The 51,281-nt window shown below is 35.9% G+C and overlaps 1 protein-coding gene across 1 annotated transcript; it reads left to right on the forward strand.

The window, feature by feature from the left end:
* The first annotated feature begins 391 nt into the window (after window positions 1-391).
* Window positions 392-28,845, forward strand: MEFV (MEFV innate immunity regulator, pyrin). Its single transcript, XM_051968035.1, has 10 exons — window positions 392-724; window positions 4,630-5,262; window positions 14,461-14,900; window positions 20,035-20,130; window positions 22,607-22,837; window positions 24,135-24,157; window positions 25,722-25,837; window positions 26,035-26,067; window positions 26,664-26,696; window positions 27,148-28,845. Exons 1-10 carry the CDS (start codon window positions 445-447, stop codon window positions 27,684-27,686), a joined length of 2,424 nt encoding a protein of 807 aa, XP_051823995.1. The 5' UTR covers window positions 392-444; the 3' UTR covers window positions 27,687-28,845.
* Window positions 28,846-51,281: the final 22,436 nt, after the last annotated feature.

Here is a 51,281-nt window from a genome sequence, read left to right on the forward strand (position 1 = left end):
ATTGTGTGAAAAACATTTTGTAGACTGCAAAGTGTCATATAAATGTTAATTGTTCTTATCATCATTATTCCTTGAATCTTTCTACAACCATCTGGCTAAAATAGCAGGGTGGTGGTCTTCCTAGCATCTGAGTGTTTCTTTCACATTTAAGTGATAGAAGTTATCTTCCCTAAAATTCTTCATGATATTTTCATGCCTAGTGATTGATCAGCTGGTAGTTGGGAGGAGGAGGTAGCCAGACCTCTGTCATAACAAAAGAAATTACACATTAATAGGAATGGGAGGAGTCTGGTACTCCACTGGTCCTCCCTCCTCTTCCTGTTCTTCTTCCTTTATTTCAAAACTTTTTACTTCTCTAAATCTTATTCATAGCTCCAGGGCTGGAAATTTCTATTGCCTTATTGATGCCTAGCTTGTCGGCTCAAGCGGCATTGACCCAGTCTTATGGCAAAGACCCTGAGTGACCACCTGTTGCATACCTTAGAGAGCCTGGTGGCCTATGATCTGGAGAAGTTCAAGTTCAAACTACAAAATGCCAACTTGGATAAAGATAGAGATCGGATTCCCCAAGGCAGGCTTCAAGATGCTGATGGACCAGTGAAGCTTGCTGCACTTCTGGTCAATTCTTATGGGGAAAAATATGCCGTGAAGTTGACCCTGCAGATTTTGCAAGCTATCAACCAAAATCTCCTGATGGAGGAGCTCAGCAAAGCAATAAACTCAGGTAAGTCTGGTAGCTATAACAAGCAGCCTCTCTCTCTTTTTCCCTTCCAAAATGATACTAATACCTCTTTGCATCTGTATTGTGTTTCAAATTTTCAAAGCACTCTCACCCTCTGTTATCTAGAAGGTAAGAACTGAAAGAGGCCTTAATTTTAGAATTTAGAACATAGAGTGTCAGTGTTAGAATTCTGACTCACAAAAATTGTTAAGAGCTCTCGCCATAGAACACGTTATAGAAGTGGAAGGAAATTTGAAATATACAACATAGAATATTAGAAGAAGGAAGAATCTTAGGATATAGACTACAGAATATCAGAGCTACAAGGGATCTTATCATATAAACTACAAAATGCCAGAGTTAGAAGAGTCATTAAAACAGAGATCATCAAAAATGGCAAAGCTGGAAGGGACATTAGAGAACATTTTACAAAGGGGGAAACCAATAAAGGATCAGGTTTACAGAACTAATTAGTAGAACTAGATCTTTGACTCCCAATCCAATATTCTTTGCACAACAGAATGTACCTTACTCTGGCTCTTTGAGACAGGGCAAGTAACTAATAAACCCATTTGATAGACGGTGAAGCTTGCAGAACTGGTGACTTGTCCAAAAATTAATTGGTTAATAGCTAAACCCAAATGAAAACCTAGATTGCAAGCCCAGGTTCTTTCCATTAGGTCAGAGTGCTAATAGGTTTCTCTTCATAACTTTTAAGTTTTATCATAGCTGGTAGTCGTCTAAGTGTTCCTCCTTCTCAGAGGCAGAAGAATGAACTCTAATTGTGTGGAAAGTCTCAGGCCCAGATCATTGTAATTCAGGAAACTTCTCGTTTCACTTCCTCTTTGGTTTCTCGTTTTTTCCTCTTGTTCCTATGTACTCCACTCTGGCAGGTAAGTGACTCAGTGAATAGAATGCAGGACCTGAACTATTCCAGTATTTTTGCCAAGGAAATCCCCAGGGTCCATAAAGAATGAGATATGACTGAAGACCATCCTTTTGATCATCAATAGCTTCCTTCCCCTTTTTTTGAGAACAATCTCTTGCATCAGACAGATAAACACTGCAGAGCCCAGCTAGGGATATATGTTTGTTTACACGTCTAGAGTTCCAATTTCTAGAGATTGATCATCAAAGATAGCTGGAATTTTGTGTGACTTTTTCTAACTCTTCTCCTTGTTTCAAAAAGATCCTTGTTGGAAAATGCCAGCTATCTAGCTATCTATTCCATTATATACTGAATCCCATTTTTTTTTTTTTATCACTGCCTGTGCCTTGTCATGCTCCAACCCTTGATTACCTCTACTTCTCTTCTTCTTGCATACTACTGGATACTGTTAGAGAAAGTTATTCAATGATACTAACTGGATACACTATGAATTTGTTATCTACTATCAGCTAGCTGCTCATGGCTATATACCAGATGTTTTATTCTCCCATGACTATAAGTAGCAAGTTGTCAATGCATTTTTCTTGCCCCCTGTCTTTTTGTGTGCTAGATAGCTTTACCACCAAGGGAGAAGTTTGCTTCTTAATCCAAGCATAGGAAACTGGAAAGAAAATAGTAAAGGCTTTCCTTCCAAATACCATCTATATTTATCCCTTTCTACATCCCACCCATATTATTCACTTGTTGCTTAGAGAGATCCTGGTATGATTGTTCCCTCTGTCTTGAAAATTGAAGAAAAAAAAAAGAATCAATATTTCTTTTTCTTTTAGTTCCAAACCCTCAACTAGAGCATTGAAGTGTCAAAATATGTAATTTTCTCTCTTTTTCTTTCATTTGCTCCTTTATGGGTCCTCTTTTTTATATTTGAGAGAGGAGACACATAGATTAGCAATGAAATGATTAAAATACTTATAGTAGACAACTTGAGAGACAGAACAAGACATAAAGAAAACAAACTTTTAAGGAGGAAAGATAAACTTTAGGAACTAGGCATACGCCTCCAAAAGGAGATGGGAAGAAAAGAGAGAGGAAGGCAAGAAAGGAAAATACAGAGCCATTTATGTCTATTCTGCAATCACAGGTAAGTTTCAGACACAGCATTAGTCCTGACAACTCTCAGTCTGGAGTCTGCCGTTGAGGATATCTCAGCCAGCACTCTTTCCCTACGTAACTTCTGGTTTCCTAACTCTTCTGTTTTTAGGACACTGACTACCCCAGTCTCCTCTACTGTCAGTGCCAGTGTGTTACCCTAATCCCTTTAACTGAAAGGCTCGGAGTATATCACTAATCCCCAGGTTAGGACAAATTCCCAGGGATATTGAGGAAGAATAGAAAATGAAGGCAGACCTCTGTGCAAAACCAGTAGGCAACTATCTCCAGCATTCTGATCTTCATATCCTTGGCAATGCTAAAACAGTTCCTCAGCTTCCTGAATGTGAGAATTTCTGTAATGAAAACTTTTCTTTTCAAACCACCTATACCACTCTTTCTATCTCCTTTTTAACAGAGGAACTCACCTTTTATTTTACTGACTAATTGAGATCATCCATCATGAATACTTCTATCCGCAATTCCATACCTCGACTCTCCTTAACATCATTCACCATTCTTTTCAATTGTTCAGTCTTTGAGAAAACAGAGGCCTTTTCCTTTGCCTTCCTATATGTGCTCCTGGTTACATCTGTTTCTCCAGGAATTTGCCCCTTTGGTTAGTTTTCCAGTCCCTGACTCCATAAGTATCTCTTCAACCATGATGATTATCACTAATACAGGTCTTCAGTCTAGAAGAGGAGTTTTCAGTTTCCCTTCTATAAAAAATACAGATCTCTCCCTGTTCTTTGTTTTCTTTCTTTCCTGTGGAAAATTGGTTTTGTAACCATGGTAAAAAATTGAATGTTACAGAATGTCATAGGTGCAAAGGAAAGGACAATTGTTATGACAAATTTGAGAAGGAAGAGTCTCTTTCAGCTGGGTAAATCAAAGAAGGACTTTAGAAGATGGTATCCAAATCAGACCTTGAAGGTTGAGGGATAGAGGTGTAATTATGAAAATGGCTATCCCGCTTATCTTCACAAAGCACTTAGGAGAACCAAGTGAAACAAAGTACATAAAGAACTCTAGAGATAAAAGATGTTTCTATTCAAATGCAGTTGTAATTGTATGACAGTTCAGATACCTTGTATCTGAATCTAAGTATTCATAGGACCTGCTCTTCTGGATACTAGAAAGTAGGCATGACCTGGACAATCTGGAAATCTGGGTTTTAGAACCAGCTACTACTACTAACAAAAAACCCTGTGACTTTGTATAGCTCTTGTCTTCCCTAGCTGTCAGCTTCCTCCTCTCTCAATTCCTTTCCAACTCAAATGTTATGTGATTCTGACTTTGACAAAATTAAGAGGTGAGTGAGCCAGGAGTATTTGTCGTAGAATTCTTTAGAATTGTCTTAGAATCTGAAAATAAATGCAATTTACCATACTCATGGATCTCTGTAAAAGAATAAGATGGAAATTAAACTGTTATTATTCATGTTTTGTATATGAGAAAACTAAGATTTCAAGAAGTCAAATGGTTGAACTATGATTACACAGCTGATAAGTCAGAGCTGAATTCCAAGTTTTTGATTCTCCAGTTTTTTTAAAAGTTTAATTGAAGATGTAGACAAATTGTTTAAAGAAATTTGAAAGTAATTTTAACCAAAATTCCTTGCATATCAAAAATTAGGGACTGATTATAAATTACTTTGCTCATTAAAGGTAGAGATAAAAGAAATAAATTGAATGTATCTGTAGCCCTCTCTTAAAAGTAAAATTTAAACTTCATTTCTCAAAAATGTTTTACAATTTGAACCTTAGCTAATTTTGACAAGTGGTTCTTTTCCACCTCCTCCCTTTACTTACCAAATGTATTGTGAATTTATGAGTTTTTAATGATTTGGTATTTGGGTGTCTTCTTACAGAACATTTGACTCAAGAGTGTGTTAGAGAAATCTTGGGAATCTCTGCTTTCTCAAGGGAAACAGGATCTAAGAAATTGGAAGCTACTGTTCCTCTGAAAAGGGCAATAAAGAATCCAGATGCTGATTTGCAGGATCCACATGAAGCTGACACAGCTGGGCTGCAGGTTCCAGTTCTATCCCACCAGTTGTATGCTGGACAAGAATGTCAGAAAAAATTCCAGGGGGAACAGGAAGATCAGAGGACTATAAAAAGTTCACATGTGACTGAAATTCAGGAGAGACATAGGAACAATTCTGTGGATCCAGAAGGCAACAGATATGAATATTCAGAAGTTGCTGTCACCTTAGGGCAAAAAGCAAAGAGGAATCAAAAGCTTTGCTTTTTCTTGGGAGAGAAGAAAATAGAGAAGCATGGATTTGGTGCATCTTTAGGAGAGCAAAATTACTACTCAAATCAAAAATTGGTGAATAAGAGAACTGGGAATCCAGAAATTGCTATGTTCTTGGAGGAAAAGGCAGTACTCCTTGAATCCCAGGGGGAAAAAATACTTGTGAATGTGGATACTTCCCTATCTTCAGGAAAGAAAGAACCTAAGAGTCCTGGAAACCAGTATTTAAAAGAAAATTCTGAAGGTATTTTTCGCAGTATTTATTTTTGGCCCTAGAAGTATTATATGTTATTTTCTCTTACTATTTCTTTATCTCCTTAGTGGTAGGATTTATATAAAAATTACTTTATTGCAATAACTGTATGCTTTTAGATTATGCTACTTGAATGTTATTCTTTAAGAAGATTTTTGGCTATTAAATTTTAGGCTCAAAGTCAGAAACCTGAGTTCTTGTCTCAATTCTGCAATGGAGCATGCAACTTTTTCTTTCAACCTCAGTAATCTTACTGATAAAATGAAAATAATAATACTGGCCTTCTGGGGCTCCTAAGTGTAAAGTTGTTTGAGAAAATTATAAAAAATATTTCATAAATGTTTTCTTATTATTATAAGTAACCTTTCTTAGGAGAGGAATGGGGAGAAGATAACATTAAAGGTCTAAAAGATAATATCCTTCTATTTAGATTCTAAAAGACTAAGAAATCATGCAGAAAGCTTAGAAAACTGAAGAGTCAGAGGATATGAGAGATAAGGTCATAATTTTATCATAAGATCTGATTTAGAGCTGGAAATAACCTTAGAGGTCATCTTGTCAATCTATCTCTATCATTTTTACCAAAGATCTATTCAACCAAAGATGGTTGAATAGATAGTAAGTGACAAAACTGGCATTTCAACTTAGGCCTCAGACTCCAAATCTAGGCAAAAGTGAAATCACATGGATGGACAAGTTAGAGGTCTTGAGAAAGTGGTTGGACCTTCATGTCCAATACAGAGGTGGGGGTGGGGGTGGTCAAGGAATCATAAAATCAAAAAAGTCGTAGAACTAGAAGGTCCTGGAATCCATGAAACGAACTTCTCTGTCCCTATCAAATGATCATCCTCTACTTGAAGGCCTCCAATGTTGGAGAATTAATTGCAGCCCAGCTGGACAACTCAAATTATTAGGAAACTTGTCCTTATGTTACACTGAAATTTGCCTCTGCAATTTCAGTTAAAATCCAGAGCTGGGATAAATGAGTAGAAGCCAAAAAGGTCTAATCCTGATAATTCTTCAAATGTTTGAGGACAGTGGTATGTTCCCATTCCAGTTTCTCTTCTCTATGGAAAACATCCTCAGTTCTTTCAAAAAGCCCACTTTCAAAAGGTTTCCAGTTTCTTTATCCTGTTGATTGCCCTTCTCTAGGTCTACTCCAGTTTTTTTAATGTTTCTCTGTAATCATAGTATCCAGAACTGAACCCAAGACTTCAGATGTGTCTGAACAGTATAAACACCCTCATTTTATTCTCACTTCCTTCTGTATGCTTCTCTTTCTTCAGCTTTTGGTTCACATTTCATACTGTTGACTTATATTGGAGTCCACTTAAACACCCCAGGTCTTTTTTACATGAACTGTTGTCTAGACATATCCTTCCTGTTCTTTACTTGAGTATGTAAGGGGCTTTGCTCCAAACGTAGGTATTACAGTAATTACTATTAGATTTTATCACATTAATTGCTATTAGATTTCATCTTTTTAGATTTGTTTACCTTTCTAACCTGTTGATGTATTTTAAAATCCCAATTTTATCATGCAGTATGTTAATTATTCCTTCTTACTATGTCATACACAAATCATATTGTTCAAAATCAGTTACTGAATGGTTGCTTTCATTGCTTTTTCTATATTTTCAAGAATGAAATAAAATTAAGGCAGATCAGTAATTTACAAATTGTTTTGTTTTTAGTCGAAATTAAGTTCTAGAAGATTTTTAAATAGCTGAAATACACCCATACTACTATATCATATTGCCATGTTAGATTTTTGATGTTTCCAGAACTTACTGCCTGTTTTGTTCTTCTGACTGGTTGATGGCTGGTATGCTCTATACCAAGGGTCCTCAAACTACGGCCGCGGGCCAGATGCAGCAGCTGAGGGTGTTTATCCCCCTCACCCAGGGCTATGAAGTTTCTTTATTTAAAGGCCCACAAAACAAAGTTTTTGTTTTTACTATGGTCCGTCCCTCCAATAGTCTGAGGGACAGTGAACTGGCCCCCTATTTATTTATTTATTTATTTATTTGTTTTTTAATATTTTATTTTATTTAATAATAACTTTATATTGACAGAATCCATGCCAGGGTAATTTTTTTTTTACAACATTATCCCTTGCACTCGTTTCTGTTCCAATTTTCCCCTCCTTCCCTTCACCCCCTCCCCTAGATGGCAAGCAGTCCTATATATGTTAGATATGTTGCAGTATATCCTAGATACAATATATGTTTGCAGAACTGAACAGTTCTCTTGTTGCACAGGGAGAATTGGATTCAGAAGGTAAAAATAACCCGGGAAAAAAAAACAAAGATGCAGATAGTTCGCATTCGTTTCCCAGTGTTCTTTCTTTGGGTGTAGCTGATTCTGTCCATCATTTATCAATTGAAGCTCAGTTAGGTCTCTTTGTCAAAGAAATTCACTTCCATCAGAATACATCCTCATACAATATCGTTGTCGAAGTGTATAATGATCTCCTGGTTCTGCTCATTTCACTTAGCATCAGTTCATGTAAGTCTCGCCAGTCCTCTCTGTATTCATCCTGCTGGTCATTTCTTACAGAACAATAATATTCCATAACATTCATAAACCACAATTTACCCAGCCATTCTCCAATTGATGGGCATCCATTCAATTTCCAGTTTCTAGCCACTACAAACAGGACTGCCACAAACATTTTGGCACATACAGGTCCCTTTCCCTTCTTTAGTATTTCTTTGGGATATAAGCCCAATAGAAACACTGCTGGATCAAAGGGTATGCACAGTTTGATAACTTTTTGGGCATAATTTCAGATTGCTCTCCAGAATGGTTGGATTCGTTCACAACTCCACCAACAATGCATCAGTGTCCCAGTTTTCCTGCATCCCCTCCAACATTCATCATTATTTTTTCCTGTCATCTTAGTCAATCTGACAGGTGTGTAGTGGTATCTCAGAGTTGTCTTAATTTGCATTTCTCTGATCAATAATTATTTGGAAAACTCTTTCATATGAGTGGTAATAGTTTCTTTTCTTTTTTTTTTTGACTTTTTTTTTTTATTTTTATTTAATAATTACTTTATATTGACACTTGTTTCTGTTCCGATTTTTTTTCCCTCCCTCCCTCCACCCCCTCCCCTAGATGGCAAGCAGTCCTTTATATGTTGGATATGTTGCAGTATATCCTAGATACAATATATGTTTGCAGAACCGAACAGTTCTCTTGTTGCATAGGGAGAATTGGATTCAGAAGGTAGAAATAACCCGGGAAGAAAAACAAAAATGCAGATAGTTCACATTCGTTTCCCAGTGTTCTTTCTTTGGGTGTAGCTGCTTTTGTCCATCATTTATCAATTGAAACTCAGGTCTCTTTGTCAAAGAAATCCACTTCCATCAAAATATGTCCTCATACAATATCGTTGTCGAAGTGTATAATGATTTCCTGGTTCTGCTCATTTCACTTAGCATCAGTTCATGTAAGTCTCTCCAGTCCTCTCTGTATTCATCCTGCTGGTCATTTCTTACAGAACAATAATATTCCATAACATTCATATACCACAATTTACCCAGCCATTCTGCAATTGATGGGCATCCATTCATTTTCCAGTTTCTAGCCACTACAAATAGGGCTGCTACAAACATTTTGGCACATACAGATCCCTTTCCCTTCTTTAGTATTTCTTTGGGATATAAGCCCAATAGAAACACTGCTGGATCAAAGGGTATGCACAATTTGATAATTTTTTGGGCATAATTCCAGATTGCTCTCCAGAATGGTTGGATTCGTTCACAACTCCACCAACAATGCATTAGTGTCCCAGTTTTCCCGCATCCCCTCCAACATTCATCATTATTTTTTCCTGTCATCTTGGCCAATCTGACAGGTGTGTAGTGGTATCTCAGAGTTGTCTTAATTTGCATTTCTATGATCAATAATGATTTGGAACACTCTTTCATATGAGTGGTAATAGTTTCAATTTCATCCTCTGAAAATTGTCTGTTCATATCCTTCGACCATTTATCAATTGGAGAATGGCTTGATTTCGTATAAATTTGAGTCAGTTCTCTATATATTTTGGAAATGAGACCTTTATCAGAACCTTTAACTGTGAAGATATTTTCCCAGTTTGTTGTTTCCCTTCTAATTTTGTTTGCATTCGTTCTATTTGTACAAAGGCTTTTTAATTTGATATAATCAAAATTTTCTATTTTGTGATCAGTAATGGTCTCTAGTTCATCTTTGGTCACAAATTTCTTTCTCCTCCACAAGTCTGAGAGATAAACTATCCTATGTTCCTCTAATTTATTTATAATCTCATTCTTTATGCCTAGGTCATGGACCCATTTTGATCTTATCTTGGTATATGGTATTAAGTGTGGATCCATGCCTAATTTCTGACTGGCCCCCTATTTAAAAAGTTTGAGGACCCGTGCTGAGTCTATACCATCAGTATTATTACCATTATTACCTCTAAAGATGGGAGGAATCCTAATAATGATAATACTATCTGTATAGCTCATCATAGTTTGTAAATGTTTTACATGTTATTTCATTTGATCCTTACAACAACTTTGTGAAATAGGTGCTAGCATCATCTACTCCAACCCCCTCATTCTTTAATGATGTCACTTCAATTTCTTAAAAGCTTTTCATCATGTTTTCCCCACAAATTACCAGGCTTAAGTAATGGTCATCTTGTTAGATAATATTTGAAGACTCTAAATTATATCATGGATACATACCCTAGGAATGTAGCTTTGTCCTGATTATTCACTTATTACTTATGTGTTGATAAGTCACTTGATCCTGTTTGCCTCAGTTTCCTCATTTGTAAAATGAGCTGAAGAAAGAAATGTCAAGTTGACATATGACTATCCACATAGTCCTTAACTGGAAATAACTATGACAATTCACTCATCTCTTCTTTCTGTGACCAGTATTAGATGTCCTTTCCCCCGTAGGTCCCCAGGGTAACCTACAAATTGATGTTATCATTCCACAGAATATTTATTCCTCTTCAATAATAATCCCTGTTCAAGACAACTAGCTCTACTTCTACTTGCTTCAAACCTGCAAACTAACTCTGAGATTATGTGGTCTTTCCTTCTCTGTGTGGCCTCTTCTACCTTAAATCTTCCTTACATCAGTTTGAATTCCCTCTTGCTTCTTTAGATTTCTTCCCCTATCTTATTTTCCCTCTCAAAGCTCATATTCCATCCCCAAGCAACACTTGATCTAAAGATTATTCTTCTAGGCCTTTCATCTTCTCTTTCATTAGGGAAACTAAGCTGCATTTTGTGCACAGGAAGGTTTTTTTTTTCCTGATTCTGGCAAAAATGTCAATATCTTTGAAAGTCATTTGAATATTCCCCTCATCTTCCATACTTGTGGAAAGTGAAATCCTTAGTTCTTTGCCCCTCTTGCTTCTAATTCCCATTGTAGACTTCTGTAAATATCATATTTTGCCCTGGTAATCCACTATATTGGGAAGTTTTGTCTTGTCTACTGAGTTAAAGTTGTTGTTGTTGTTTTTCTAATAGCAAATTTCGCATTTTGCCAGGTGCATTAGACTTGCCAACACCTAGATCTAAACAGTAAAAACTTTAGCTGTTGCCTCTGAGAACATATTCTTTATGTAAAAATATATTAATAGGAAACCCTGCATTTAGGCACCAAGGAATAATTTGCAAGAAATATTTTCATTTATTTAATATTAATCTATAGTTACATTATTTCTGACTTGGAGATATGTCCAAATTGATATAGATCCCTCTATCTTCTGCCATGATTCTTTCTCCTAAGATTTCAGATAAAATCTATAGGAATATTCAACAAAGAAAAGTTATCTTAAAATGAATTTGGTTTAACATTCTAAAAATCAAGTTACTATCTCTTTCTACCTGGACCTCATTCCTAGAGTTGAACAAAAGGACTTCCTCTCTTTCACTGATATATTAATCTTTCCTCATTAGAAAAAGTCTACCAAAACACTTGCTACAATAAGCCACTTTATCCTGTTTGCCTCAGTTTCCTCATCTGTAAAATAAGTTGAAGAAGGAAATGGTAAACCATTCCAATATTTTTGCCAAGAAAACTCCAAGTGAGATCAAGAAAAATCCGACATGAATGGAATAACTCAATAACAACAAAAAAAGAAATTTCCCTTGGATGGGGTCAGATATCCAATTCAAGGCTGAACAAAATAATGATATAAATAAAAGAGTTTTTTGTTGAAAGGTTTAGTACCAATCTTAATCCATTTCCTTAAATACTCTCCTCGTTTTTTTAGTCTTAATTCACTCTCCAAGGGGTTTTTCTTAGGGAGTCTGGAAAGGAATTTAGAGAAAAATATTATTTTTTAACATTTCTAAAGAAATTCAAAATGAGATTTTTACTATGCTTTCATAATTCCCCATCTGTGCTTCTTTCACAATTTATTTGAAGCATAATTTTTATTTATTAATTCTAGAATCTCAATTGTATAGCCATTAATCAATAGCAAAATGTTATTCTAATTCCTCAAAAAATAGGGAGTTTTCTACATTTTGCTTTTTTTGAGTGTAGCAAAATTAATGTTAAAATATAGTATACCAAGTGACATAATACAGAGGTTTCATTGCTTCTAATTGAAATATAGAAAGCACTTTAGCAGGTGGAGACAAAACTCAATATTGGAAAAACACTTGTATTTCTAGCTAGCCCTTTAATTTCCTAAACAGTAGTCAGACAGCTCTGCAGATTAATAAGGTTCCCGGGAATCAAGATAATCCAATTTAAAGGCAAAACTTCATTTTGCTGCTCAGCTGGCCAGGAGATAGTCTCATCTTCTTAGTTGTAGCTATTACAGAAGAGAGATTCTGGATCTATATATATACTATATACTAATTCCTCTAGCATAGTTCTACCTCTCGTCTTGAGAGTGCACTTCTATTTGTCAAATTTATTGAATCTTACCCAGAATTGCAATTACATCCTCGTCTCAGAATTTTGTACGAATTGTAAACCCACTGTTTCTCTATACCACGTCAAACAGGCTTTGGCCTGGAATTATTCCAGACCAATTACTATGAAGGAACAAGAGTCCCCTGGGGGGTTTGCAAACATCTGAGAGTCCCTGAGTTATGCCTAAGATTCTCTTCGTTGGAGCATAATTATAGAAGGAATACAATTAATGACTGTACTTCCAAACTGAAATTCTCTAGTCCTAACCCCGTGGCCAGAGGTTGGAAGAGATTTTTGATATCTTGAACAACTTAGCCAGCCTTGATAAGTAAGGTCACAATATATGATCCATAGCTGGCCATTCAAGAAATTCTGGGCCTTAGAGTATTGCTCCATCCCAAAAGAATATGCCTGCCTATTAGACAATCTCAGTAACTAATAAGGAGAGGAGGGTTCTCATGTGCTTTTCCTACTGACTAAATTACAGTGGCTTATTATCTGCTCAGATCAAATATGAAAGCCTTTATTTGATATTCAAAGTCCTTCATAACCTATGACCTTTTCAGGGCCCTTTTCAGTTTTATTACAACTTGCTCACCTCTAAGTATGCAAGATATTTGGCCTTCTTGAAGTTCTTTGCACAAGACATTCCATCTCCCAATTCCAGGCATTTTCCCTCACTGTCCCCCATATTTCAAACTCTCTTTCATTTCTACCTCCTGCTTCCCATGCTTCTTTCAAATTTTATCTTTTACAAGAAGCCTTTCTTGATATCCATAATGCTGGTGCCTTCTCTTGGTTAATTATCTCTAATTTACGCTTTATATATTTTGTTTGTAAATTGGTTTTTTGCATATTGTCTCCCCCTGTGAGACTGTTAGCTTCTTGAGAGCTGTTCGTTGATTTTCTCTATAGCTTTACTGTTTGGTACAGTGCCTGGCACATAGCAGATATTTAATAGATGTTAATTAATTGACTGACTGACATATTCCCCAAATTGGCCTAGACTTTATTCTGTTAGGCTTTTGTTGTAACAACAGTAGCTTTTCTAATTGTCCTAAAAAGTCATTTCATTCTAGGCCTTTATATACAAACTGCTTTATTGTCCTGTGAGAAAGTGTGGGTATCTTCCTCAAAGGTTGAAGGTCCTTTCAAAATCCCAGTTTAATAACTTTGTGGTTTGTTAAATGTAAATTTGTCTATTCAATCTGTTGGTATGTTCAGCTTGTATCAGATATTTAGTATAATGACCTCCATAAATTTTATCCTAATTTGTAGAGGAGAAACTTCTTTTTTTTTTTTTTTTCAAGCTTTACCAGACTCTTCACATTCTCCTAGTCTATATTTGGCAAGCAAATCTATATTTACATTATTTATAGCTTCTGTGATTTTTTTGTTCAGATTTTGACTTTATTATTATAGAACTCCCAGTGAGAAAGCTCCTTCTACCAATGCAGATGAATAGCTATTCTGTAACTTATAATTTCAGGGAGTTGCCTAAATCATTGTGAGTTTAAATTATTTTCCAAGACCTTGCATTTAGGTCTTCATGACACAGATGCTAGCTTTCTACACATGATATCCTGCTGCCTCTCTCCATAGTATTTTTTATAAATGTTGGCTCATAGGAAGATTCACAGACCTTAAATGAAAGAAAGAGAATGTGATGATTTAGTTTAGGAATTCATAAAGATTTTAAGATATTTAACTTGGATAGAAAAAAATCTACCTTTACTTTTACTAACCTTTAACAAAATTAATACTTCCTTGAATGAATGTAGATAGCAGTGTTGAGAAAAGGTCATAGATTTTACCAAACTGCCAAAGGGAGCCATGAAATTAAAAAGGGTAGGAAATCCTGATTAAATCAAACCACTCATTTTTGCAGATTTAGTAAATTAAGGCCTAGAAAGAAGTGCCTTGTACTTGTAATATAATTACTTTGTAGGAGTAAATTAACTGCAGTCAGCACTCGCTGTTGTTATCATTCAATTATTTTATCTAAACTTTGTTGCTTCATTTCTTCTCTCAGCTTTCTTATTTCTAGATTCTATATCTTGTCTTTTTCATCTGGCTTCACCACCTCTCCCCCATAAAATCATAGACAATAGAAGTTAAGAATTAGAAGGAACCTTAAGAGCTTAAAATGTGAGACCTGGAAGGGACAATAGAGTGTTGCAAGTAGAAAGTTTGAGCTGAAAGGGACTTCTACAGCTATCAGAGTTGGGACTTTAGAACATAATTAATTCCTGGCTCTAATTCTTTCAGATGAACTGACACTGACCAGGACACCTATTGAAGCCTTCAACATCAGACGGAGCACAGGAGCTCCTGTCAGAGCAGCATCCCTGAGGAAAATGCAGGAATCATGTTCGGTTTGTCAGGACATGGTGCGAAAACCGGCAAGGAATTCCTGTAGTCACGACATCAGATACCAATGCAATAATGGGTATAATGTCTGTCTCAAATGCAAGATCATGTTTTCTAAGAATTTCCAACAGAGCAAGAGTCTAGGAAACATACCCACTGATTTCCAGGAGCCACTGCAAAGTCCTGGTTCCACACCTCATTGTGAACACCACCCAAAGCAGCTCCAACTACTGTTCTGCAAGGATCATGGAAAAACCATTTGTCTCAACTGCAGTATTTCCCCGGAGCACAAAGGTCACCGAATACTCACCATAGAGGAGGTTGCTCAAAGCTATAAGGTAGGAGCCTTTAGAAAGCTGGATCTCCTTCCACACAGCTAGCTGGGTTCTGGATACCCACTAGATGGATGTTTCTGGAGTGCCTGTGTAAATGGGAGGTGAATATTCATTCTCTCGTCAACCACTTTGGAAAAGTATTCACTTTAGTGTATGAGTAGAGCTGACCCTCAGCAAATTTGGGAAATACGTCAAATTTGTCTTTGTTATTCTGCTGCCTTCCTTTTAAAGTATTTTTTAAATTTTTAAAAAATTAATGAGTATTTATTTTGTCTTCCTCTTACCTCTCTTCCTCCATTAGAAAAAAAAATCTTTATCTATCTATTGTACTTTGATCCACTCTTTAGAAGTTATTTAATCTCCAATTATTTTTTAATTGTTTCTTTAAAAAAAAGACATAATTTTTAAAAAAATTTATCAAGCATTTATTTGACTTTCTTTCTTGACTCTTGTAACAAATATACATCCCATACTAACCATATTCAAAAAGTATGTCTCAATTTATTCTGACTATTAGTTCATTTCTTCTCTGTCAGAAAGTAGGTAACATTCTTCAGCACTAGTTTTCAAGGATTATTGTGGATTATTACATTGATCAGAGTTAAGTATTTCAAAATAATTTACTTTTACAATATTCTTGTTATAATATTACTTGTTTTCCTGATTTTGCTGACCTTATCTTGTATCATTTCATATTTCTTCCCAGGTTTCTCTGAAACCGTTCTTTTCATTATTTCTTATAGAACAATAGTAATCCATTACGTTAATACATTATTTTCCCTTTAGAATCACAGAATAAAGAATATTGCAAACTGGAAGGAAATTTAGAATAGTGAATGTAGAATGTTACAATTAGAGGGGATCTTAGAACTTAGAATATTAGAATATAGAATATTAACTAATATTAGAATGGAACTTGGAATTCCTTAAATACAACCCTGTCATTATATAGTTGAGGAAAATGAAATCCAGAGAAGATAATTGATTTGCCCATGGTCACTAGGCTAATGAGTGGTAAAACCTGTACTAGATCCTAGGTCTCCTGGCTTTTACCCTAAGATTCACTCTATTACACCCTATTTTTTTTTCTCTCTTTACTTTTGTGGCTATTCTGTTGCAATACTCTGCTTCTCCTAACTTCCCCATAGCTACCTAGATCACATGGTTTGAACACCCCCATACATATTGAGAAGTGTCATATTCTCTAAACCTATTCTACCTTATAAACTCAGATACATCCTCATTCTTCATTAAGATGCTAGATTACTATCCTTAAGAAATTAATTGGAAAAGATTTATGGAATTTCTATTGTATACTCAGCATAATGGTATATATAACAGAAATACAGAAGATAAGCTTTTATTTCATGGAGCTCATAGTTTCAATCAGGAGACAAAAGTGACAAAAACAATTAGACGAAAATACAGGGCTTATAATCAAATGCTATGTTGTATAAATGTAGACTACAAGTGGAATAGAGCAGAAAAGATAGAAGAAAAGTCAGAATATATAGATTTATTTGAGGTAGTAGGTAGAGCTAAGATTTATATTGGAAAGAGAAATATTTCCCATACTTTTGCAAAAAAAGTAAGTACAGACACAGAGATGGGAATGGGTATAGCTGGTGCTGAGGACAGTGATCTTGAAACAAAGCTTACTGAGAAGCAGTGAGTAATCAAGTGGGGCAAGTTTATGGCAATTATATGAGTACAGCTACATGACATGTTTTACACGAATAAAAACTGATATAAATAAATGGAGAAATATTTATTGCTCATGGGTAGTCTGAGCCAATATAAGAAAAATAACAATACTGAATTTACTTAGTTCTATATAAATCAAACTATCAAAGAATTACTTTATTGAGATAGAAAAAAATAATAATGAAACATATTTAGAGAGAAACAAAAGGTCAAAACTCTAAAGGGAGATAATGAAAAAATGTGGGATAAAGGGTACCATATCTTAAACTATATCCTACAAGTCATCAAATCATTTGTATTAGTTAAGAACTAGACTGGTCAGTCAGTGGAAAAGATTAGTTGCATAATATATAGATGCAAATAAGCAAATAGCATAATATTTGGTATATCCAAAGATCCTAGCTATTGTGGCATCTATTCACCAAAACTATTGGGAAAATGAAAAGTATGCTGACAGAAAATAGGTTTAGACCACCATCTCACACCACATATCAGCATAAATAAAAATACATGACTTAGACATAAAAGGAGACATCATAAAGTAGAGGAGCAAAGATAAAATAACCTGTCAGATCTATGATACAAGAAGTCATGACCAAATAAGAATAACGAGGGTCATATAAGATAAAATGGATATTTTGATTACATAAAATTAAAAGATTTTTGCACAAATTAAACTAATGCAGCTAAAATTAGAACAGACTGAGTCTCAAATAGAAATTATAGAGAGTCTTAAAAGACAGACATAGAAATGGGAAATATGAGATAAGGTAATCTACACTCAGGTCCTAATGACTGACAATAATTTGGTGTGCTATTTTTTCCTTTGGTCAGCAAGGCCTAAGAACAAAGTAATGACATTAATTGGATATCAGAATAAGTTGGAGGGACAGATTATTTGTTGTAAGAGCCCTTTGGTTGTCCTTAAATCATATCCTATAAGTAGCTGCCTACCTTTCTTCTACCTAAGACCACCCCTAGATTATTGAGCAAATGGCTTTTTCCCTTTTAGGATAAATCTGTCCTGGATTTATGGGAACTTTGAGAAATTCCTTCTGGGATCTTTGAAAACCTGTATCACATTCTCAAAGGTTTCATCTGGAGGAAATAGTATAGACTGTGCCAAGGATAGGACAATAAGGGAGCATGGTATAGTAGAAAGAAACCTGGACTGATAGAAGACCTAAATTTAAATCCTGGTTTTGCCATTTACTATTGGAAAATTCACCTGATCTCTCAGCCTCAATTTTCTCATCTGTCAAATGGCATAATGCTTACACTTCCTATCTTATAATGATATTGGAAGAAAGTACTCTGCACTTAATAAAGCAGCTTAGGAACAGTCAATTCAACAGATCTTTCATCGTATTGCTTTTTGGTTGATTAATCATATCAGAGTACTGAAGTTCTAAAGATTCTGGGTGTAAACCCACCTGTTTTTTGTTTGACGTCTTGGAACTGCCCTGCCTCTCATTTCTCTACATTATTTGTTGTAAGATTAAATCAATTATACTGAGCCAGAGAACTATTAATCTCCATGCTAAACTAGAAAACCATTTTATTATCAATTCCAGTTAGCACCTTGAAAGAATCCTTGTTTCAAATAGAGTTCTACTTACAAGTAGAGCCTATAACACCTATTAAGTGCTATGAGAAGTTGAAGGGGAGAAGAGATTACTCCTATCTTGGGAGATAAGGAAAAGCTCCATTCAGAAGCTTTGAGATTGTGTGGTATGGGTGCTAGACTCCATTACTCAAATTGACTACTTGGAGGCATCTCCAGATATAAACAGAAAGCATTAATTAGATCCTTGCAAGAAGTGGTCCAAGCAGAATAATCAGACAGTCCAGCATGGTATGTGGCACATGGCAGAAGTAGAGAATGGATTATATGGCAGAAAAGAAAGGATATAACCCTTCCTTCCTGTTAATTTTTAAATTCATTAGATTGACTGAAAAGGAAGTAACCATTGACCAATGGTCAACAAAACCATCTTCCTAGGGGTCACTAAAGCTTAGATCTAGGGTTTGATCTTTTCTACCTTACAACCCTCTGAGAATAGGGATCATATAACTTCCTGAAATTTAGGCCTACAGTCTTACAGTCTTTGAGAAATTTTCACCTGGTGTCATTCAAGATGAATTTTGAAGAAATTAGAAGACTTTAATTGGTAATGAAGTGGGGTGGGGAACAACTCCAGGTAGAGAGGACAAAGACAAGGAGGTGGGGATAGGATGAACAAAATTGGGAAACAGCTAGTCTGCTTTGGTAGGAACCCAAAGGTTTAAAGGGAAGTAGTATTAGATAATACTGAAATAGTAGTTTTGAGTTCAATTTTAGAGTGCATTTAATACCAGGTTAAAGAGTTTGTAGTTTTATTTGATGAGCAATTGAGACAAGTTTTTGGGTGGTAAAGTGAAGTGTTTTGACTTGTACACTAATTAGGAAGTTTTGTGAAGGATGGCCTGTATTGGTTATAAATCCTACACTGTTACTCTTAAGTTATCCAAAAACCCATCCCTAGACATTTCTAAGAAAAGAACTTGAGTTCAGTGCAGTCTAACATGGAGACAGAGGAATGAACTGGAGCAATGTTTCCTGATTGTTATTAATGCATCACTTAAAAAAAAAATCAGTTCATACAACTTCTCCTTACTTCTTAAAAATTCTTTAAAAAAACAACTGGATCTTTATTACTCCTGTACCTTTTTGTTCCTAGCTCCTGACTTCTTCAGAATGACCTGGTGAAAAAGAGCTAGGCTTTGAGCATGAGGAGTTGGGATCTGATTCTAGTTGTGCCAATAAATGTCTAGGTAACTGTGGGCAAATCACTTAGCCTTTCTGGGCCTTTTATTTATATGAAAAATAAGGAGTCTGTACCAGATAATCTCTAAAGTCCCTTTCTAACCTGCCATCTTTCTCTTTGAATTTGAGACCTTCATTTTGTCCTTTCCAATAACAACTTTTGTCTTTATGTTAATCACTCATGGTCATTTCAATTCACTCTGCTCCTCTATTATGGCATATTGTCCTAGGGTACTTGGGCCTAGTGGGCCTTGGGCCATTATGGGAGTCTTAATCTTTGCCCAACTAAAAATTATGTGAAATGATTGCTGTAGTATTGATTTACTAAGGGTCCCACACATTGAAGGTATGTCTCTATCTGGTCATTTAAGTGGCTCTTAGGTTATAGCAAGTTAAGGAGGGAGGCCTTTATTCTGATCCTCAACATTTTATTTTATTTTATTCCTTTTTTTTTTTTTTTTCTGAGGGAATTGGGGTTAAATGACTTGCCCATAGTCACACAGCTAGGACATGTTAAGTGTCTGAGACCAGATTTGAACTCAGGTCTTCCTGACTTCAGGGCTGGTGCTCTATCCACTGAGCCACCTAGCTGTCTCAATCCTCAACATTTAAAAAAATTTAAACCAGGAACAAATTCGGAGTCATCTGGAGCATCTTAAGAAAGTAAGAGAAGCAGCTAAAGAGAAGAAATCACAAGGAGATGAGAAAATGGCAGTCTTCCTGGTAAGGCCAGTAACATTCTACAGACACTCCTATCTGGGGAACTACTTCTGGATAGAAGGAAAATATGCTTCTGGATAGAGTAGGACTAGGACCTAAGCCTTCCTGAGACTCTTTCCTGATTCCTGGGGAAATGGAGAGAGCATAGAAATTCAGATGGGTTTTATTGGTAGTCAAGAAGAGTGGGGAAAATGTCTATAAAATTATTGCTTTTCCTTTTATAATTATCTCTTCCACATCTGAGGATTAGGGATATGGTACCCTGAATAATCTGGAAAATTCTCATAAAATTTTTTGACCCTCCCTTCATACCAGAGAAAAATTTTTTATTTTTCTTTTATGGGGTGTTTATAATAATTTTTTGTAAATTTTGGGTTAAGTATTTGGTCATAGACTCTGTGTTATTGGGGTCCAAAGGAGACCCCAGAAAGGTTGGGGATCCAGCTCAGTGTCTCCGGAGGTTTCTCAAAATAATTTGCATGAACCAGGAGATCATTGTACACAGTAACCACAAGATTATATGATGATCAATTCTGATGGACATGGCTCTTTTTAACAATGAGATGATCCAGACCAGTTCGAATTACTCTTGTGACAAAGAGAGCCATTTATACCCAGAGAGAGGACTGTGGGAACTGAGCGTGGACCACAACATAGTATTTTCACTATTGTTTGTTTGCTTGCATTTTATTTTTTTTTCATTTTTTTACTGATTTGATTTTTCCTGTGCAGCCAAGATAATTGTATAAATATATATGTATGTATTGGATTTAACATATATTTTTACCATGTTTAACATATATTGGGTTATTTATCATTTAGGAGAGGAGGATTGGGGGAAGGCAGGGAAAAATTGGAATACAAGGTTTTGCAAGGTTTAATGTTGAAAAATTATCCATGTATATGTTTTAAAAGTTTTAATAAAAAAAATAAAAGAATTTGCAGTCTCAGACCCATCCAAAAGCAAAGTTTATTATAATTACAAGGCCAATTGAAGCAGGCTAAGTTCCAAAAGAATTTAGCAAAGAATCAGGAGCAAGAAGATAAATTTATAGGAAGAAGATAGAAAGATCCGTTGCTTCATGTCACTGATATGCTAATTTTCTGGCTTAGAGGTAGAATTCAAGTGTGGTCTTAGTATTGAATTCTATGGCTTAGACTGTTTCAGAAATTTTGTTATTACTGAACAAAAGATTATTATCTGATACCCAGCACTGTTTGTGGAATTATAGCACTCCCAAGGTCAGGTGGCCTTAGGTGAAGACCAGGTAGATTTAGGATTATTGCTACATCCTCCCTTGGAAATATACTACATCAATAGCAGCTTTTGCAAAATTCTCCCAAAATTCCCTTTGAATTTTTTATGCTAAATCTTAATACATTAAAAACCTTGATGGGAGAAACCTCTATGTGGAAGGGATTACTGTATAATGGACAGATCATTCAGAAGAGTGGAGTAAGCCATGAGAACAGTGTTCCTTAATAGGAATCATAGTCACACTGAAAGTGAACCAGCTCCAATAACCACTATATATTTTGTTTTGCTTTTTAATTTTATTTTTCAATTAATAAGCATTTATTTTCTCACCTTTTCATACCTACTGTTGTGCCACAGTTCCCTTTTATTGTCCTAACTCAGTTTCCCTAAATTGTCCTGCCTCAGTTTCCTTGAATTGTGCTGCCTCAGTTTCTCTGATTGCAATCCCCCTTTTTTGCTCATTAGAACTGAGATAATTAGGGCTGTGGAGATCTGGCATGCCAAAAGATAAAACTCCAGATGTTCTATCTCAGATATCTAATTGACATTGTTTATAACTCTAAGTTTCAGCCTTCCTGACTCTAGTTGGACACCTCTTTAACTCCTACTTTGTTAGAATTTATGGTCCTACCCTCCCCCCCACCTGTCAGAACCAGATTGATGGTTCCTGCTTGGAGATTCCCACTCACCAGAGTTTGGACTTCATCCCCTGCCTTTGTTTAGCTACCAGAGCTTGGAGCTGGATGTGTATATGTATGTCATTGAGAACTCACATTCTCAGCTTGGATGCTTTGGACATCAGCCCTGGGGGCATGATGCCCCCAACACAATCTCTCCCTCTCAGAAATCCAAATAAAATATTAAAAACTCTAATCTCTATCTTGCCTCAGTTTCTCCAGCATTACACTACCTCTACTTAAGAAGGAAAAGAAAAAAACAATTAAATCTTTGTAACAAATAATAGTAGTCAAATAAAACAAATACCCATATCATTCTTGTTGGATGAAGGGTTGGACAGAACTATCTTCAGGCCCACTCTGAAAAATGGGAATTTTTAGCACACTTTCAGAGTTCTTCTAACTTTTATAGGCTTCCAATGAATCATAGTAATGGGAAAATGAATCCAGTGGCCATCCTCATAGTGAAAACCTCAAACGGATAATGTCCTTGAACCATCCCTAACACACTGTCCCTCTATTCTCCTAATCCTGTTGCTCCAAGAACAAGACAGAAACTCAGAAGGAGCAGATTTTGTCCCGACTGATGCAGGTGCATCAGTTTTTAGAGGAACAAGAGCAACTCTTCCTGGCCTGGATGGAAGAACTATCCAGAAACATCATCAGGAGCAAGGAAGAGTACAACATTAAAGCATCCCAGGAAATCTCCCTTCTTGAAGAGCTGATGGAGGAATTGGAAGAAAAACAGAAACAGTCAGCATGGGAACTCCTGCAGGTAAAAATGAGTAACCCCTTTGACTTCTTGCCCTGTCCTGAAGCCTGATTAATTTCCTTAGCATGTGGGTGGAGAAAAGCTCAGCAGATCTGTGCCAATTGACAAGTTCTAGTAAAACTCTTGAGTGGCTTCAGATGTCTGTAAGGACATCTCAAAATGTCCTTGGGACATTTGGGAACTCTTGGGAGTTCCTTGGGAACTCAAATCATTTTCTAGCCATTTTCCAACACATTCAGATCTCTTAAGGAGAAGGAAGTCTTTAGGCCAGATGGAACTGGGTATTCAACATACTCTCTTCCTTTCTATTTCATTAATAGCTTACATCATATGAGCCTTTAAAATTTTGTATTCAATCTAATAGAAATTTCAAGGAACCAACCAACTTTTGTTTGGTTTGGTTTGGTTTTGGGAAGAGATGAAACCTAAAAGTGGGAAGGAACCATTTGAAAACTCCTTAAGGATTTCCAAATCATCTTTCTTGCCAGTTTCTACATGTTCCAGCTAATGTCCAAAGTAAGATTAATGTCAGGTGTAAGCTGTCAAATGTTTCATTGTAAACAAAAACTCATAAATATCTTTGCTCTTGATCCCTTTGATCCAATATATTGGCTTTTCTGAATCAATAAGGAAAGGCACAACTTCAAACTTAAAGTACTTATCACGGTTTGAGGGGGTACTTTGATTTATGATGAACCAAATTTTCTCTACATTCCCTATAATATTGGTCTGAATATAGGCTAATCCTCTCCTACCCTTAAAATCAGATCTCTTTGAAAAGAAAAAAAAAATTGTACAGGATCCACAAAGTAGAAGATGGAAAGTGTGGCCAAATCTGAATCAAAATGATGTATGTCAAGATGCTTTTATGTACCATGTAGTATAATTGTCTTAAGCTATTTGAAAAGACAGCAACCTTGGAAATGGCTCCTAAAGTCCTGTAAGCAAGGGGCTTACTCTATTATATTTGAAATAAACTGTTAGGAGTCAGGACCTGAATGAATTTCCCTTAAGGGTTATTAAAATCAAAGAGGAAGGTGAGACTTAAAACTGCAACAAGTGTGTCTTGCTGGAACTATTATAGCAAAATTACGGGAAAAGTCCAGGGCATTGGGAACAGGCTAGAGTCAGCAGCATTTGTAGGAAGAGTTGCTTAAGTAGAAGAAGGGGGTGGCGGATTGGGAAATGAGGAAATGAGTAATCCCATCCTGTAGCTGAGTATATCAAATCAAGAGTTGACTAAATATAAGGAATAGCTCCAGAGCAAGACTAATAAACTGTTTCCCTTTTTCCCTCCTAGGACATAAGAGTCACCCTGATGAGGTAATTACACAGTTGAAAACACACACACACACACACACACACACACACACACACAGTTCTGAGAAGAGACTGAACATTCAGAAGACCCACCACCCTGGGTTCTGTAACATAGAACTTTCTATTCTGGATCCTAATTGCTGTGAGGGTTTCTTATATTCCCTTCTTTCCAAATGGGTAGGTATTTCTTGAACCTCTGATTTGATCTAAATATTTCCTCCCAAAGGAAGTGAGATGACTCTGGCTCAGGAAAGATAAAGATCACTACAACTGTCCACAATGGGTTTCCCTTTGGGATGTTCTGAAGCAGTAGTGCCCTTTCTGATCATTTCCTGGTTTCAGGGTAGTTTTTAGGGACATATCCATAGAAATTGAAATTTCAGACTAACATGCCCTATGACTACCCTACCCTGATCTGGTGCTTCAGTCATTCATTCATAAACATTCATAAAATGTCGATTATGTGTTAGTGCAATGTTGGGTGTTGGAGAAAAAAGAAAGATAAATAAGATATGATCTCTGCCTTTAGGAAACTTGCCATCTAGTAATGGAGTTGAAACATGTACATTGGTAACTATGAATTAAAATCTGTACACAGATTTTAGAAGTACACAGGAGAAGTAGCAAGTAATGTTAGATCAGGAAAGATGATTTCTGAATAGAATATCAGAAAAGGTTTCATAGAGTAGGTGATTTTTGAACTGGATTTTGAAAGTTGGATAGAATGCTTAGAGGGGAAGATTTCAGGAACTTAGTGCTGACAAGACAGGGAAAAGCCATGATAAGCTAGAATTCAGACATGATAATCAAGAGCATCAAATTTATCCATATGAGGTTTCACTAAAGGAACTTGATGTGTTTAACTTGGAAAAAGAATAAGAGATAATGATAGCTATTTTAAGGCATTTGTAGGGCTGTCATGTGGGTATATAGATTAGCCTTGTTCAATTTAGCTCCAGAGCATACAAGTTGGAGGAGGGGGGTAGAAGTTACATAGAGGAAAATTTAAGTTTGAAATTTAAAAAAAATTTTTTTCAACAAGTAGAGCTGTCCAAGTTTGGAATGGGCTGCAACTAAAGGCAGTGTATTTTTTTCAGTGATCTTCCAGCACAAGAAAAATGACCTCTTATTGGACATATTATCAAAGGAATTTGATGAGGGGTTGGACTTTATGGCTACTGAGGCTCCTTCTACACTGTTACTGTGTTAATCCTTGATTATAAGATCAGAATTTGTAGAAGATAAATGAGGTTCAGGACTTTCACTGATGCTCTGATCTAGAAAGTAGAAAGTCCTTTATTAGAGACTAGAATGAAGCCAAAAGGTACCAAGGCATTAGCCTAATGTACTAAGTGGTTTGAAAAATAGTAACGGCCGGTCTCTATCATGGTTTGCATGATAGAGGCAAAAACACAGATCCTTTGATCTACTTTGAGATCAACAGGGAGTTTTCTTGGCCTCCACTCCTATAGGAAATCTGTGAAGTGAGATTGGAGTTTTTGCCCTACTGCTGTCTCTACTGTGACAAACACCATTTTTTGTTTGTTTGTTTCTGTTGTATCTGCAGGGCAGAATGGATGATTCTTCCTAAAGAGTGGGCTGTGTCTCCTGAGTTGAAAGAGAAAGTCCACATTATCTTCTGGAAATCAGAGTGTATGCAGAAGAGCATGAGGAAATTCATAGGTTTGTATATCAAATCGTTTGGTATTAGAGAGATTGGAAACAGCATAGCCATCTCATCCCTGAATCCCTGAAGCAGAATTCAATATCTTTATCTTGGTCTCTTTTTTTTCTTCCATTTTTAAACAACTATTAATTTTCATCTGAAATCTCCCTTGCAAGAGGTCATAAGAACTCATCTCATATTTCTTTTCTCCTAGAGAGTCTGCAATCAGAAATGGAAACATTCAAAAGTGAGTGTCTGGATCTGCTTACCCAAAGAGGGAGGGCATAGTTTTTAGATTGTTCCAAGAATGTTAATTTCTTTGAGTCATCTAGAGAGAGAAACTGAGGGGGGAAAGGATTATTTCCCAGTGGAAATCTCCCAAAGGTCACCTATACTGGCCTCTCCTTTGACTAAGTTGCTACTGGTAGGTATACTTGGAGATTTCTAAATAAACTTGGCATATTATTAAGGAATCAGCCTGATTTTGAGCCATGAATCTCTTCCTCCCAATTTCTTTGGTTAGGTTCTATGAGTTTTCCCCTAATACCTTTGTCATTTGATAAAACTTGATAGTGTTCTTCCTGCTTTTCCAAAACTTTCCCTCCTTTAGCTTATTCCTACTCTAGGCCCAAATCAAGAGTCAGGCTAAATGTGGGAAAGAGAAATGCATATATCAATTGTAAGGATTTATGAAAATTCTAAGAACCCCCTGTCCTGGGGAGGTTCCTAAAATTAAGTTCCATGTTTCATTATAGAAATCAGAACAGAGTTAGATCTTTACCTCAGCTTACATTTAGATTCTTTTTCATCTTCTTCTTCTTTTTTTTTTTTTGCTCTATTTAGTTTTACAGCTGAGAGAAGTCCAACTGTATACAGGTAAGTGGCTAAGATCAGAGATTTTCATAGTATCAGAAACCTTAAACCAGGGTCACCTTGTTCTTTACTTTTAGGCCCTAGAAGAACAAATACCAGTTCTAAAGTCTGAAAAAAGCATATAATGTACTTTAGGTAATGTTTGAAAATTTCATATATTGTCTCTGTGTTAACACACATTAAGCTGCCCACTAAATTCTTTAAGCCTATACTATAATATATATAACAATACAAAATAAATACTCCTGGCTCACGGAGAAAAGAATTTTCTAATATACATACACACATATATCATAAATTTATATAAAATTGTTCCACACATTCCCTTGAACATTATTGTATCTTGAGGAGCTGACAACTTTGCCTCCACTAGTCTTACCTTTGCCTAAAACTTATTGGATAGGGAATGGAGATACCATTAACTTCTCATTGGTTATTTGGATTTTCATTGTAGCTAATGTGACTCTGGATCCAGAAACAGCACATCCTCAACTTATCATATTTAATGATCAAAAAAGTGTGAGACTTGGGAAGAAATGTCAGAAGTTGCCTAATGTCCCACAAAGATTTGATAATTCTCTCTTTGTTCTGGGATCTCCAAGTTTTGTCTCAGGGAAACGGTATTGGCAAGTATATGTGGGAGACAAGACTATGTGGACATTGGGAGTTTGCAAAAATTCTGTTAACAGAAAAGGGAGTATAGCCTTTTCACCAGGAAATGGGTATTGGTTGGTAATGATGACAAAAAAGAATGAGTACAGTGCCTCCACCGTTCCACCAACCCCTCTCTCTTTGGGAGAGCCCCCAAGATGTGTGGGAATTTTCCTGGATTATGAAGCTGGAGATATTTCCTTTTACAATGTGACTGCCAGATCCCACATATATACGTTCCCTTTCTCTGGTTCTTCCTCTGATCCTCTTCGACCTGTCTTCAGCCCTGGTTTGCATGATAGAGGCAAAAACACAGATCCTCTGTCCATCTGTCTATTGTAGATAGAATAAAAGAAGTTTAGCTAGCATCCATGCTATTGAACATGAATCTACTCAGGTGATTTCATGCTCTTTATAACATTTTAAAATCTCATTTATGGAGTAAACACACATATCTTACTTTGTCTTTTGGTTATCACTATGCTTGCTTTTAACCTTCCTCTTAGACTTTATACTCTTTACAAGCAGAAACTCTGTCCTATTCAATTCTATATTCCCCATAGCACTGTGAATAAAGACTTGTATAGTTGGTGCTAAATAAATGTTTGTTGAATAAATGACCAGCCTCAGTTTCTTCTGAAAGGGACTTAGCTGTAATAATTAAAAAAGTTTGGAACTGGTTGAAAAATAGAGATTTCAAAAGCCAACAAACCTAGAGTATTTGATAAAAACCCAAAGGCCTCAGCTACTGAGTTAAAAAGTCACTATTTGACCAAAACTGCTGGGAAAACTGGGATATAGCAGAAATTAAGTTAAGATAAATGCTAAATGAATATATAACCTAAACATAAAAGGTTATATCATAAACAAATTAGAGGAACAAAGTAAAAATGGCCTTTCAGAGCTGTGGAAAGGGAGAGAGTTCATGATTAGCTAAGGGACAGAGAAGATGACAGATGATAAAATGGACAATTTTGGTTATATAAAATTTAACAAATTTTGCACAAATAAAGCCAATGCAGTTAAGATGAAACAGGAACTAGAAAACTAGGAAAATTTTTGTAGCAATTTTTAATTCCAAAATATATAAGATACTGAGTCAAATATATGAGTAAGAGTTACTTCAAATTGTGGTACAGTGGCTGTTACTGTGTTGTTACAAATTATTGATATGAGGAATTCAGAAAAACATTGAAATATTTACACATCTGATATAGAACAAGTTAAGCAGAGACAAAAAACTATTTGTATGTATACATATATTATACACACATATAATATACTCTCTCTATATAATGTGTTACATATACATATATCCACACACATACATGTATATACATACCCACACACATAGAGCTATAACAATGTAAATCAAAAGATCACAAAACTATCAAAAGTGAATGTTGTAAAATGACAAAGAAGAAGTATGGGAAAATATTCCTTTGTGGAGGAGTATTTTCTCACTCAAGATTGCTTTAGCTTTATCTGAGAAATTTGTTATATAGGATCATTAAAATAATTTCCTTTCACCAAATAATTGTTTTTGTGATTTGTTCTTTGACTCCCTTATTATTTTGGATTTCATTGTAAGTCTCCATTTGAGTATGTGTCTTTTGTTTGTGCTACATCAGTATTTACTATCTTATTACATTGTAACAGACAAAGGATAAATTTACTATTTATGTCTTTATACATTTATTTGCAATATCTTTATCCCTAATATATTATCAATTTTTGTAAAAGTTTCACTTGGTTCTTGGGAATAATTTTATATATATATATATTTAAATAATTATAACTTTTTATTGACAGAACACATGCCAGGGTAACTTTTTACAATATTATTCCTTGCACTCACTTCTGTTCCGATTTTCCCCCTTCTTCCCTCCACTCCCTCCCTGAGATGGCAAACAGTCCTATACATGTTAAATATGTCATAGTATATCCTAGATACAATATATGTGTGCAGAACCGAACAATTCTCTTGTTGCACAGGGAGAATTGGATTCAGAACGTAAAAATAACCCGGGAAGAAAAATAAAAATGCAAACAGTTTACATTAATTTCCCAGTATTCTTTCTTTGGGTTTAGCTGCTTCTGTCCATCATTGATCAATTGAAACTCAGTTAGATTTCCTCTTTGTCAAAGAAATCCACTTCCATCAGAATACATCCTCATACAGTACTGTTGTTGAAGTATATAATGATCTCTTGGTTCTGCTCATTTCACTTAACATCAGTTCATGTAAGTCTCTCCAAGCCTCCCTGTATTCATTCTGCTGGTCAGAAAATAATTATATTCTTTAGAAGAACCCTGTATATTAGCTCCAGTTTTTTCAGAAATTTGTTCAATTCTATACTTTCTGTTTTATTTATCTCTTTGCTAAATTTGGCCAATGACTGAGAGACATTAAAGTTTCTTGCTATTATCATATTAATGTCTATATTTTCTTTCAATTCAGATAATTTTTCCTTTATTAATTTAGAACAGGGTAAGGCATTTGGAGCATATCAGCTTAATAGTGTTCTTGGTTTATAATCTTTCAGCATAATGTAGTTTGCTTATTTAAATCTTTTTATGTTGTGAGTTTTTGTTTTTGTTTTGCTTAATAGTAATTGCAGTTCTTATTTTTTTAGACTTAATTGATGCATAGTAAATTTTGTCCCAGTCTCTCATTTTTATTCTTTGTATGTCTTTGTTTTTAAGATGTATTTCTTGTAAACAAAGTATTTTGAAGTTTTGTTTTCATATCTAATTGGTCACTCTAGTAAACTATTTAATATTTAAAGCTATGACAGGTTTGGATTTTCTTCTATTTTCCCCCTGAATTATAATACTTCTGTTAGTCTTTGTCTTTAAAGACATTACTTTGTCTCTTCCATTAATTTTGCTTTATTTACTTTAAGGCAATCTTATTCCCACTGGTTTCCCCCTCATTTTCAAGCCCTCACACTTTTGATTTATTAACCTTTTCTCTAGGTTTGGAGTTTTCTTTAATTTATTTCTTTTTAATTTAATTTAATTTTTTATTCCTATAGCTTTTTATTTACAAGATATATGCATGGGTAATTTTTCAGCATTGGCAATTGCAAAACCTTTTGTTCCAACTTTTCCCTTCCTTCCTCCCACCTCTTCCCCAAGATGGCAGGTTGACCAATACATGTTAAATATGTTAAAATATAAATTAAAGACAATATATGTATACATGTCCAAACAGTTATTTTACTATACAAAAAGAATCAAACTTTGAAATATTGTACAATTAGCCTGTGAAGGAAATCATTAATTTATTCCTTTACTGAGTTACTTAATTCTCTCTTTTTTTCCCTCTCAGTTAAGTATTCAAGTAAAATTTCCCTTTTCCTCCCCTTCACCTTTTGTTTGTTAGATTTTTTTTCTATTTTTGAGTCTTTTGTTAGAAAAATATTTTTTTCCTTTGTTCTCTTTACAATTCTCCTTTCTTTCTGGCTATTCCAAATTTATTTTTTGATTCAAATCCATATATCTCTTTGCTCTTTCTATAATCTTTATGTTTCTCATAGAATTCAAGCTCCTGTTGTATCTATTTTGAGTTCCTTCTTCTACACAATTCCTATGTTATTACCTTGTAGATTTTGGCTGCCTCCCCAAACCCCAGCCTTTTCCTGTTGTATCTCACTTAGAAGTAACATTTCCCACAGAAAATAGAAAGTATCGAAGTATTTCCCTACTGACGAAATTTTCTTTTGCCCCTGATTGTGCCTTTCATTACACCTCTGCCCCTCCCAGGATAATTTTCCTCCCATTTGCCATGAAATATCTCAAGTTTCATTCTCTCCTGTCCTACAGGTAATCAGTTGCCCCAGGAGCTCTGATTTTTTTTTTCTTCTGAGCCATATTATTCATGCAAGCATAATGACCTTTGTGAGCATGGAATCATTTCAGATTATGCCTATTGGAAGGTCCACATCTTCCATTTTAGAATATCTCTTTCCTTACCATGGAAATATTCTTCAGTGGGACACTTTCTCATCACTGAATTGAGATTTCTTCTTTTCCACCTATTTAAATCCATCCCTTTTCTCCTTCATCCATTCTCTTCTTCTTCTAGAGGGGCTATAGGTATTATTTTCTTTTTACTATTTATCACTGATTTTTTATTTACTTATTTTTTAACAAAATTTTAAAAGAATTTAAATTTTCCAAAAATTATTTATTTAATATTTCCCTCCCATTACATTCAAAGCTATTTTTTTTACATTTGAATTCTAGATTCTCACCCTTATCCCCAACTCACGATTGAGAAACTACATGTGGAGTTATGCAAAGCATTTCCATAAAAGTTAAGTTGTGAAAGAAAACATAGATCTTTCACCCTAATGTAAATAAAAATTCTCTCTCTCTTTTTTTAAACATTTTAATATGGTTTATTTTTTCACTTATAATTTTATTTTCCCCCAGTTACATGTAAACACAATTTTTGCCGTGCATTTTTTTAAACTTTGAATTCCAGATTTTCTCCCTTCCTCCCTCCCAAACTTCACTTCCACTCTCTTGAGAAATGGAACAATCTAATGTAGGTTCTACAGGCATAATCATGCAAAACATTTCCATAATAGCCATGTTTTTTTTTAATAACTTTTTATTGACAGAACCCATGCCAGGGTAATTTTTTACAACATTATCCCTTGCACTCACTTCTGTTCCAATTTTTCCCCTCCCTCCCTCCACCCCCTCCCCCAGATGGCAAGCAGTCCTTTACATGTTAAATAGGTTACAGTATATCCTAGACACAATGTATGTGTGCAGAACTGAACAGTTCTCTTATTGCACCGAGAGAATTTCTACCTTCTGGATTCAGAAGGTAGAAATAACCTGGGAAGAAAAACAAAAATGCAAGCTGTTTACATTCATTTCCCAGTGTTCTTTCTTTGGGTGTAGCTGCTTCTGTCCATCTTTGATCAATTGAAACTGAATTAGCCCTCTTTAACAAAGAGATCCACTTCCATCAGAATACATCCTCAAACAGTATCGTTGTTGAGGTATATAATGATCTCCTGGTTCTGCTCATTTCACTTAGCATCAGTTCATGTAAGTCTTGCCAGTCCTCTCTGTATTCATCCCGCTGGTCATCCCTTACAGAACAATAATATTCCATAATGTTCATATACCACAATTTACTTAACTATTCTCCAATTGATGGACATCCATTCATTTTCCAGTTTCTAGCCACTACAAACAGGGCTGCCACAAACATTTTGGTACATACAGGTCTCTTTCCCTTCTTTAGTATTTCTCTGGGGTATAAGCCCAGTAGAAACACTGATGAATCAAAGGGTATGCACAGTTTGATAACTTTTTGAGCATAGTTCCAAATTGCTCTCCAGAATGGCTGGATGTGTTCACAATTCCACCAACAATGTATCAGTGTCCCTGTTTTCCCACATCCCCACCAACATTCCACATTATCTTTCCCTGTCACTCTAGTCAATCTGACAGGTGTGTAGTGGTATCTCAGAGTTGTCTTAATTTGCATTTCTCTGATTAATAATGATTTGGAGCATATTTTCATATGTCTATAAATAGTTTCAATTTCTTCATCTGAGAATTGTCTGTTCATATCCTTTGACCATTTATCAATTGGAGAATGGCTTGATTTCTTATAAATTACAGTCAATTCTCTATATATTTTGGAAATGAGGCCTTTATTAGAACCTTTGACTGTAAAAATGTTTTCCCAATTTATTGTTCCCTTCTAATCTTGTCTGCATTTGTTTTGTTTGTACAAAAACTTTTCAATTTGATATAATCAAAAATTTCCATTTTGTGGTCAATAGTGATCTCTAGTTCTTCTTTGGTTATAAATTCCTCCCTCTTCCACAGGTCTGAGAGGTAAACTATCCTATGCTCTTCCAATTTAGTAAATAAAAATTCTCAAGAAAAATTAAGTTAAAAATAAAGAGAGAAATAGAGAATGCTTTGATATGTATTCAGACTTGATCAGTTCCTGCTCTGGGTATGGATAGGATTTTTCATCATAAGTCCTTTAGAATTGTTGTGGATGATTATACTACTGAGAATAACAAAGTAATTTACAGCTGATTATCTGAGAATATTGCTGTTACTTTGTATACAGTATCTTTCACTTTGTTCATGGAGGACTTCCCAGGTTTGGGTTGTTTTTTTTTTTTTTTTTTTCCTGAACGCATCCTGCTTGTCTTTTCCTAGAGAACAATAATATTCCATCAGAGAAACTTGTTTCAATTTTTTTTTAAACAATTACTATTGCTAATTGTATTTCTCCCATCTATTCTCTTTCCTTTTACTCTATCCCTCCTCAAAAGTGACTTGCTTCTGACCACTCTCTCCCCCAATGTGCCCTCTTTTTTTTCATCTCCCCCTTCCTATATCCCATTCCCCTCCTATTTTCCTGCAGGGAATATGTTATTTCCTCTTTGGGCCATTTCTGATGATAGTAAGGTTCATTCACTCACTCTCTCCTTCCCTTCTTCCCCTCCACTGTAAAAGCTTTTCCTTGCCTCTTTTTTTTAATGGCAGATAATTCGCATCATACCACTTCTCTCTTTCCCTTTCTCCCAGTACATTCATCTCTCATCTCTTCATTTCATCATTTAAAAAAATATATATCTTCCCTTCATATTCAACTCACACCTGTGCCCTTTGTCTAGCTATAATAATGAGTATATTCTAATGAGTTACAAGTATCATCCTCCCATGTAGGAATGTAAATAGATAAACCTTATTAAGTCCCTTATGATATCACTCTCCTGATTACCTCCTTATGCTTCTTCAGAGTCTTGTATTTGAAAATAAAATTTTCCATTCAGCTCTGGTCTTTTTATCACAAATGCTTGAAAATTCTCTGTTTCATTGAATGACAACCTGAAGGATTGAATCCTCTGAAGGATTACACAAAATTTTGTTGGGTACGTAATTCTTGGTTGCAATCCCAGCTCCATTGCTCTTTAGAATGTTATATTCTAAACCCTTTAATCCTTTTATGTAGAAGCTGCTAAATCTTAGTTATCCTGACTGTGGCTCCATAGTACCTGAATTGTATCTTTCTGGATGCTTGCAATATTTTCTCCTTGACCTGGGAGTTCTGACTCCAGTATTTCTTTTGCTGGGGATGGATAACACTTTTCACCATAAGCTCTTCATAGTTGTCTTGAATAATGGTATTACTGAGAATAACTAAGTCAATTACAGCTGATGATTTTATAATATTGCTGTTAATAAGTACAATGTTCTCCTGGCTCTACTCATTTCACTTTGCATCAGCTCATACATTATTTACTATTGATTAAGGTGTATCGCACATTCTTCTTTTCCCCACCCCTTTCTCTTTTTATATAGTCTCCTGTTTTGCACATTGATCTCACGCAAAAAAACAAAAACAAAAAACAAACAAACATTGATTCACTTGTAGGAAGAGTGTTGTTGGGAGGCTTTATCTATAGTCTGCTAGTCTAATTCCTTATCTATCATTTCTATAGAAGTTCTGTTTCTCCCTTGTCTCCTGAATTTTATAGAAAGTTATTACTTACTAGTTTCTGTTATTATTTTATTAGTTATTATTAGTCCTATAGTTATTTATTTATTTTAGTTTCATGAATTTCTTTCCTAGGGTAATTTATTGTCTCTGCTTTCTTTGCTTCATTGGCCTTTCTTGTGTTTCTGTTTTCAGGAGTGTTTGCAAAGCAAATAATTTCTTCATGTCTGGGTTTGGGTTTGTTTGCTTGTTTGTTTTCTTTTCTGTTGTTGTAGAAAGTCTTCAAATGCTTCTCTTTTATTGGAAGTCTATCCTTTTTCAAAGATGATTAGTTCAAGTTTTTCAGAGTAGGCCACCTTGTGTTGCATCCAGGTTTTTTTTTTTTTGCTTTGGGAACTGTTATTTTAATATCTTTTTTCTTTATATTTAAAAATATTTTGCCTCATCACTTGCAGAATTTGTTGTTTATTATTAGAATTAGTAAAATAAAATATTGTGTTTTGGAATTTGTTGCATAACTTTTGTTTGGTTTTGTTTGTATATGATCTGTGGATTCTTTTGATTGATAATTTTTCTGTGTTCAGTTGTTCTGGGAAATTTTCTTATATTACCTTTTAAATTGTGGTGTCAAATTCTTCCAGAAGACCTAGAATCCTTAAGCAGTATATATGCACCCTGTTTTCAAAAACAAAACATTTACCTAGTACAGAAATCACATGTTCTCAACATCATTGCTTTTTGCTTCTTTCATGTCAGATTTTTCCTTTACTTTTATGGATTTGTATTTCTAATAAGTTGTTCTCACTTTTATTTCTTTGGTAAGACTTGTCACTGAGGATTCAAACTTTTCTATTATGTCAATTATTTCTGCTGTGTAGATTATACATTCTATTTTCAAAATTCTTATTTCTGTCTTAAATTTTTCAGGAACATCTTGCTGTGGTTCCATGTGCTCTTGGAAATCTACAGATCCTCTGTCTCATTTGACATTAATTCATATTCTTTGGTTTTGAAATATTTGTACAGAAATATTTGAATTTGCTTAGATTTCCTGAGTGTCTTCTTCCTTTTTGTTATTAATATCTTTTCTCATGATCTCTCTGCTTATTGTCAAGTTTGTATGTTTTTTTTCCTCCAGAGACACTAAGTTATTTCAGGCTTTTCTCTTATTTTCTCCTATTATTCATTTTCTGAATCCTTCCCCTTTGATGGCAAGTTTCTTGAGGATCATACTTCAAAACTATCATGGTTCTTCAGTTCTCTCGCTCAATTCTGCTGCAAAGTAATTTACATGGTGCTACCCAAGAAAAGGATGTTCTCATTTTTCTATACCTGCATCTGCTGATTATATGGTGAATGGGGGTAAAGTTGTGTTGTTTGTTACCATGGAATGGTAGAGTTATGGCAGAGGTGAGAGTATGCTGGCAGATACTATAGCAATAGCAAGAAGATTGCTCAATGGACTCCAAATAACACACCCATGAGTCCCATTGTGCAGCTCTGCTAGAATATAGCGGTTGTTATGTAAGGGATGCTAAGATTAAATTCATTTTCATTTTTGTCAGTTTTTATAAAAAATAATTACTTTAATGTTGAAAAAATTACATGTAAAAACAATTTTAACAGTACTTTTAAAAAATATCTTGAGTTTCAAATTCTCTCCTTACCTTCATCTCCTCCCTCCTGAGTGAAAAGTCAGGTAATTTGATATGTTATACATATACAGACATAAAAAGCATATTTCCATATTATTCATGTTATTAAAAAACATGGGCAAAAAACTATGAAAAAATTAAGTATAAAATAATATGTCTTCATCTGTATTCAGATTCCATCAGTTCTTTCTCTGGAGGTTGTGATGACCGCGTATTTAAAATCAGCCGGAGTCAGGAATTCAGGTTAAGGAAAAAATCTTCAATCTTTATTCTTTTTGAGGTGAAGGGGGATTGCGATAGCAATATGGGCAGCTGTGACAGGAAGCCAACCAGCAGAGATGAAGGGGGATTGCAGGTGAAAGGGGAATCGGAGATGAAGGGGGGGGGTCGCGATAGCAATGTGAGCAGCTGTGACAAGACGCCAGCCAGCAATCTCTCTTTCCGCTTCCCTTTCCACTCTCCTGCTTCCACCCACCAAAATCATCATTTCCTATATAACACATCAAGACTTACACAAAGAGTGGGCGGGGGCCATTCTTTCTCCAAGCATATATATTAACAGAGTATGGTCCAATTACTATTTAGCCTCACATGCTTGGGACCTCAGTGCATCAACTGAAGCCTCAGCCCATTACAGGAGGTGGATAGCATTTTTCATCATAAGTTCTTCAAAACTGTCTTAGATTTTTGTATTGTTAAGAATAGTGATATCATTCACAATTGATCATTGTACAATATTGCTCTTACAATGTCTAATGTTCTCTTGATTCTATTTATTTCACTTTGTATCAGTTCATGTAAGTTTTTCTAGGTTTTTCAGAAAGCATCCTGGTCATCATTTATTAGGACACAATAGTGTTCCATTATAGTTATATACCATAACTTGTTCAATCTTTCTTCAATTGATAGGCATTCACGCAATTTCTAATTCTTTGCATCTACAAAATGAACTGTTATAAATATTTTTCCACAAATAGGTTCTTTTCCTTAAAAAAAACACTTTTGAATGTAAAACTAAAAGCATTTGTACTTTATAAGTAAATTAATTTAGTTAGAATTATCATTTTTATTTTGGTTCAACCTATCTATCCAAGATGGCTACTCCTCCAAAAAAACTAAAACTAAACAAATAAAAAATTAAAGTATGTGAGATCTTTAACTAATATCTTCCACTTATCAAGGACATCCAGTATTGTGTTTCAATGTAGTTTTAAATTGAGATCTGGGAAGAAAAACAACAGACACTACTTATCAGATGTTAGTGACTGAGGTATCAACTGGGCCACCTCATTGCAAGATAATCTGGACAAGTTAAGAGAAGTTGTCAGTCAGACTTTTTTTCAGAAAATTTCAATTAAGAATATCAGGTGAGAGTCAGCATAGCATAGTATAAAGCTGATTTTAGCTTTAGGAAGATCTGCTTTAATAATCTACTCTCAGTTATACTGACTAATGACCCTGAGCTAGACATTTAACCCCTTCCTGATTGAAATAGCTTTTTAAAATTATATTTACCTCCTTTTGGAGGCAATCAGGATTGAGTGACTTGGTCAGGGTCACATTGTTAGTAAGTGTCTAAGGACAGATTTGAATTCAGGTACTATAATGTCTGGGCTAGCTGGAGGAGGTCCTTCACAGTCTGTTCACTCTGACTGACTCACTCTTGATCTTAGTGGAGAAATACAGGAGATAGGAGAGCCACCAGGAAGATGGTCAAAGATAGAATGTCTCATTTCCAGTCCTTCTCAGCCCTTAAATACCCTATTACAATTACATCATTACATCATACTGATTCTGTGTGAATTAGAGAACCATTACATCACCATGCTAAGTATTAAGTATATGTATATTAAAGAACTATCATCTCATCTGAATTAACACCTTATTGTAAGTATCCTTGTTTCAAGTATACTTCTCCAAAGTTTTGGCCCTTTACATCTCCCACTTTCTTTCATTTTAAAACACAGGTGTTAAGAGTTCAAATGTTGGAGTTTGTTCTTCTCAGGGCACAGCCGGTTTAGAGGCTTAGAGCCCTTCGGATGTCTCCAAATCCAAAGGTTCTGCCCTTCAGCCTCTGCCTCTGCTTTCTTCTGCCTCCAACAGAGATGGAAGATCTCTCTTATCTCCTTCTGGGGAGCCCAGCACCAACTTGCCGCGGAGAGAGGGCTTCTGGCGTAGCTCCACTGAAATCCCAAAAGTGTTCTCTGCAGCAGAGTCGTTTCTCTCGAGTCTAGCGCGATCAGCCAGCCAGAGGAAAAATGTATTCTGGAATGGCTGTCTCGCCTTATATGTGAACCTTCTGAGAGAATGGGATTATGGGTTTTCTCCCATAGTGCTCTCTGGCCCAAAGAGCTTTAAGGTGTGGACTTTGAGTAAAGGTGGGAACACAAGCCTTGTCTTGATTAGTTCTACTTAGTACCTTGTTTCAGGTTCTGGCCAAAACAACTTCTTGTAAGATTAGATCAACTCTAATTACTTAGCAGTTAGTAAGGATTCCAACATCTCCCCCTTTCTTTTGTTTTAAAACATAGGGGGTTTCTGAGGGGGTACACATAAATCCATCAATATGGGCCAGAACTTTGTAACAGATATACATGGTATACATAAATCCATCAATATGGGAGGCATTATACATAATTTACATGAGCACATAGCAATATAACACAGGCTAGTAGTAATGTAACAAATAACAAGAATCAATCTGAAAATTTACACATGTCCATAAGTCCTAGAAACAGTCCAATAGGATTCCATTGTCCATTAGTTCATGTGCCAGGAATCTAATAATTCTTATGAGCACAATCAGCAACAGAACCACCCGATATTTCTTGGGTCTTCTCCTTTGTTTCAAGGGTCTGCTCCATCTTTCTGCGATGGACAAGGCGAATGCGGCTCGTAGGCACCCATCTGATTCCTTCTCCACCTGTAGAGATGCAAGCAAATCCTCTCCCCAAGCAGTTAGCCTATCTGGTCCCTTCCATTCACCACTTTCTGGGTCTCTCCACATCACCTGGCGATTATCTAAAGATAGTGGAGCTGCTCGCACTGGACACTGCTCTTCTGGTGGGTTATAAAACCTGTCTGCTGGAGCCAGTGCATCTTTATCAAAGATTAAAAAATTAATGGTATAGAGAACTAAATTTAGAAGTTCTCTAGGGTTACCCGTGGCTCCCCCTTTCTTTTGTTTTTGGAGGAGTGTCTTAATGTCTCTGTTTCTTCTTTCTACTATTGCTTGACCTTGAGGATTAAAGGGTATGCCAGTAGTGTGTAGAATCTTATACTGTGCACAAAAGTGTTCAAAATGTTTGGAGGTATATGCCGGTTTCAGGTTCTGGCCAAAACAACTTCTTGTAAGATTAGATCAACTCTAATTACTTAGCAGTTAGTAAGGATTCCAACACACAGGTGGTCCATGCCCTTCCTAACTTCTCAGGAAGAGAGGTGAAAATACCAAAAAAGGAGGTGATCATGCCCTCCCTGACTTCTCAGGGAGATGAGAACTCTAAACCAGATATTGTTAGCGGGTTTCCTCTGAACTGAAGCGTCTTACTTGAAACAGGTTTACATAAATCTATCAACATGGGAGGTATTACACAAGCACATAGTAATATATCACAGGCTAGTAGTGATGTAACAAATAATATGAATCAACATGAGGAATTATACATGTCCATAAGTCCTAGAGATAGTCTAAAACCAATCTATTGTCCATTACTTCATGTGTCAGGGAATCCAATGATTCCTGCAAGTTTTGAAGTCCTGCAACAATCTCATCATATGTCAGGGAATCCAATGATTCCTGCAAGTTTTGAAGTCCTGCAACAATCTCATCATATGTCAGGGAATCCAATGATTCCTGCAGGTTTTGAAGTCCTTCAACGGTCTTATTATGTGTCAGGGAATCCAAGGTGTTCCTGTAGGTTTTGAAGTTCTGTGGTAGTCTCATTAACAAATTTTGTTGTTCATTGCCACACGTAGTCAGAGATAGAACCATAATTTTTCGTTTCCTTTTCTTTTCTTTGTTTCTTTGTTTCTTCTTCTTCTTCTTCTTCTTCTTCTTCTTCTTCTTCTTCTTCTTCTTCTTCTTCTTCTTCTTCTTCTTCTTTTTGGCTATTTCTTTTTTTTAATAGCTTTTTATTGACAAAACATATGCATGGGTAATTTTCCAACACTGACCCAAGCAGAAACTTCTGTTCCAACTTTTCCCCTCCTTCCCTCTACCCACTCCCTTAGATGTTAGGTAGTTCCATATATGTTAAATATATTAAAGTATATGTTAAATACAATATATGTGTATATATATCTATATCTATCTATCTATATCTATCTATCTATCTATCTATATATGTGTATATATATATATTTATTTATATTTATATAGTTATCTTGCTGCACAAGAAAAATTGGATTTAGAAAGAAGGTAAAAATAACCTGGGAAGAAAAACAAAAATGTAAGCAAAAAATATCAGAAAGAATATAAATGCTATGTTGTGGACTACACTCATTTCCCAATGTTCTTTTACTGGGTGTAGCTGAACCATCTGATTTTTCTCGGATCTTTTCTACTGTTTCAAGGATCTTCTCTTTTTCCATCTCTCTCTGATGGACAAGGCAAATATGGCTCATTGACACCCATCTGATTCCTTCTCCATCAGTAGAGATACAAGCAAGCTGTCTCCCCCAAGCAGTTAACTTATCTGGTCCCTTCCATTTACAACTTTCTGGATCTCTCCACATCACCTAGTGATTATCTAATGATAGTGGAGCTGCTCACACTGGACACTGCCCTTCTAGTGGGTAAAAACCTGTCTGTTGGAGCCAATGCATCTTTATCAAAAATCAAAAAATTAATAGTATAAAGAGCTAAATTTAAAAGTTCTCTAGGGTTACCTGTGGCTCCCTATTTCTTTTGTTTTTGGAGGAGTGTCTTGATGTCTCTGTTTCTCCTCTCTACTATTGCCTGTCCATAAAACTATGCCAATAGTGTGTAAAATCTGATGCTGTGCACAAAAGTATGCAAAATGTTTAAAAGTATATGGAGATCAATTATCTATTTTTATTGCTTGTGGCACACCCATAATTGCAAATACTTGTATAAGGAATTCAGTGACCACTTGGGCTGTCTCTTTTGCTGCTGTTATTGCAAAAGTAAATTCTGAAAAGGTGTCTACTACAACATGGATAAAAGACAGACAACCAAAAGATTTATAAAGAGTTACATCTATTTGCCAAATTTCATTGGGTCTCAAACCATGAGGGTTCTTCCCTGAAGGGAAGTGTAGGAGCGTGGAAAAGAAAGCAAGCTGTACAGGCTTTTACTATGCTCCTAGCTTCCTCTTTTGTTATCCCAAACTGCAAAGTAAAGCTCGAGCAGCCTGATGATATTTAGAATAAGATTCTTGGGCTGCCTGAAATAAAGGAGTATTGACTAACATGGCTAGAAGACTATCTGCCTTTGAATTTCCATAAAAAATAGGACCTGGAAGTCTACTGTGAGAGTGGACATGCAATCTATAAATCTTACCTGGATGCTTTCTCACTTGCTCTTGAAGTTCCTTAAAGAGCTGATATATATTAGAGGTTACAAATTTTATTTGACTGTGGCAATTCTTTGTACCACACCTACTGAATAGACTAAATCAGATATTATATTTACATCTACTGGATAATAAGAACTGGCATGAATGCATACAATTCATTCTGCTGAGTGGACTGAAAAGGAGTTCTGACTACTCTATTTATAGTTGTCACGAGAGTACACAGCACAAATGTTATGTTTGGAGGCATCTGTTAAGATAGTTGGTCTTCCCAGCAGGATGAATACAGAGAGACTTGGCGAGACTTACATGAACTGATGCTAAGTGAAATGAGCAGAACCAGAAGATCATTAAATACTTCAACAACAATACTGTATGAGAATGTATTCTGATGGAAGTGGATCTCTTTGATAAAGAGAAAATCTAACTCAGTCCCAGTTGATCAATGATGGACAGAAGCAACTACACCCAGAGAAGGAACACTGGGAAATGAGTGTAAACTGTTTGCATTTTTGTTTTTCTTCCCAGGTTATTTTTACCTTCTGAATTCATTTCTCTCTGTGCAACAAGAGAACTGTTTGGTTCTGCACACATATATTGTATCTAGGATATACTATAACATATTTAACATGTATAAGACTGCTTGCCATCTAGGGGAGGGAGTGAAGGGAGGGAGGGGAAAAGTCGGTACAGAAATGAGTGCAAGGGATAATGTTGTAAAAAATTACTCAGGCATATGTTCTGTCAATAAAAAGTTATAATAAAAAAAAATCATGACAATGGAAAAAATATAGTTGGTCCTTTAAGAGGAACCTTAGAAACCTTTTCTTCAAAAATCCATTGCCAATTATGAAATAGCTAGGTTTTCTTCAATGGAGACCCATGTGTAAAATTTGGAGCTGTGGCCAATAAAACTTGCCACTCAGGGATGGTTTCACAGCATAAATTAATTTGTGCATTGGTATAAAAGGTGTATATCTTGTTAGGTCTTATCCCAGATAATTGTACTACTCTCTTAATGGCCTTTAATAAAATTCTAGCCACAAGCACGGGGTAAGGAGTAAGGCTTTGTTCTGCTTGTGCTGGGAAGTTCACTCACTCTATCACACAGATTCCTTGATGAAGGACTGCTATGGGTGCCTCTTTTGTTGCAAAAATTGACATTTCCAATGGTTTTTGAGTGCCTCTTTCAACCACATTGGATAAAACCAACTTCTTTCATAACCTGTTGAGCTTGTTTGTAAGGTGACATGATGAGTTTAAAGCACTGTCTCCCCTTAAAATGTCATAAAGTGGTTGTAATTGATAGGTAGTTAAGCCTAAAACTGGACTCATCCATTGGAGATCTTCTATCAATTTCTGAAAGTCATTTAAGGTGTTCAACTTCTTCTGTTTTTAAAGAAAGTTTTTGTACTATAAGCACCTTAGGATATACTTCAAATCCTAAATATTGAAAAGGAGTATGTCTTTGAATTTTTTTCTGGAGCTATATGCAATTTGTAGTTCCTTAGTGTTTCTATGGTTTTCTGTAAGCATTCTTCTAACATTTGCTCCTCAGATGCACACCCCAAGATATCACCCATGTAATGTAGCAACATAACTTTTGGAAATGTTTTTCTTACTGGAGCAAGAGCAGCAGCAAACATACATTTGACACATAGTAGGGATATTTTTCATTTTCTGTGGCAAACTGTCCATTCATATATTTTATAAGGCTTAGCTAAATTAAAGCTGGATACTGAAAAGACAAATCTTTTCATATCCTCCTAATCTAGAGGTATAAAATAAAAACAATCCTTAATGTCTATAATCCAAAGAAGCCATTCTCTAGGCAATTGAATAGGAGATGGAAGTCCAGGCTGAAATGTTCCCATAGTTTCCCATCTATTCATTTACTTTTCTTAAATCAGTCAACATCCTCCATTTTCCAGATTACTTTTTTACCACAAATACAGGGGAATTCCAAGGACTTAGAGAAGGTTGTAAGTGTTCTAGGTCAAATTGTTCCTGTATTATAGCTAATAAGGCCTGAATTTTTTCACTTGTTAAAGGTCACTGTTCTATCCACACTGGTGTATCAGTTTTCCATTGAATAGGAACAGGTGAGAATGCAGGCAGGCCTTCAACAGCAGCCCTGCCTAAAAAGCTGAAGTACTCAGTTGTAATCCTAATTGCTGTAAGATGTTTCTTCCCCATAGATTTTTGGGGACTTTTTTTTACTACAAAAAGAGTAAAAACTCCTGTTTTACCTTCAAATATCCATCTCAAAGGGATAGCACTAACTTCAACTATTATTGATCCTTAATCTGTCTTACTCTTTGGCCAATGACTGGGCCAATTGTCACCTCTAATGACTGTACAATCTGCACCCATGTCTTCCAGCCTTTTCAATGGTATGCCTTTTACATAGCTAGTGAGCATAGGATGGTCATCTATAACAGGTGCAATCCCGAATATTCCTGGATTCTGTTGTTGAGAGTCACAATATGGGTAAATATCACCAGATTGCCTATCAGGAGTGTATATCAATAAACGTGATGCTACTACTTCTCCTGGGTGATAAGTCACACATTGTCTACCTGTATAAATGACTGGGATATTACCTACACATTCTCCAGTTTCCCAAATCAGTGTATGTATAGACACTGTTTTGTAAGCACTCTCAGGAGATGAAATGGTCAAGCCTACTGTGCCTGGAGGCAAAGGATCTATAGGCCAGACAGGGACAGATTTCACCTCTCCAGGGGATATCTCAGTAGTCCCAGCTGCATACAACTCTATTCTTCCCAATTGTAATCCCTTTCTCCTATCAGGATTCTTCTCGGCTAATCACTCATATAATCCCTTTCTCTCATCAGGTTACTTCTCAGCTGACTGATCATGCCGGAATACTGAATTTCTAAAGACTCTCTGGGTGTAACACCGGCTGCCATCATGCTCCCAATGTTTTTTGCCTGGGGCCATGGAGCTGGGCCTTGCTTCCCATTTCCCTGAATCAATCTACATTCTGATGCCCAATGGAAGCCTCTGTTGCATTTTGGACATAAGGTTTTGTGTAATGGGCTGAGGCTTGAGTGGTTACACTGAGGTCCCAAGCACGTAAGCCTAAATAATAATTGGACCATACTCTATTAATATATATGCTTGGAGAAAGAATGGCCCCCACCCACTGTTTGTGCAAGTCCTGATGTGTTGTATAAGAAATGACGCTTTTGTTGGGTGGAGGCAAGGGAGTGGAAAGGGAAGTGGAAGGAGATACTGCTGGCCGGCGTCTTGTCACAGCTGCTCGCAGTGCCATTGCAAAGGCCCTTCATCTCCAATCCCCCTCTGCTATCTGGCTTCCTGTTGCAGCTGCCCATATTGTTATCGCAATCCTTCTTGCCCATATTGCTATTGCAATCCTTTTTCACCTCTTCACTTCAATAAAGATTGAAGATTTTCCCCTTAACCTAAATTCCTGACCCCGGCTGATTTTAAATACTCGGTCATCACAGTTTTGGGTCTTGTTCTCCCACTCTGTCTTCTATGCCAACATTGAGCTTTCAGATGCCCTACTTTATCACATTGAAAGCATTGAGGAGTCTCTCTGGAATTTCCTTGCCAAAAGGGACCCTGTCTTCCTATGTTTAGATCTTGAGAAGTCTGCATCATAGCCTAGGTATAAAAGGCATTTGTGCCCACCGTGGCACAGCATCTTATGATCTCATCTAAAGGAGCATCCTTGTGTAGTACTACAATAATTCTTCTACAAATCTCATTAGCATTTTCTTTGACAAGTTGTCTTATTATTATTCATGTTGCTACATTTTTCATATGACAGCTATCTCCAGACAACCCATGAAATCAGTAAAGGGTTCATTTGGACTTTGCACTGTTTCTGTGAAGGCATCCCCTCTATCTTGTCTTCCTGGGAAGATGCCCCATTCTTTGATAGCAGCAGCAACAATTTGCTCATATGTTGCTATAGGGTAATTAATCTGTGCTAAAGTGTCTGCATAAAGACCTAAACCTGCTAGTTGAGCAAAGGTGACTGGTGTATTAACTCCAGGTTGTCTATTTCATTGGTCTTGTTTTCTACAGAGTTCATTATACTCAGAAAGCCACAAGTTTTGTCCAGTTTATAAACATATCCTTGCTATTTATTTCTAATCATTAGAGGTTAAACCTTCAAAAGCCAAATTCTCTAATAACATCTTAACATAAGATGATGTAGACCCATAAAGAATGCAAGCTTTTTTCAGATCTTTGATAATTTCCAACTTAAGTGGAGTGTATTTTTCTTTTTCTTTTCTTTTCTTTTTTTTTTTTTTTTTTTTTTTTTTTTTTTTTGCCTGATGAGTCAAACTCTTCAATCACAGGGTATACTTCTATTCTCAAATCAGAGATATCCTGTCCTTCATTTTTAGCTTTAATTTGTGCCTTTTGTAATTGTGTCATAAGGGGTGGACAAAGCTGCTGCATGGGTGGTGCTGATTGAGACGCACCACATTTCTTAATTTCATCAGCACTGTACTTAACTCCTTTCTTGTCCAATTCTTCATGCTTGGAAGCTGCTTTGTCAGTACTATCCCCCTCCTGCTCTTTATCCTTTTTTCTTATTTTAAAACTTGTGGGAAAAGCCAATTGTATTATATTGTATATATAGAATGTTTCCTTAGGAATTGAATCAGGACCATTATCATTGTAATATTCAATTAGTTGATCTCCCCCTAGTTTCTACTTATCTAGAACTAATTTTTCTTCCTTAGAGAACAAAGGAGACATGTATTCTAATGTATCTAAGAGTCCAATGATCTGCTGTCAAGTAACCAACAAACCTTGCTTCTTTATTAATGTAACTATGCTTGTTACACACTTCCTTGGGGTAGGGAAGACTTAGTATTTGTCCCATTTTAATTAAAAAATGAAAGTGACTATAGTCACCCCATTTCCAGGTCACAGGGACTTTTCCACTGAACTTAGGATTGCATCAGTCAAACTGCTGAGTGTAGGTCCTTACGTCCATTTTTGGGAGGCAAAATGTAATGTTTGGGCTAGCTTTCTGGAGATCCTTTAGACAGGCTTTGGTCTCAGCAGGGTAGATACCAACGAGAATGGTCAGGAATAGAGTCTAGAGTCTTTATTCTGACCCAGTCTTGATCTTAGTGGAGGAGTACAGAAGACAGGAGAGCCACTAGGAGGATGGTCAAAAATGGAATGTCTCATTTCCAGTCTTTCGCAGCCCTTAAATGCCCTATTACAATTACATCATTACATCATACTGATTATGTGTGAACTAGAGAACAATTACATCACTATGCTAAGTACTAAGTATATGTATACTAAAGAACCATCATCTCATCAATTCCATTGAGTTAACACCTTGTTGTAAGTATCCTTGTTTCAAGTATACTTCTCCAAAGTTCTGGCCCTCTACACCTACGCATGAGTAATTAATAATTTTCAGATTAGACTTTATTTGTGAAAAGCGTTTTATAATTATGTTCACAAAGTTCCTGAATCATGGCAAGTAGACTTCCCAAGTATTTTTTGCTGCATGAGTTATTTTAAATGGAATTTCTCTTTTCACAGTCTTTCATTGAAGAAAATTTTTATTGTATTATGATCCAAAAAGGATGCATTTAGTGTTTCTACTTTTCTATGGTTATGAGTTTTTTGTGCCATAATATAGGGTCAAATTTTATGTAAGTGCCATATGCTTCTTTTTTTCCCCCTGAGGCAATTGGGGTTAAGTAACCTGCCCAAGGTCACACAAATAGGAAGTGTTAAGTGTCTGAGACTAGATTTGAACTCAGGTCCTTCTGACTTCAGGGCTGGTGTTCTATCCACTGCACCACCTAGCTGTCCCAGTGTCATATACTTCTGAAAGAAGAGTATATACTTTTTTTTTCCTATTCAGTTTTCTTCAGAGGTCTATCATATATAACTTATCTAAAATTGAACTTATTTCCTTAACTTCTTTCTTGTTTATTTTTAAATTAGATTTACCTAATTCTGAGAGGGGAAATTTGAGGTCCCCTACTAATCTGATTTTATTATTAACTCCTCTAAGTTGGTTAACTTTTCCTTTAATAATTTGGATGCTATAATATTAAATATTTGGATGCTAATTTTGGATGCATATATGTTTACTAATATCATTTCATTATCTATGGTGCTTTTTCACAAGATATAATTTCCTTGTTTATATTTTTAAATTAAATATATTTTTGCTTTTGTTAGATAATAGATTCCACTCTGACCTCTTATCTTTATTCTCCGTGTCTCTCTATTTCAAGTGTGTTTCTTGTAAACAACATATTGTCAGATTCTGGACTTTAACCTTTAATGTTCTCTTCTCTAAAAATATAATGTTCTTTCTTGGGGGGCTTCTGGAGGCAGCCTTCTGTTCAGTTCAGAGTAATAATCACCTCAAATGTAGCCAGCTGTTAAAGTCCAAATCCTTTATTGTCTCCTTCAAAGTAGCCCCAGTTAGCTTTCTTAGAGGCCTATCTCTCTCTTTGGTTCTGAGAGCTCTTGCCCCTAGTCCTTTGTCTCTTCCAGCTTCTGCCTCTATCTCCCTCTGAATCCAAAGTCTCCAGCCAGCACAAAGGTGGAAATTGGAATGAATCCGACTCTGCCTCCAAGACTGGACTTGTGGGCTTCTGACATGTGAATCTCCTGGACTGAATCCTGACTTGTGAATCTCCAAAGTCCCCCGCCATCACAAGGTGGAAGTTGGAATGAATCTGACTCTGCCTCCACAAGTGGGCTTATGGGCTTCTGTGGGCTTGTGGGAGCTTCTCTTTATATATGCTTTCTTAAAAGTGTGAACTCTAATAAATACTAAGTACATAATCATTGTATTATCAATTCCAGTAACTTAGCGCCTTGTTTCAAGTTCTGGCCCATAACATTAACCCACTCTGCTATCCATTTCTGTTTTATGGGCAAATTCATACCATCTACATTCACATTCTATTTTTCTCATTTATCCTTCTTTCTTTACCCTGTCCTTCCTTAAAAGTGTTTTGCTTCTGACTATTGCCTCTCCCAATCTGTTTTCACTTCTGTCAGTCAACCCTTCTTTATTTCTTCTCCCTTCCTACTTCTTTGTAGAGTAAGATAGTTTTTTTAATCCCAATATGTTTTTAATATGTTGTTTCCTCTTTGAGCCAATTTCAAAAAAAGCAAGATTAAGAGTTTGCTCATCTCTATCCATATTCGCTTCCATTGTAAAAGCTTCTTTGCATATCTTTTATGTGAGATGATTTACCTCATTCTACCTCTTCCTTCACTCTTTCACCAGTGCATCCTTCTGTCTCACCTTTTACTTTAATTTAATTTTATTTTTTTGATATTGATAAGGTTTTGATTTAGGGAACCAAAATGAGATTAGGGTTTCTGATGGTCAGGAGTTAAATGATAAGGTCTAGTGGCAGGTTTGGGGTTCAGGGACCCAAATGGAGAGATTTGGCTCCCCTGCAACCCCTTGGGATTTGGCACAAGGATAGGGAGATTTGGGGACTCCCTTCTGGCGGTGCAGAGGTTCTATGTATAAGGAATTTACAGACCCAAAAACCTATATTGATAAAAAGGTTTATTATGCGGATTGGAAGTAAGGTTAGAAATCCTGACAGAGAGGCATAAAGTTTGGTTAGGGAAATAGGTGAGGATAAAGAGAGGATAACATTGGAAAAGAACATTCCAATGGGCAGAGGCTCCTTGGTGTCCCAGGCATGGTATAGCTGGCATGTTTGGAACCTCTGCAAAGAGAGGGTTTTAGTTTGGCTCTTTTATATTGAATGTCTTATTTGGGGCTGGAACAGCTCAAGTTGGCTAAGAGCTGGGGGTTGCTCTTGATGGGGCTGAGTACAGCTTGAGTTGAATTGAATGCAAGATCTACATTTGAATAGGCTTGGAATTCTCTAGCTCAAGACTCAACCAGCCCCACCTAGGTAAACTACTTTATTTGATTCCTTGGGGCAATCTCTCACTGAGGCAGGGTTGAAGGAGATTTTCTCTTTCAAGGATTTTTTTTAGAGTTTTGGGGTCCTCTCTTCAATATCGTCCCAGTATAGTCAACTAATACTCATCCCCTCTATTTATACTCCTTTTAACTGCTCTAATAATGATAAAATTCATAGGAGTTACAAGTATCAACTTTTCATGTAGGATTATAAATAGCTTAACCTTATTACATCCTTTATTATTTCTTGTTTCTGTCTACTTTTTTATGCTTCTTTTGGGTCTTGAATTTGAAAGCCAAATTTTCTCTTCATCAGAAATGCTTGAAAGTCTTCTACTTCATCAAATATCCAGATTTTCCCCTGAATACAATTTTTCTAGGAAGGTGATTCTTAGTTTCCATCCTAGCTTCTTTATCCTCTGGAATATCATTTTACAAGCCTTCAATCCTTAATACAGAACAGAGGTGGGGAACATCCCACCTAAGGGTCACATAAGACAAGCAAAATAGTTTGCTAAGGCAATGATGAGCTGAAAGTTAGGTACATCAACCTCCCACTGCTTCAGTTTTATAAATTGATAATTTTATATGACCTGTGAATGATGTTCTAAATATTCAAATGGCTCCTGGCAGTAAAGAGGCTCCTTGTCTCTGATGTAGAAGCTGCATTATATAGTACATTATCCTATAATTTTTGAATTGTTTATTTCTGGCTCCTTGTACTATTTGCTACTTGATATGAGACTTCTGGAATTTGGTTACAATATTCCTAAGAGTTTTCATTTTGATCTCTTTCAGGCTGATGCTAAGTGAAATGAGCAGAACCAGGAGATCATTATATACTTCAACAACAATACTGTATGAGGATGTATTCTGATGGAAGTGGATTTCTTTGACAAAGAGAAGATCTAATTCAGTTTCAATTGATCAAAGATGGACAGAAGCAGCAACACCCAAAGAAAGAACACTGGGAAGTGAATGTAAACTATTCACATTTTTGTTTTTCTTCCGAGTTATTTTTACCGTCTGAATCCAATTCTTCCTGTTCAACAAGAGAATTGTTTGGTTCTGCACACATATATTGTATCTAGGATATACTATGACATATTTAACAAGTATAGAACTGCTTGCCATCTGGGGGAAGGGGTGGAGGGAGGGAGGGGAAAAGTTGGAAAAGAAGTGAGGCAAGGAATAATGTTGTAAAAAATTACCCAGGCATCGGCTCTGTCAATAAAAAGTTATAATTATTTAAAAAGAAAAAAAGGAGATCAACTGCCTGGAAATGCTGTTTTTAGATTTCTTTTG

The sequence above is a fragment of the Antechinus flavipes genome, chromosome 1 (genome assembly GCF_016432865.1).
Source record: "Antechinus flavipes isolate AdamAnt ecotype Samford, QLD, Australia chromosome 1, AdamAnt_v2, whole genome shotgun sequence".
In the NCBI taxonomy this organism is placed as follows: Eukaryota; Metazoa; Chordata; class Mammalia; order Dasyuromorphia; family Dasyuridae; genus Antechinus; species Antechinus flavipes.

Excerpts from the sequence above, each read along its gene's own strand:
- MEFV (XM_051968035.1), top strand. The coding sequence starts at position 445 with ATGGCAAAGACCCTGAGTGACCACCTGTTGCATACCTTAGAGAGCCTG. Across the intron at positions 725-4,629 it reads CAGCAAAGCAATAAACTCAG|AACATTTGACTCAAGAGTGT; the intron begins GTAAGTCTGGTA and ends GTCTTCTTACAG. Across the intron at positions 26,068-26,663 it reads AGAAATGGAAACATTCAAAA|TTTTACAGCTGAGAGAAGTC; the intron begins GTGAGTGTCTGG and ends TGCTCTATTTAG.